The sequence below is a fragment of the Balaenoptera physalus genome (genome assembly GCF_965194825.1).
Source record: "Balaenoptera physalus genome assembly, chromosome: 7".
In the NCBI taxonomy this organism is placed as follows: Eukaryota; Metazoa; Chordata; class Mammalia; order Artiodactyla; family Balaenopteridae; genus Balaenoptera; species Balaenoptera physalus.
Window position 1 is genome coordinate 18,328,879 of NC_138886.1, and position 72,089 is coordinate 18,400,967.

The following is a 72,089-nucleotide window of genomic DNA, read 5'->3' on the forward strand; positions in this document are numbered from 1 at the left end:
TATGTATCCATGTATTTATATCTGGTTAGTTACTAGAGACCCAAGAGATATGAATTCTAGTTCTTGTTCTGTCATGATTCATTGTGCAACTTTGAGCGAGTCTTTCTTTTCTGGACCTCTGTTCTTCCATCTGCATTACAACTGTGTTGGAAAGGTAATCTCTAAGACCCTTTCCAGCAACTGTGTCCTCTTAATTATTACAGACCAATGGCAACATTTATTTTACTGAATTTAAGGAACTGATGTATCCTCTGAGGACCTTTTGCTACCAACTCAGTGGTCTTGTTTTGTCTTTCATTACCATTGCCTCAAACACATCTGAAATTCATCAAATGTAACACGCTTGCCAATCTGTGGTGGGATTTAGAAAGGAAGCTGTGTTGCCTTCTGCTGGTTGACTATGGCCAGGTTTAAGCAGCATGGCACTGGAAACCAGGATCCAATGGGTGTAGTGGAGTTTTGAAGGTGGTGCAGCTCCATAATTGAGTTTCAGATTCTAGGTTGGAGTCAGGTTAGACCTCTAAGATTTTCTTTAAATTATAACTAACATCAATGCAAACATTGTAGTACACACAGATATTCATGTTAACTCTTTTTTTTCCCATTTATAACCATTACAACATCTTCAGCCTCATCTCTGCTACTCTTCCTCAAGTATTACTATTGGTCTAAATGTTGAAGTGATCAGAGAAGAATAGAACAAAGGCAGAGGAACTAACTTTGATTGACTGCTTTCTGTGAACCAGGCCTAATGCACTGTACTTCAAATATTTTATCTCCTCCAACCTCACACCAGCACGGTGGTTTAGTAATTTTACTGATGAAGAAACCTAGAACTCAAATCACATTCAGGAAGGCTATAACCAATAGTCTTATCATTGGAAAAAACTACTCAAAGGCTTTTGATGAAAGTGATATTTTAGTTTCTTGAATTTGTTTTAAAATTTTATTTTTGTGTGTTTAGTTTTAAAATGGAAACCTTAAATATTTCTGCCTAACTTTGACTACCAGAGTTCATGGCATTCAGTACCTAGATCCTAATTAACCTTTCTTAGGAATCTTTCTTAACTTCTAAGGAGTGTTAAATTAATCATGTCTAATGTACAAAATCAGAAAAAATATTACTCATTTTAGCAAATGCCTTAGACATCAACTGGAAAGGAAATTGAACTTAGGAGAAGAAGTGTCATGGGAATTTTTACTTTTTCTCCTTTGCTTATGTTTTTGCCTTTCCCCTGCAACACCTTCCCAGTTGGTTTCCACTCACGAAAACTTGTTTGGGTAAATGATAAGTAGGTTCGTCTTTGAGGCCTAAGAGACCTGGGTGTGGGCTGTGGTCCAGCTCCTATTAGCCACACGGCCTGGACCCTGCATGACCCCAACACTGAGCTTCATAAGGATGGGATGCAAATAACAAGGAAAACTGGGGTTGCTGTTGGGATTCAGTGAGAAAATGCACTGTACAGTAGTCCCCACTCATCCAAGGTTTTGTTTTCCATGGTTTCAGTTATCTAGTCAACCAAAGTATGAAAATATTACAAGGAAAATCCCAGAAATAAACAATTTATAGGTTTTAATTTGCGATAGTTCTGAATAGCACAATGAAATCTCAAGCTGCCCTTCTCAGGACCTGAATCATCCCTTTGTTCAGCCTTTCCCACCCATTAGTCACTTAGTAGCCAACTTGGTTATCAGGTTGACTGTTGCAGTATCACAGTGCTTGCATTCAAAGTCACCCTTATTTTACTTAATAATGGCCCTAAAGTGCAGAGTAATGCTGGAAAAATATAGTGTACATAGGGTTCAGTACTATCTGTGGTTTCTGGCACTCACGGGGGTCTTGGAATGTATGTTCCGCGGATAAGGGGGAACTACACTGTACATGTCTCAATAACAGGTAAGAGTTTTCCCCTCAAAATTGTGCCCCATAAAGTAGAATTGCCTTTCATTTGAGGGCTTACAATGTTCTCTCAGTTACTATATTTTGAATAACCAATTTTGTTTGGGGAAGGCTCGTTATCCTGTAACTACCTTGATCAGTGCTAGGGTTGGAGCCTTATGAAATCATCTAACAAAAGCAGTTACCAAAAGAAGGCAATTGAATGTAACACATATTTAGTAACTGCCCCATCCTGGGAGTGAAGTGTGGGTGGAGAAGACAGGCGGGTGGGAGAATGGGGTGAGAGGGAGGATGGTCTTTTAGGCAAGATTTGCATATAAACAAGTCCTGTAGATAGCACTTTTTTTTTTTTTTTTTTTTAGCATTATTTTTATTTATTTATTTATTTTAATTACTAGCTACTTTATTTATTTATTTTTGGCTGTGTTCGGTCTTTGTTTTGTGCAAGGGCTTTCTTTAGTTGCGGCAAGCAGGGGCCACTCTTCATCGCGGTGCGCGGGCCTTTCACTATCGCGGCCCCTCCCGTTGCGGGGCACAGGCTCCAGACGCGCAGGCTCAGTAATTGTGGCTCACGGGCCCAGTTGCTCCGCGGCATGTGGAATCTTCCCAGACCAGGGCTCGAACCCGTGCCCCCTGCATTAGCAGGCAGGTTCTCAACCACTGCGCCACCAGGGAAGCCCTGTAGATAGCACTTTTAAGAGCAATACACTAAGTGGTTCCATTGTGAAAATCTTGAATAATTTTATCTATAGGAAGAAAAGAGTAACTTTTCGTAATCATACATAAATGAGTGCCTTTGGCTTAGAGAAAAAAATATGAGTGAATAGAATTATATATAGTTTAAAAAACTACTACATCTGAAACAACTTAGATGCAAGGAATTTTAAAAGGTGATGTAATGACCGAGCAATACTGAAACATGCATGTCTAAAGTTTGAATAAAATTGTTTTACGAAACAAAGGAGTGTGGGGGAGAAAGCATATTTCTAAATTAACATATTAATATAATATGTAATTTTAAATGTATCTAAATGAATCAACTACGTAAGTAGATATTTAACTATTTAATCTACATCACTAAAATTAATATTTTCGAGCTGGTCAAATGTGTCTTAATCTTCTCACTGGGAATATGGAGAACTGCTATATATCTGGGGTTTATTTCTGGGCACATATGATGAAAGTATCTGGCAAACAGTGGTCTCCCAACAAAAGGGAGCCATTTTGGAAGTATCAGTAGTACTAGTGGTCTGAAAACTAACTTCTACATGAAAAAGGATTCTCACCCACATAGCTAGTTTTTTTTTTTTTTTCTTTTTTGATGAGATTCGTGTTCTTTCTGTTTCATGCCCCAATTTTGCTCTTCATTTACTCATTCATTCATGTAACGACCAGACATTTAATACCTGCTTAAATGTGCAAGACTCTTGGCTAGGCACTGGAGATTCAGAGCTAAAGACCACAGGAGTCCTACACCTAAGGATCTCATATTTTAGTGAACTGATATCAAATCTACATCAGGGTTTCTCAGTTGTGGCACTACTGACATTCTTGGCTGGATAACTCTGTGCTGTGGGAGACTCTCCTGGCAATTGTAGGATTCTGGGCACCGTCCCTGGCCCCTAAGTGCTAGAGGCCGGTAGTACCCCTTCTCAAGTGCGACAACCAAAATATTTCTCCTGACATTGCCAAATGTTCTGGGGGCGGGGAGAGCAAAGTCACCACTGATCTATATCAATATACATTGCAAGATACTGTTTACCTAACAAGAGTAAACTCTTGAAGATCTAGAACATACTTATATCTCTCCAGTGCCTACACAATGGTACACACATAACTGACATTTTACCACTGTGTTGTGATAAATTTTTTAAAAACGCTGGTTAGTTTTTTAGAACCGAAAATATTGAACTCTAAGATTCGATAGGCAATTTCAATTTTTGCTGCTGTTCTTGCTGTTGATGTATTTTTGCTCTGTATACCTTCTCTGCTAAATTCAAGCATTCAATTACAGTAAGCAGAGTCATGCATTAGAAACTGGGACACAGAAAAAAAGAGACAGAGAAGAAAGAAAAGAAGCTTGAGATTCTGCAGCCCTTGAACAGACTTCCAAATAGAAGGCATTACGTAAACACTCTGAAGCTTTCCTAATTCTGACTAATACATATCTATCGGTATGAATCTGTAATGCTTTGAATCACCCAAAGTTTTAAAGTAAATGCAGATTATCTTTTAAAGAAAATATATTAATTTAAACTAGAGTTGCCAAGTAGGTGTCTCTAGGGACATATCTTAGTAAATAAAAGACAGGTGATTTGTAATAAGCTTCCCAGGGGTTGGTATGTAAAGTGCTTGTGAATAGCTTGTTCTCTTTTGGTGTTTAAACGTTCTTTCCAACAATATCAAAGTTATTTATTTGCTAAGCAAATCCTTTCTCTCACAAGAGTGTGGTAATAAGCTTAATTCATTCACGCATATTTCTTATTCATGCAATTTTACAATTTTTCAAACATTTAAAACATTAAGAAACTAAATTCACGAAGTTCTCTTTAAGACGGTTTGGAAGAATATAAACAAGTGAAAAAAGGAAAACTGTCGCTTGATTTTTTTAAGTACTTGATTTCTTACCAATTTTAGATATTTCCATAGGAAGAACTTTACTGAGAGGGTATGGGGGGGATAGGTAGGGGAAAGCTGCAGATGCGAAGGAAGTTTCGCCAGATGTTCAACTGAAGTTAAACTTTTCTCCACTAGCCATTTGGCAAGATACTCCAAAGACAGATATCTCGCTTTTTCTTACAACTTACACCCTGCGTTCTAATATTTCTACATATTAACACACCATCATAACTCAGTTTTTACTGTCAAGAAAATATCAGTGAGAAATATTTTTACACCTTAACCAGAGAGGGAAAAAAACTTCCCTGCACTCCGTCACACAGGACCCCCTTTCTTCTGTGAAACGCTTCTCCACCATGACTTTCCCTCCTATGTCCACGAATCACACCTCTGTCCTACATCCACCAAGTATGTCCTCTGAATTGTTGCTTTATTTCCAGGCTGCAGGGAAACTACTTCTAAATAGTCAGAAGATGAGGCCCTATGGTGAAGTGTAAAAGAAACAGATTACGGAGTTGGGCAGACCTGGCTTTAAATCCAAACCATGTGACCTCAGGCAAGGCCCTTAACCTCTTCAAACCTTCGTTTTATCAGCATCTTTGTTAAGGGGTATGGTCTGTGTGTCCTTGGGCTCCTCAGAACTGAACTCATGACTTTGACTTCCCAGGGTCATGAAACCAGAGACAAATTGTCTTCTACACATTCGACAAGTGCTTACTGATCATGTGCTCCCCCCTAGTCTCCGGGAAGTGAACAGCCCCTCGTCCACATCTTACAATCAGGCAATTGGTCATATAGAAACGAACACTGTTATAAATGGAAAAGGTTCTATTGAGTGGGAGGAGATGCCAAGGTATTGTAAGAAAGGCTATTGTGTGTGTGTGTGTGCGCGCGTGCGTGCACACACTGATTTTGGTTGAGGGAATGGGTTAAAAGAAGACTTCAGGGCTTCCCTGGTGGCGCAGTGGTTGAGAGTCTGCCTGCCAATGCAGGGGACACGGGTCTGAGCCCTGGTCTGGGAAGATCCCACATGCCACGGAGCAGCTGGGCCCCTGAGCCACAATTACTGACCCTGCGCGTCTGGAGCCTGTGCTCTGCAACAAGAGAGGCTGCGATAGTGAGAGGCCCGCGCACCGCGATGAAGAGTGGGCCCCACTTGCCCCAACTAGAGAAAGCCCTCGCACAGAAACGAAGACCCAACACAGCCAAAAATAAATAAATAATTTTTGTTTAAAAAAAAAAGAAGATTTCAGTGACGCAGTAACTTGAGAGCTAAGCATGAATTAGAATTAACCAGGTGTGAGTGAGGATACACTGGCATTCCAGATGGAAGAAGCAGTAAATGTGAAGTCTTAGAGATGAAAAGGAGCAAGGCATGATGAAGAAAATTAAAAGACAGTGTGGGGGGCTTCCCTGGTGGTGCAGTGGTTGAGAATCTGCCTGCTAATGCAGGGGACACGGGTTCGAGCCCTGGTCTGGGAAGATCCCACATGCCGCGGAGCAACTAAGCCCGTGAGCCACAACTACTGAGCCTGCGCGTCTGGAGCCTGTGCTCCGCAACAAGAGAGGATGCCATAGTGAGAGGCCCGCGCATCGCGATGAAGAGTGGCCCCCACTTGCCGCAACCAGAGAAAGCCCTCGCACAGAAACGAAGACCCAACACAGCCATAAATAAATTAATTAATGAATTAAAAAAAATACAACATTAAGTGTAAAAAAAAAAAAAAAAAGACAGTGTGGCTGAAGAAAGTGCTCAAGGAAGCCATGGGTCTTTAAGGAGAGATGGGAGAGGCGGACAGAAAACAGACCACACAGGGCTTTATGGGCCATTCATGGAAGGATCTTGGTCCTTATCTAGGGAGCAGTGGGTAACCATTGAAGTGTTTAGGCAAGAGAGTAACAAAAAACAATATTTTAAAAAACCAAACTGACTATGGAAAATGTGATGGAGGGGCGCAAATATGACCGTGAGGCCTTCATTATGGCTGCTTTATTTTAATGATCTTTATGATTAGTTTACCTGAAATTCTGATTTTGCTTTTAGTTTAGAAGGTATCAATAATGTCTCTGTTAATTTAACAAAGGCATAGACAAATATAAAATATTCATTTCTGATAAAAGCAAAACCCCTTTTGTGACAAAACGTGTAGAATACCTTTTTGGTATTGTCCAATTAAGCAAATAAAAAGACAACTTTTCTACTACATGTGAATTTATTATGCATAAATTAAAAGACTGTTGGAAACCAAAGAAAAAAAGTATGACTGTGGGGAAACTTTACAAGGTTACTGCAGTAGGCCAGGAGAGAAGCGACAGTGGCTTGGATGAAGATGGGAACAGACAGAAGTGGACTTGCCAGTGCCCAGGTGAGATGGCTGAATCCTGAACGTATGGACCCACTGGCTGCCAGTCTGTCTTTGGGACTAGGAAAGCACTGGAGTTGACAGACAAGAGGTGGTGACGTGCTTCTTACAAACTTACACATTTGTTAATTCATTTTCTTTCTTTTTTTTTTTTAATTTTATTTATTTATTTATGGCTGTGTTGGGTCTTCGTTTCTGTGTGAGGGCTTTCTCTAGTTGCAGCAAGCGGGGGCCACTCTTCATCGCGGTGCGCGGGCCTCTCACTATCGCGGCCTCTCTTGTTGCGGAGCACAGGCTCCAGACGCGCAGGCTCAGTAATTGTGGCTCACGGGCCTAGTCGCTCCGCGGCATGTGGGATCTTCCCAGACCAGGGCTCGAACCCGTGTCCCCTGCATTGGCAGGCAGATTCTCCACCACTGCACCACCAGGGAAGCCCGTTAATTCATTTTCTTATCAAACATTTATAGTTATGAGGATCTGTGAGAATCGCTAGACAGTAGATCATATAAGACCTTGGGACTAGATTTGCCGCCATAACTGAGCTCTATCGCATTCTAACACTAAGAATGAAATGAAAAATACTTTAAAACAAGACACCCTCGAGTAATTTAAAGCATATGTGATATAGCCAAGATCAACATAAACATGGTAAGGGATGCAGACTCCAGACCAATCCAGGGAGAAATCACCAGGAACAGATCCTGAAAGGAACAAGAAAGATGGTATGGCCCTCTACGGTGAGGGAAAACACTCTCTGGGATCACGTCTTATGATACATGTTAAGTGACTGGCTGACTTCTGAAAAAAACAAATCAAGTGTTCTCCCATTTCTCCCCTTTCAAACTAGAAGGGCGTGCTCAGCAGACTCATAGCAGAGAAAGGCCCGCTGGCCACTCGGCCTGTTCTGATGGGCTGGGGACATCCAGGCTCCTAGAGCCAGAGCTCACTGTGGTTTCTGCTCTGCTCTCTGGATAATCTAATTACCCAGGGAATAGAAAACCATAGGCCAGACAGATTTTAAAAATTCCTCCTTTTAGATTCTGCTGCCACCAGCTCCTTTGACTTATGTTGAAATTGTGTCCCATCTCTTTCAGCCACGTTGTTACAAATTTATTATCTAGACTGATGATGACATCATTTGGAGAGGGACCAGGGCTGTGGTCATTCAGCTCCTCTTTCCGTATTACATAGGCAGCTTCTTCTCTCCCCTTTCAGGTCATTAATTTTTTAAAAGAGGGATTGCTTTAAATATCCAAAGTGCTGCTTTCAGCTGTGACACAGAGAAGGTTTCCCCTTTCAGAGCCCACAACACGTGCCTGCTTCTGATGGAAGGCAGCTTGCCCAAGTGGGCATTTGAGATCCCTCAAAGTGTCTCCTGAGCAGTCCTTGGTCAAAGTCATGCTAAAGGCACTTGTTAACTTTGTTTCTCATTTGAAAAGGGCAGGAGAGCTGGCCTGGGGTTGTAGGTAATGGGCTACAAGTTAGGAGATTAGAACAGCTTCTTCACAGATTCACTGCTGGTTGTTAATCATTCCTTTATGGTTTAGCATGCTTCTGTGTGAAATAGGAATGTTTCCATTGCCCATCTCCAACTTCCAGATTGTAGGAAGACTTGGAAGTAGCAGCAAGTTTTGTAACAGCATTTTGAAGCTTATACTTTTCACAAGCATATGTTGCGTGCCAACTATATGCCAAATACTATGCTAAGCACCGGATATACACTTGTGAATAAAATAGGCTTATCTGCCATTAGGGGGCTTATAATATAGTTGGAAAGACAGATGATAAACAAGGAGGCAAACAAATAAGTATATAGTTACAAACTGAAAAATGCACTGAAAGAAGGGGTGGGGGAGTATCATGGCATGGGAAAGTATACTGAGGAAAGGGGAGTCAACAGAGTCATTCCTCAGGATCTACAGGGAATTGGTTCCAGGACCCCCATGAATAGCAAAATTTGAGGATGCTCAAGTCTTCTATATGAAATGGTGTAGTATCTGCATGTAACCTATGCACATCCTCCCTTATAATTTAAATCATCTCTAGGTTACTTATAATACCTAATACAATGTAAATGTTATGCAAATAGTTGTAAATAAAATGTAAATGCAATAAAAATTGTTGCCTATGTGTGGCAAATTCAAGTTTTGCTTTTTTGGAACTTTTTGGAATTTTTTTTCTTTGAATATTTTGATCCGAGGTTGGTTGAATCTGCATGCGAGGAACCTGGGCATTTGAAGGGCTAGCTGTATAGTGGTCCAGGAAAGTCTCACTGAGCAGTTCACAATTAGGTAAAGGCTTGAAAGCTGAGAAAGACCTGGCTATGCAGAAGGTGTATGTGCGGGGCGTTGTGGTGTGTGTGTGTCCACACACATGTACCAGGGGGGAAGACTAGTGTTTCAGGCAGAAGAACCAATTTGTGTGAAAGACATTAAGTGGAAAAGAATTTGGTGTGCTTAAGGAACCAAACTGATGTGGCTGGAGGCCAATAAAGAAGGGGCTGGAAAGTGTTATACACATATAAGAAATAATAGTTCTACGTTTTGCAAGCAGCTGAGTGAAAATGGTTAAGCTAAAATGCATCCAAATAATAGATTAGATTTTCCAATCAAATTGCCAAACACTAAGGACATGTTGGCAGGCGCTGCAAAAATGAATGAGTTTGGTGCCTTGTCCTCAGATAGCTCACGATATTCTAAAGTATGTAAGGACTCAAGAAGGAGCCAGAAATCACTATAAATACAAGATAAAAGAAAATAAATGCTAAAAAATGGTGGCTATAAAGTGTTACGGAAGACAAAAGAGGGAGAGATCGTACCCTTTGTAGTAGGTTTGCATATGAAGGAATGCTTCCTGGAGAAGGTGACATTTAAGCTTGTCCTTAAAGATGGTCCTATTTCTACCCATGATTCTGCCATTTGGAACCATGTCATTGTCTGCTTTTTTACTTTCTATTGAGGCATCTGGTGTGATCAGCTGGAATGTAAGAATAATTAAATGGTATGAGGTAAGGACTACTTTCCAACTCTTGTTTTGTCCTTTTCTCCTGCAGTAAACCAAAGAGTAAGGGAGAAAGAGGGAAAAAAATCTCTGAGTCTGCTTCTATGCTATCTGCTCATGTGATCCTTTATACCTAGAATGTTACACCTCACCCCGCTCTAGTGCCTGCCCATTCTTAAAACTGATAAAGGTGCCTCATTCATTCATTTATGTATCTACTCGTTAAAAACAAACTGACATACCATGCCCAGCACAGAGTCTGAAGTAACATAACCACTCAGTAAATACTTGCTAAATGAATAAAAGACACGGGCTAAGGCAGATTTTCGGCAGAGGCAACAACATATGCAGAGTCACAGAGGCATGAAACATGTTACAAGAAATGAAAATTGTACTTGGACTAGAAGAAAGAACCTAAAGGAGAAGCTCGAGGATGATAACCCTGAAGTAACAGATGGGAATCATATCATGAAGGGTCTTGAGTTCCAAGCTAAGGAGTCTGAATGTTGACCTCAAGACTGTGGAGCATCTGCTGCTGTTGTTAAAATAACAACAACGGTACCCAATGAAACACCAAACAAAAAAAAGAAACTAGAAGGAACCACATGATCTGTATGTCATCCTCCTCCAAAGTGCACTCATGCAATGAGAGGGAAGTCACTCTCCCTTCTGGATGTATTTTTAACAAAGGTGGAATGTGCATACAAGATGGTCTATTTTTCATTTTGAATACAAATATTTTATAGTTCTTGATATTTATCCTAATTTAAATTTTTCTCTTACCTATTCAAGGCCAATCAAATAAGACTATTTTCAACCAGGATTTTAAGTCAAATACCATTTTTTGGGGGAATATGGATCTGCCAGAAAGGAAACACCTTAAAGCAAGGTGACCATAGAACTCAGTTTGCCTGAGACAAATTTTTCTACTGTCTGAGGTTACCATCTACCCAAGGTTTTCCATTTTTAGTAAAGCGTTACTGATAGTTGCATTTAAATTAGTTGGAATGGTGTGGAAGATGCTCACATTGTGTTCTACGTTTCACCATGGCCTCATCTAATAGAGTGTGAGACACACTGTACACTGACGTCTTCCTTTACGTTAGAGTTAAGTCTCAATGACAGTCATCCATAGCTCATTTTTCTTTTCAGACTCTTTCTACACTTAAAAATAACCAACACTTCCTTTGAGACAGGACTGACTAGGAAAAGCTGTATCCTTCCTGTGTCCAGAGGCGCTAGAAAAACAATTTAGCGGTGTTGTCCCTGTTGGCCACTTGGTGAACCATGCAGTAATGCCATGGGCTCTGTCACAGGCTATGAGATAGAGGAAATGGCCAGGCAGGTCAGTGAGAAATAAATAGATGAGGTATGCATGAAATGTGTGTCGAAAATAAAGACTGAGTGGTCCTCCCATAGAGACAGTTCCAAATTGGACTTGCTACAGGGGTTTTTATAATTTATTATATGGTGTAAACCTACAACTATAGTGATTTAATTTTCTGTTAATGCTTTTAAAATTTTCAAAAAATCCTTTCGTTATCAATGAAATTTTTAAAAGTATATATTTAAAAAAAGAAAAATTAAGTACTGAGTTTCTGAATCTATTTGAAAATACTTTTAAAGAGTGTCTTGAGATGGCTGCTAGATGATGATGATTGGCTGTGGACAGTGGCAGAAGGTGTGGTTAAATGTCATTTGGAAGTATCTAGATTTGTAGTGACTTTCCTTTGAAGAGCTGCTCCTTTTGTTAATTGGATAATTTTATATTCTGTACCATACTAGAATGAAATTGAGAAGGTGCACAATTTTGCAGCATCTAAGTTTACTATCATATTTGATGAGTTTTGTCTTGTAAGAATATTTGTTGAAAAAGCCATTTGGCTAAATTGAGGGGAAAAGATAGTACTTGTAAAAACTATTTGGTTCAAGTATTTACACATTTTAATGTGAAAAATAGAGTTGATAATTTCTTCTACTTAGCAGAAATTACTCTGAGCTTCCCAGGTACCTCAGTATCTGCTGAGTATTTTCTCAATTTTATGGTCTACCAAAAAGAGTCAACTGAAGGTGTCAAAAATTTAAAATTTTTTAACCATAAGATTGAGAAGATTTCAAACAATTTAAAGAAAATATCAAAACAAAAAAAGACCATACTAAGAGCAAAAAACATTCTTCTGAAAATATCAGTGATACCAAATTAGATATAGGTATGACAAAGAAAGTCACTATATTATCTAAATATTCACTGATAAAAAGTGTTTCCTTTTTTCAGGTAATCAATACATGGAATTTAAAAAAAGAACATTCCTAAAAAAAAAAAAAAATAGTTCTGAAGAACCTAGGGGCAGGACAGGAATAAAGACGCACACGTAGAGAATGGACTTGAGGACACGGGTAGGAGGAAGGGTAAGCTGGGACGAAGTGAGAGAGTGGCATGGACATATATACACTACCAAATGTAAAATAGCTAGCTAGTGGGAAGCAGCCGCATAGCACAGGGAGATCAGCTCCGTGCTTTGTGATCACCTAGAGGGGTGGGATAGGGAGGGTGGGAGGGAGACGCAAGAGGGAGGAGATATGGGGATATATGTATATGTATAGCTGATTCACTTTGTTATACAGCAGAAACTAACACACCATTGTAAAGCAATTATACTCCAATAAAGGTGTTAAAAAAAAAAGAACATTTCTGAAAGTGTATGTGAACTTGTTGGTTTTTTAAGAAATTTAATTTTTGAAAATAGCTTTTGCATAGCACTATTTTAAGGTCCACCAGTATATTAAAACGAATTTGTCAGGCAAAAACCCCATATATTTCTAAAAAATCTGTAATTATACATTTATTAGCAAACTGACTCCAGCAATTCATTAAAAGGATCATCTACCATGATCAAGTGGGATTTTATAAGGATTTTTCAATATTCACAAATCAATCAATGTGATACATCACACTAACAAATTGAAGAATTAAAACCATACGATTATCTCAATAGACGAGGAAAAAGCTTTTGATAAAATTCAACATCCACTTACGATAAAAACTCTTAAGAAAGTGGGCATAGAGGGAACATAACTCAAACTAACCAAGGCCATATATAACAAACCCACAGCTAACATCATACTCAGTGATGAAAAGTTGAAAGAATTTCCTCTAAGATCAGGAACAAGACAAGGATGCCCACTCTTGCCACTTTTATTCAACACAGTTTTGGCAGTCCTAGCCATAGCAATCAGAGAAGAAAAAGTAATGAAAAGAATCCAAACTGGAAAAGAAGAAGTGAATCTATCACTGTTTGCAAATGACATGATGCTGTATGTATTAATATAAATTAATTGTATAATAAAAATAATAATGTAATTGTTTTAATACTTTTAGCACTCCTTTAGTGTCTTAGCACTGTAAATTATATGGTCATTTCCTTTAAAGCTTCTTTTTTAAAAATATCTCTTTGACCAGGCATAGGTTATGCCTTTTATTATTACTGAATTATAATTAACATACAATATTATTTTAGTTTCAAGTGTACAAAATAGTGATTCAGTATTTTTATACATTATGAAATGATCACTGCAATAAGTCCAGTTATCATCCTTCACTACACAAAGTTGTTACAATATTATTGACTATATCTCTTATACATGTACATTATATCTCTGTGACTTTTTTTACTTTATAGCTAGAAGCTTGTTCCTTTTAATTCCCTTCACCTATTTCAACCTTCCCCCCATCCCACTCCCCTCTGGTAACTACGAGTTTCTTTTCTGTGTCTATTTCTGTTTTGTTTTGTTTGTTCATTAGTTTTGTTTTTTAGATTCCACATATAAGTGAAATCATACAATATCTGTTTTCCTTTGACTTATTCCACTTAGCATAATACCCTCCAGCTCCATCCATGTTGCCACAAATGACAAGATTTCATTCTTTTTAAAGATATATATTTGCCTTTTTAAAAGTGTGTCTGTGTATATATATATGTATTTATGAAATTTATACCACATTTCTTTCTTCTTTATCCTTTTATCTATGGATAGACATTCATATTGTTCCATGTCTTGGCTATTGTAAATAATAGCTGCAATGAACACTGGCGTACATATATCTTTTCAAATTAGTGGTTTTGTTTTCTTTAGATAAATACTCAGAAGCAGAACTGCTGGATTGTATGGTAGTTTTATTTCTAGTTTTTTTTTTTTAATGAAACTCCATCCTGTTTTTCATTGTGGCTGCATCAATTTATATTCTCACCAACAGTGCACAAGGGTTCCCTTTCCTAACCAATACTTGTTATTTCATGTCTTTTGGATAATAGCCATTCTGACAGGTGAGGTGGTATCTCACTGCAGTTTCGATTTGCATTTGCCTCATGATTAGTGATGTTGAGTGTCTTTCCACGCAACTACTGGCCATCTGTATGTCTTCTTTGCAAAAATGTCTATTCAGGTCCTCTGCCCATGTTTTAAATTTTTTTTGTTTTTTGATATTGAGTTAAATGAGTTACTTATATATTTTGCATATCAATCCCTTATTGGATATATCTTTGAAAATATCTTCTCCCATTCAGTAGGTTGCTTTTTTGTTTCATTGATGTTTTCCTTCAAAGTGCAAAAGCTTTTTAGTTTGATGTAGTCCCATTTATTTTTGCTTTTGTTGTCCTTGTCTGAGGAGACATATCCAAAAAAATATTGCTGCGACTGATGTCAAATAGGTTACCACCTATGTTTTCTTCTAGGAGTTTTATGGTTTCAGGTCTTATGTTTAAGTCTTTAATACATTTTGAGTTTATTTTTGTATATGGTGTAAGAAAGTGGTCCAGTTTCATTCTTCTGCATGTAGCTGTCCAATTCTCCCAACACCATTTAATGAAGAGACTGTCTTTTCCCCATCGTATACACTTCCTCCTCTGTCACAGATTAATTGACCACATGAGTGTGGTTTTATTTCTGGATTCTCTATTCTATTTCATTGATCAATGTGTCTGTTTTTGTGCCAGTACAATACTTTTTGATTACTATAGCTTTATAATATAGTTTTAAATTTGGGAGCATGATACCTCCAGCTTTGTTCTTTTTTATAGGATTGCTTTGGCTAGTTGAGTCTTTTGTAGATCCTTACACATTTTAGGGTTATTTGTTCTACTTATGTGAAAAATGCCATGGGTATTTTGATAGGGATTGCATTGACTCTATAGATTGCTTTGGGTGTATGGACATTTTGACTATATTGATTCTTCTAATCCATGAGCCTGGTATACCTTTCCATTGATTTATGTTACCTTCAATTTCTTTCCTCAATGTCTTACAGTTTTCAGAGTACAGGTCTTTCACCTCCTTGGTTAAATTTATTCCTAAATATTTTATTATAGGTATAAGTTATATCTTAAGGCCAGACTTATTTATGCTCCCCTGCTTTAACAAATGTGGGTATAATGAAAGATGTTTTTCCCTAAATCAATTCTAGATACTGCCTCCCACCCTTCCACACAGTTACTTATATTTGGAGTCTCAATGGATAATCAGGATCTCTGGAATGAGAGTCTCAGTGGATGCTGGCTACAGTGTCCTACATACATAAATAATGTGCTATGGGGGCTTCCTAATAGAGATGGAAGTACCTTTCCAAATTAATCTATCTTCTTACTCTGGCCATGAACAGAGAAGGGTAATAGTCCTATACTGTTTAGTTTCATCAGAAAACTGAATGCCTTTCCTCCTATATGTACCACAAGGGAATTACTTAAGTTTTGTTCTCCTTCCATTCACACTCACGGCATAAGGAATCCAAGATGGGTCTATATCTTATTTAATGTTTTACTAATATCCTTTGCATCAGTTTTCTTTCACTATAAAACCACTTAAAATTTAGGGGCTTAGGACACCTTTTCATTTTCTCACTATCCTATGGTTCAGAAATTTGGACTGGTTTCTTGTTGGGTGTTTCTTCTGCTGGCCTCATGTGTGGTCACTTTAATGGCTGCAGCTGACTGGAAATTTTATTAGAGCTGGAGGGTCTTGTATGGCCTCACTCAGGTCTGGCTGTCGGAAGGTTGTTAACTGGGATACATCTCCAGCAGGTGAACTTGAGCTCTAATATAGTGTGGTTTCAGGATTCCAACAGAGACAAAAAAGTATATGCTCTAATGTGTAAGTGTTTTTCAGGTTTCCGCTTTTGTCATACTTGCTAATGTTTTGCTGTCCAAAGTAATAGGCTGTTAACTGGGATGCATCTCCAGCAGGTGAGCTTGAGTTCTAATATAGTGTGGTCTCAGGATTCCAACAGAGACAAAAAAGTATACGCTCTAATGTATAAGCACTTTTCAGGTCTCTGCTTTTGTCACATTTGCTAATGTTTTGCTGTCCAAAGTAACTGACATGGCCAAGCCCAAATGCAAAGGGTGGAGAAATAAACTCCACTTCTTAATAGGAGTAGTGGCAAAGACACACTGACAAATGTGGACATACAACGATGGTAGAATTGTTGTAACCATCTTTGCTAATGATTTACCACATTGTCTAATTTGCTCCCATTGAAAACACCTTAAGAATCCAATAATTGCAAAATGCTGATGTAAAGCACAAATAATGTGCAGGGAAGCACATGTATGGGTGAATCCTTTCAAGAGCCAGTTGCCCCTATTACAGTGGGGGTAATAAATAATCCCTGCCAACTTTACAGCTTGCTGCAAGCTAGATTGATATTGTGGATATAGAAATGCCTTCTAAATCACCAAACAGATGAGAAGGATTATCATTAATCAAAATCTAGCACAAACCCTACTTCACCATTCTTGATATTCCATCCTCACTAATTTCTTGAGATGGCATTTTATTGGCACTTGGAGTCTAAACCACGTATTTTTTTGGCCTTTGATTTTCTGCTGCTTTGTGAAATTCATCAACGTCTGTATCCAACAATTCAGAATGCATGTGCTAAGCATCATCTAAGTGTCAAGTCTAGCTCGTCATTGGAAACATAGGAATGAATTAGGCATAAACCTTGATTTGGGGGAGCTTATACTCTAGTTCTTGACTTTGGCTAGGCAACAATATCAAGCACACTTTGGGGGAGTTTAAAATTGGGTGTCCAGACTGGGTATCTGAGGAGCCAGCCATGACCCTTGGACATCTCTCTTGCCCTGAATCATGGTCCCCTCATTCCTCACAACTCTCAAGTTCTTATAGACATTATAAATGTACAAGTCAAACTTCTTTATTTACTTTAGCTATTAATACCCTAAGAGCCACATTTCCAAACCACATTGGCAGAAAGGCAGAGGCCATGTCTTGTTCAACTCTGAATCCTTAGTACTCAAGACAGGTTACTGGTAGATATGTAATTTAGGTTGAATAAATGAAATAACAAATTGATCACTGTCACTAACTCTTCTCTTGAATTAATTCATTTTTCTGGAAGTTTATTACTTTTGTTCTCACCTCATTAGAGTGCTTTCAACCAAATATTAGTCCTATTAGTCACACCAGTATAAAAACTGGAAGCTTCACCCCAATGTTCATAGCAGCACTATTTACAATAGCCAAGACATGGAAGCAACCTAATTGTCCACTGACAGATGAATGGATAAAGAAGGTGTGGTGTGTGTGTATATATATATATATATATATATATATATATATATATATATATATATATTACTCAGCCATAAAAAAGAAAGAAACGATGTCATTTGCAGCAACAAGGATGGACCTAGAGATTATCATACTAAGTGAAGTAAATCAGACAGAGAAAGATAAATATCATATGATATCACTTACATGTGGAATCTAAAATGTGATACAAATGAACTTATTTGACAAACAGAAACAGACTCACAGACATAGAAAACAAACTTATGGTTACCATAGGGGAAAAGGGGTGGGAGAGGGACAAATTAGGAGTTTGGGATTAGCAAATACAAACTATTATATATAAATAAACACTGAGGTCCTACTGTATAGCACAGGGAACTATATTCAAAATCCTGTAATAAATTATAATGAAAAAGAATATATATGTCATAGATTAGGTGACCACAGGTGTGTGGGTTTATCTCTAGGCTTTCTAAGGATCATTACCACTGATCTATACTTATGTTTTTGTGCCAGTACCATACTGTCTTGATTACTGTAGCTTTGTAGTATAGTCTGAAGTCAGGGAGCTTGATTCCTCCAGCTCCAGTTTTCTTTCTCAAGATTGCTTTGGCTATTCAGGGTCTTTTGTGTTTCCATACAAATTGTAAAATATTTTGTTCTAATTCTGTGAAAAATGCCATTGGTAATTTGATAGGGATTGCACTGAACCTGATAAAGGAGGCAAGAATATACAATGGAGAAAAGGCACCCTCTTCAATAAATGGTGCTGGGAAAACTGGACAACTACATGTAAAGAATGACATTAGAACACTACTTAACACCCAACACAAAAATAAACTCAAAATGGATTAAAAACCTAAATGTAAGACTGGACACTATAAAACTCTTAGAGGAAAGCATAGGAAAAACACCCTTTGACATAAATCACAGCAATATCTTTTATGATGCACTCCTAGAGTAATGAAAATAAAAAACAAAAATAAGCAAATGGGACCTAGCTAAACTTAAAAGCTTTTGCACAGCAAAGGAAACCATAAATAAGACAAAAAGACAACCCTCAGAATGGGAGGAAATATTTGCAAATGAAGCAACGGACAAAGGATTAATCTCCAAAATATACAAGCAGCTCATGCAGCTCAATATCAAAAAAACAAACAACCCAATCCAAAAATGGGCAGAAGACTTAAACAGACATTTCACCAATGAAGACATAGAGATGGCCAAGAGGCACATGAAAAGATGCTCAACATCACTAATTGTTAGAGAAATGCAAATCAAAACTACAATGAGGTATCACCTCACACCAGTCAGAATAGCCATCATCAAAAACTCTACAAGCAATAAATGTGGAGAAAAGGGAACCCTCTTGCACTGTTGGTGGGAATGTAAATTGATACAGCCACTGTGGAGAACAGTATGGAGGTTCCGTAAAAAATTAAAATTAGAATTACCATATGACCCAGCCATCCCACTACTGGGCATATACCCTGAGAAAACCATAATTCAAAAAGACACATGTACCCCAGTGTTCACTGCAGCAGTATTTACAATAGCCAGGGTATGGAAACAACCTAAATGTCCATCAACAGATGAATGGATAAAGAAGATGTGGTATATATATATAATGGAATATTACTCAGCCATAAAAAGAAATGAAATTGGGTCATTTGTAGAGATGTGGATGGACCTAGAGCCTGTCATACAGAGTAAAGTAAGTCAGAAAGAGAAACACTAATATCGTATATTAACACATATACGTGGAATCTAGAAAAATGGTACAGATGAACCTATTTACAGGGCAAGAACAGAAACGCAGACGATAGAGGACGGATGTATGGACACAGGGCGGGAAGGGAAGGGTGGGATGAATTGAGAGATTAGGTTTGACATAAGTACACTACCATGTATAAAATAGACAGCTAGTGGGAACCTGCTGTATAGCACAGGGAGCTCAGCTTGGGGCTCTGTGATGACCTAGATGGGTGGGATGGGGGGGCAAGGGAGGTCCAAGAGGGAGGGGGTGTGTGTATGCATATGGCTGATTCACTTCATTGTACAGCAGAAACTAACACAACATTGTAAAGCAATTATACTCCAATAAAAAAAAAAGAATACGTGTGCGTGTGTGTATGTGTGTTTATGTATATATATATATATATATATATATATATATATATATATATATATATATACTGAATCACTTTGCTGTACACCAGAAACTAACAACACTGCAAATCAACTATAGATTAATAAAAAATTAAAATTAAAAAAACTGAGAGTTTCAAGTGGGTGTTAAGTTCTGTCACTGGAAGTATGCAAGCAATGCTTAGGTAACCAACATGCAGCAGATGGTGGGTTCTAGTACAGGCTCTGCTGAAACGTAGCTGTTTGAGTTTGTACAAATCACCTCCCCCTCTGGGCCCCAGTTTTCTCATCTATTAATCTGAAGACAAGGGAGTCATCGAAGGCAGGCAGTGTCCCCTCAGGTCACAGCAGCCTGCATCAGCCTTCCAGTGGGTGAATGAGGGCAACAAGTCTTCCATGCTTTAGATGATCTCATGCCTTCCAAATCACCATTGATGAAATTGACCAGAAGAAAGCTATGTCAACTCTCCTCCTAATACAGCTTCCAGTAATAAATTTGGAGATATCTCCAGTAATGGGTGTGAGCTCAGTTTACTGGACCTGTTTTTCTCAGAAGAGCTTTATGGAGAACTGCTCTTCACAGACAGATGCCTGCTTTTATCACGCCATATATCAGTGAGTGAATGTCCGTGAAGTCCCCGCCTTACTGTGCCAGCCAAATGGATAAACAGAAAAATACAATCATCTCACAGCCAAATCACCACTGGCATTTATATTGCTTAAGGGTGAGAGGGACTACATGCTTGCATATTGTTTCAGGAGCCATTCATTCACCCATGAAACATCTTCTTGCATGCTCCCTCCCTCTAGTCACTATACCTGGGGGATGGTGGGAGGTGGGGTGGAGTGTTGGTGGGTTGTGAAGAAAAAGGGATGAATTAGCTCTGAACCAACTCCTCAAGGAGGTTATAGACAGTGGGAGGGATAAGATGTGCACAAGAGAGAGTTTATTTTGTCCTTTGGCAAAGTCATTTCCACATTGTTTGGTATTTATTTGTTTATTTATCTATTTATCCCTCTGGAAAACCATAACTCTTTTAGGGCAAGGATAATGACTTGCTTATTTTCCTTGGCTGTCCTAGTCTGAGTTGGCTGTCTCTACTTCCCAGACCAGAACACTTCTCAGTTGGGTGTTGAATCAAGCCTATCCTCCCAGTGGTTCATGAGAAACAAGAGGGTAAAGGCTAAGCATGTCTTGTTCAACTTTATATTCATTCATTTATTCAATAAATAGTAATAGGACTCCTATCATGTGTAAGGTACTTCCCTACGTATGAAGTGTTCAGCGATAAATAGAACACCTAATATTCTAGTGGCAGAATCAGATGATAAATGAATAGAAAAAAATGTATACAGTGAGCCAGAGGACGATAGGCATTAAAGAGGAAAGTAGATCAAGCAAAGGATAAGAAGAGTCAACATGTGAGGTGATTGCAATTTTCTTTATGTAGTGAGACAAGGCCTGACAGAGGAAGGGGCATTTAAGCAAAAACTTGAAGCAGGAAGAGGAAGAGGCAGCTCTGTATTACAGCAAGACCATTCTGGGCAGCAGGAGGAGCAAGTAAAAAACACAGAGGTGGGGACATGTTCAAGGAACAGAAAAGAGGTTAATGAGGCTGGATGCAAGTGAGGGAGGGTTAGAGCAGGGGCGAAGACTCAGATCACGTGGGGCTTTAAAGGCCATTCAAAGCCATGGGCTTTTACTTTGAATGAGATCCCTTAGTCAGAGTACAGTTCTTGGTGCTCAAAATATGTGTCGAATAAATGTTGAGTCATTCCTGATGCAGGAATAGGAGTCAAAATACTTGGGTCCTATATCCAGTTCCCAGTGTGATCTTTTTTTGTACTGGGCAGGTAAGGGTGCTACAGCTAGATGGAGTATTAAGGCACTCACAGACTCAAACTTTGCATTCTAAGAGCCATAACAGAGCAACCAGCCAAGGAGACTGGGGTTCAGAGGACTGAGTGATGAAATCATGATGGAATCAATGCAAGAGGCCATCTAAGAGGTAACACTGAGTTTAGGCTTTGGAGGAAAAATGAGAATTGGGAATGAAGGATGAAGACAGGGACATCCCAGGCAAAAGGAATAGCAGTCACAAAAGCATAAAGGATGGAGAACGTGTTCAATGAACATGGAACAGTCAAGTACCGCTGGAGCAAAGGACAGGTAAGGGAGAAAAATAGGTGGACATGATGTACGGTCCATGGCTTGGGGTCAGATAACAAAGATCTTGAGTACCAAGGTCCAGTACCAGTAGGGAAAGAAGAACCATGGATGATTCTGGAACAAATAAGTGGCAAAGTCAAGGAATCAATAGCAACCGACTTTCGTCTAAGAAGGGAGGGAGAAACCAGTCAAAGGGTTGTGATGAGATCTGATCTAGGTCTCTGGCTGAAGCAGCAGAGAAACTGAGTGAAGGGTACACAGGAAATACAGAGGAAGGCAAATCCCCATGACTTACAAATACATTGTATGGGGGCAAAGGAATTTTCCCAGCCCACATTCTCTGCAGGTTTTCCCAATAAATGTTTATGTTCAAATATTAATCAGCATGACTCATTCATTTCCTCTGGCTTTTTTTCTTAGGGAAGTGATTTAGAATATTTTGAAAACTCCTACACTTTCAGAAATGCACATCAATGTGTGCCATGGCTCAAGCAGATCCTTCTTAAATGCAAACTCCAAGCAAGGATTATTCAAAAGTGGCTGGAGTGTGAACATTTCTCAGGAAGGCCCGGGGAAGTGCAAATGTCAAGGCAACTGAAAGGTGTTTTCAGATGTTAAGTTTCCATTGATTTGTGATACACAGGAAAAAAGAATGAGGGGCTCATAAGACATTTCACTCAGGATGAGCTGTGGAATATGGAGGTTAGGAGCAAAAGATTCGGAAATGAACAACCTGGGTTCAAATCTCAGTTGTTCCACTTACTAACTGTATGACTTTGGACGAGTTCATTAACCTTTCTGTGTCTCCATTAGCTGATAAGTGAGAATGATCCCTGAAGGGGTATGCACACTCCCACACTCCATCAGGCCCACACACCACGTCCGTGACTAGCCACAATTTGGGTGGTCCACATATATAAACACATAGGATTATTAACTGCCACTAAAAAAAGCAGTGTGGTGGGTAGGATATGATCTCATTCATGGTAGTGTGAAGGGCACTGCCATGAGCACCTAAACATGCGGTGAACCACGCTGCACTCTTGGCTCACCTTGCAAGGCAGGAGGACTAACTCTAGGATGCTTGGCTAATAAGTGGCACAGCTGGGAGACGAAACCCAATCAAGCTGTTGCTACCACACTAAGTTATACCTCGGTAATCACCCGGTTCAAACTCCTTGCCTCACAGAGGAAAGAGAAATTCAAAGAGATTAAATGATTTGTCCAAAACCCCAGAGCTAGTTAATGGCAGACCTGGAACAGCGTCTGGTGTGCTTGACCAACAGGTGAGGACTCTTTCTATCCAAAACCCTCTCCCCCTCCGTGTTCTCTCCAAAACAACACTGCACCCAAACTTACTCCCCATAGTCTCTTTGCATTTACTAAAAGTCACGGCATCACTGAAGAATCCACTTCTTTCTCTGCACAGTCATTTGTCCCAAAACAGCCCCTGGAGTCTCATCCATGGCTTCAGTGTGAACTTCATGTACCACTGTTGACAAAATCAAGACAGGGCGGTGCCTCAGCTGCTCCTCAAGCTCCCACCGGATGTGACTCACCAATAACATCCCTCCTGCCAGGCTGAATGCCACCTACTTTCCACCTGAGGCCTGATTTTCCTGGGTAGGGTTTCCTGGTTAGACAAACTGTGTGCAACGTGTGGGATGGATGAGGGAGGGTTAAAATAGCCATTACGCAAAAGGTTACTTCTGAGCATAGTCTCCTGAAGTTCCAATGCCCTCATTCTTTTGTACTGAAAACCATGCTCTGTCCAGAAAAATCTCCAGAGAGTGGGGCTGCTAGGCTGTGAGAGTAATTAACCTTTCCAGAATTAACCTGAGGCCAGAAAACACCTTGCTGGGGTCTGGCATGTGATACATCCCTCTTAAATTAGAAGTCCAGCCTCCCAAACTCAGCAAGTGATGGCCATCTTCAACCTGCTCTGGTGAGACCACATTGAAAGTGTGGTATTTCATTTCAAACTCTGCATTTATTTTTCAAAATGACAGTATACGTATTGATTACTTCTTAATATAAGAAGTAATTTGTGCTTATTTTAAAACCTTTCGGAGTACTAAAATATATAAAGTAGAAACTAAAAGTCCATCACCCATAATTCTGCACCAGAAATAACCACAGTTAATGGATGGAACTTACAGACTTTTTTCTGTGCGTATGTTTGAGTGTATTTTTTTGTCCTTAGGAAAAAAAGATAATACTAGTATATTTAACGTCTTATAAACTATTTCTGGATTTCAAAGAGGTTGTGCTTTTCCTTCTATGTTAAAGTTTATAAAGTTGCTTTTTAATTTTTTAATAGATGCATTGGTTTATCACTTTTTGATTCATTTACTGTTTGTTCATTTTTCAATAATGTTTATTGAGAACCTATCATATGCCACGCAGAACAGTAGGCTACTGATTGATGCTGTTGTTTTTTATTATAGTAAAACATATATAACATCAGATTTCTGTTGTAATCGTTTTTAAATATACAGTTCAGTGACATGAAGCACACTGGCATTGTTGTGTAACCATTACCACCATACATCTCCAGAATTTCTTCATCTTCCTCAACTGAAACTCTGTACCCATTAAACAATAACCTCATTTCCCCTTTCCCTGGCGCCTGGCAACCACCATTCCATTTTCTGTCTCTACGGATTTGACTACTCTAGTGAGTGAAATCATACAATATTTGTCCTTTTGAGTCTGGCTTATTTCACTTAGCGTAAGGCAGCGGTCCCCAACCTTTTTGGCACCAGGGACCAGTTTCGTGGAAGACAATTTTTCCACAGACGGGAGCGGTGCGGGGGTGGGAAATGGTTCAGGTGGTAATGGCAGCGATGGGGAGCAATGGGGAACTACCGCAGAGGAAGCTTCGCTCACTCGCCCACCGCTCACCTCCTGCTGTGTGGCTCGTTTCCTAACAGGCCGCGGACCGACACTGGTCCATGGCCCAGGGGTTGGGGACCCCTGGCGTACGGCTTCAAGGTTCTTTCATGTTGCAGCATGAATCATAATTTATTTCCTTTTTAAGGATGAATAATATTTCATTGTATGTATATACTACATTTTGTTTATCCATTCATATGCTGATGGACACGTGGGTTGCTTCCACCTTTCGGCTATGGTGAATAATGCTATGTACATGAATGTACAGAGATCTACCTGAGTCTGCTTTCAATTCTTTTGGGTATATACCCAGGAGTGGAATTGCTGGATCATAAGATAATTCTATGTTTAATTTTTTGAAGAACTGCCAGTTTTTCATAGCAGCTGTCCTATTTTACATTCCCACCGGCAGTGCACAAGAATTCCAACACATAACAGCTATTGTAATGGGTATGATGTAGTATCTCATTGTGGTTTTGAGCTGCATTTCCCTAATGATTAGGGATTGAGCATCTTTTCTTGTGGTTATTGGCCATTTGTATACCATTTTTGGACAAATGTCTATTCAAGTTCTTTGCCCATTTTTTAATTACGCTGCTTATTTTTTGGTTCAGTTGTGGAAATTCTTTATACATTTGGGATACTAATCCCTTATCAGATACATGATTTGCAAATATTTTATCCCAAGCTGTGGATGGCCTTTCACTCTGTCGATACTCTCTTTTGATGCACAAAAATTTTCAATTTTGATAAAGTACAATTTATCTATTCTTTCTGATTGAGTTTTAAATGGGACATAGGTCTGAGCTTTTGTAAAAGTTACATTCTAGTGGCGGAGGCATAAATTTAAAAATTAATTACACAAATCCATACGTATTGTGTGGTAATTAAAGGTAGTTCTATGTGTGCCTAGACCAAGCTTATCCAACCTATTTGGTGAGAGAAGACTTCTTGAAGACCTGAATAAACAGGAGTTAGGTGGGCAGGAATATTAGGAGGGTTGGGGGAGAGGCTTCTGGAATAAACACACAGATGTGCGAAGGTCCTCAGGGAGGCAAAGGAAATTGGAAAGGCTGCCAAATTTGGATGAGGCAGAGTAGAATAGACTGGGAACAGATCAGACAGGGTGTTGAAGGCCATGCATTTATAATCAGGACCAATCTGTTACTAGTGTTTGAAAAAAATACTGTAATTCTCATTTGAATAAGAAAGCGTGTGTGGGACAGGAGTGAGGGGTAGAGCTTGGGGGGTATAACAAGGGGTGTTTCTGTTCATATTATTATAAAAAAGAAAAACAGAAGTAACACTAGCTTTGGTGGTAATTAAATCCAGGGTATAAAATCACGATGCACAAACTCTCCTTAACTTTTAGGTCTGTTTTCCTCTTTATTTTGGCCACGTTATCTCACCCTGAAGACAGACTCTTTCCAGGTGTCAGGGATTGATAGGTTTTGGCCATTTATGGCTCCAAATATCTCTGTAGCAATAGATTCCAAAGGAAAGGGAGAACTTGTCTCTCCTCTATTGAGTACATACGAACTTCTGTGGCTTTTCTCTGGCCTATACTTGACCTTCAGCCTCGATGTTAGCAACAGTATCACCTTGGAACCTGTTATGAACCCAGATTCTCAGGCCCCACCCTAGGCCAACTGAATCAGAAACTCCGAGGTGAGGCCTGGCAATCTGTGTTTTTACAAGCCCTCCAGGCACACTCAGTTTTGAAAACCACTGCTTCAGACAAATCACTGTGACTAAGGAGATGGGGTACAGTAACTGATCACTCCTTAGTCATATGCTCACCCCTGTGGCCTGGAGGGCAAGGTCCTATAACTGATAGAGCCGCCATAATCTCCTGAAGTATTTGGTATAGAGGTGCTTTCCAAAGGCAAAGGAGGAGAGCATGGACTGCTACTGTCAGAGCTGAGAAAGGACACCGGACAGATGGAAACCTCAGGGACAGACTGAAATCTCAGGTGTCCATAGCACTAGGGCAAATATTTGGGAAATCATTTGAAAGCGAGGGGACCCTACTGAAGACGTTTCAGCAGGAGAGATACCCAATCAAATATGCATTCAAATGGTAACTATGGCTGCCTTGTGTCCTTCTGACTGGGGACTCAGCTGGGGACATACAGAGAGAAGTTAGGAGGTCACTACTGTTGTGTAGAAGTGACTGTGGAAAAGTAGAGAGATTGAGAAATATTTAAGAAATGGATTCAAAAGTAGAGAGGTAGGGAAATGTTTAGGAAATGGATCCATCAGCACTCAGTGATCAACGGGACTTGGGACATGAAGGAAGGGGAAGTGTCTGGTTTGATTCCATCACAAGACCTTATGTATGTTGTTCCTTGTGCCATGAAATTCTCTTCTCTGCTCTCTTTACCTGGCAAAATATTACTCCCGGGTCAGATCGTGGTCTAAGTGTCTCTTCTCTGGGGAAACTGGATCCTCCAGCCTCACTCCTAATGCTGTTTAACTTTCCTTCGTATCACTTATCACATTTTATAACATTATATTCATTCACATAATTATCTCTTTAATATTTTAGCTCCTCTAAAATTCTCTATCATCCCTGAAAGCAGGAGCTGTTTCCTCCCAAGAGACAGGAAAGCCTAGTCATTAAGTACACGGACTCTGGAGCCAGACTGCTTGGGTTCAAATCCTGGTCCTGCTAGTGGTCAGCTATGTGATTCCATGCAATTTATTCAACTTCTCTGTGCCTTAGTTTCCTCACCTGTTAAATGGGTGGACGACTAGTCCTATTTCATGGAATGGCTGCGAAGTATAAATTAGGTTACGTGTGCAAAGCCTTGAGAAGAGCTGTATATAAGCATCAGCTACCTTAATTGTTCTCTTTCTTGTCCCCACCACATCTCCCAGTGTCTGGCACCCAATAAATATCTTAAAAGGGATGAAAAGTAAACGACGGCCTTTCAGGGAGTGACTCTGTGAAGGTGGGCGCTGAGAATTGAGCAGAGAGAGCACTGGAAAGTGAGCACGGTGAAGAGGGCAGGCAAGGTGGTGAAGTTCTGTTCAACATGTCCAGTGCCACCTGCCTCAGAGCCCATCAAAGAGAGGTACTGAGGAACAGTAGGAAATGAGTCTGAGGCAGAGCAGAGAGGCCTGACAAAGGGGTTGTATTTAGTTTCCTAGCACTGCCATCACAAAGGACGAAAAACCGGGTGGCTTAAAACAACCAACATTTCTTGTATCCCAGTCCTGGAGGCTGGAATTCTGAAATCAAGATGTTGGCAGGGTTGAGCTCCCTTAGAAGGCTCTGGGAGAGAACCCATCCTTGCCACTTCCAGTTTCTGGTAGCCCTAGGCATTCCATGGCTTGTGGCAGCTTAACTCCAATCTCAGCCTCCTTCTTCTCATGGCCATCTTCTCTCTATTTATGTCCAAATTTCCCTCTTCTCTTAAGGACACCAGTCATATTTGATTAAGGGTCCACTCAGTTACAGGATGACCTCATCTTAACTAATTACATCTGCAACAATCCTATTTCCAAATAAATTTACATGCTGAGAATGGGAAGCTTGAGTTAAGACTTCATCATATCTTTCTTGGGGATGCAATTCAATCCAAACAGGGCAGATATCCACCTGGGGGTAACTGGCACTGGATGCTCTTTAGAGCCTTGGTAATGGAGAGATTAGCCCAGCGGTTAAGGGCACAAGTTATAGAGTCAGACAGACATGGAATTGACTCTTCTCACCCCTATTTACTAGTTAAGACCTTGGGCAAGTTACCTAAGTTTCCAAAGACGTAGTTTCCTCACCTGTAAAACAGGGATAATGACAGTATTTACCTCTAGGTTTCTTTATATTAAATGAGGGAATGATTGAAATGTGCTTAGTGTAGTGCCTATCACAGGTAAGTGTTTGGTAAATGGTATCTGTTGAGAAGCTTTTCTATGGAGAGAATCTATCATGAGAAAGAAAGAGGAGCAAGGAGTAAATCCTGAACCAAGAGGAACCACCCCATTTTAGGTTAGAAATGACACAGGAGAGCAAGTGGGACGACAAAAATACTAGAATTTATTTCCTGGTGTTTAGGGTACATACTTGTCCCTGTGCCTCACCTAGGCCAGTGAGTCAATATGGGTTTGCTGATTAAATTGAATGAATATGAAGGACACTTTTAGCTGGCAGAAGAGGAGTATTAAGAGTAGGTAGGTCGGGAAAGAGGACTAAAAGGTACCTGTAAATCTCTGAAAGGCTCTCCTTCAAAAGAGAAATTATACCTATCCTGTTAGTACAGAGCCAGAACTGGAGGATGGAAATTACAGGGAGAACCATTTTTACTCAATACTAGAAACATATGCTGAAGTCCTTACTCCTTGATGCCTGCAAACAGAGATGGACAGCACAAGGCAAATCATCTATAGAAGGTGTCTTTGTCCTGGGCAGACAGTTGGATTAGAGGCTCAATGAGTTTCTTTCCACCCATGATTCCAATTTGGTAAAGAGGCCATAAATTGTGAAGGACAATCTGGGAGAGGCATTGACAAGATTTAAAAAAGATAGCAGGGAGTCCCATACTTTAAAGCCCCTTCCAAAGTGAATTCTAGAATGTGCCATTCAGAGCCCTTTTTGGGAATGAAAGACTTATTCTTCTAGCCACTGGGAATACTGCTGATCAACAGCTCTCAGTTTTCATGCCTCTTAAGGAACTGCCTTTGTGGAGCAAGGCCACCTTGATCAAGAGAGTCCCTCCTTCCTGGGGCAGCCCTCATCCAATGACTGATCAATGAGGGTGTAAATAGGCCTGACCCTCCTCCCTTCATCGAAGGATGTCTCTGAAGGGTCATCTCAGCTTCTAAGTTCTCCCTGGATTTGGGTGAAGCTTTTGTTGGACTTCTTCTCAGCCAACTTCACCTTCTGTTCAATTTTGCCTTCCCTTCCAAAGATGTTGATTCTGAAAACATGACCTAGTAAACTCTCTTCATCTCAATCTCCATCTCAAAGTCTACTTCCTGACAAACCAACCTGCTCCACTTTCTTTGACCCCTTGCCTCCTTTCAGTTCCCACCTCATTTTTCTGCTAATTTTCATAGCAAAGCTCAAAATATTATTTATATTCTTTATCCATCAATCTACCAATGGACATTTAGATTGTTTCCATGTCCAGAGGGTAGGTCTCATCTTAAGTGTTCTTACCACACACATTCACTATTTTCACTTCTTCACCTTCCCTTCTCCCTTGGATGCATTCCCATTAGACTTGGTTGCTAGTACTCCACATGAAGGATTCTTGTCAAGGACACTACAGTTCATCTTGCCAAACCCAGTGGCCAAATCTCAGTCCTCACCTTAGTTCACCCCTGAGCAACATCTCTCATAGTTAAACACTCCCTTCTTTTTTTTTTTTTTTTTTTTTTTTAACTTTTCAAATTTTTATTGAAATATAGTTGATTTACAATGTTGTGTTAATTTCTGCTGTACAACAAAGTGATTCAGTTATACATATGTACACATTCTTTTTCCTATTCTTTTCCATTGTGGTTTATCACAGGATATTGAATACAGTTCCCTGTGCGATACAGTAGGACTTTGTTGTTTATCCATTCTGTATCACACTGGAAAAATATTTTGAAGGGACTAAAAACATGCAGGAACAAATTGTCATCCAGTAACTCTGGAGTGTGTCTCACATTACATTTTCATCCCCTGTCCTTTCCCTCTGACGACCCTTTGGAAGATGGTTGGGTGAATGACTCAACCTCCGTTGGCTGGACCCTCAGCTGCAAAATGAGGGGGAAGGTAAGGAGCTAAATGAGCTTTCATCTCCTTTCTGCCATTGCATTCTGGGGGCCTGGGGGGCAAGACAGCAGCCAGTCCTGTGTCCTGAATGATAAGGCAAGTTGGCAGAGCTGGCCAGGACTCCCAAGCCAAATCAACCAAAGAACTCCGGAGTTTTCTTTTGTCCCGTCTTAAACACTCCCTTCTTAAGACACTGTCTTCCTTTGGTTTCTAGGACCTAAGGTTTACCTGGTTTTCCTCTCCTCACTTTCTTTCCAGTGTCTTTTGCTGGATCACCCTCGTCTTCCCAATTTTTAAATGATGGGAAATCACAGAGCTCATCCTTGACTTTCTTTTCCTTTTTACCTATACTTATTCCCTAGGTCAGGACTCAACAAGGTTTTTCTGTAAAGTGGCAGCTTGTAAATATTTTAGGTTTTGAGGCCATGTGGTCTCTGTTCCAACTACTTAACTCTGCCACTGTAGCATGAAAGTAGCCACAGACATTACATGAAAAAAATGAGAATGGTTGTGTTCCAATAAAACCTTATTTATAAAAATAGGCAGTGGCTAGGTTTGTTCTACAGGCTGTAGTTTGCAAACTCTCATTCTAGATATTCTCATCCAGTCCCATAGCTTTAAATATCATGTCTAAATTCCCTAAATTCCAAATTCAGATATCTAAGTTGTTACTTGGCATCTCCTCTCAAAAGTAATGTGTTGTAAAAGAAATCTCTTGATGTTATCCATTTATCACCCCCCCGAACCTATTTCTCTTCCAGTCTTCTTTATATTGGCAAATGGCATCACTCTTCACATCATACTCATACCATCCCACTACCCCCTTCTTCCATTGCCGACCAGGTTTAAGACACAAATTTCTTCTACATGGATTATATCGTCATGTTCAACAGACCTTTATGCTTTACTTTTGACCCCTCTATAGTCTAATCTTTATATGATGGCAAAAGAACACTTTAAAAAATCAAAATTATATCTTGACATTTTGCTACTCAATACTGTCCAATGGCTTTCCATTTCATTCAGAATAAATTTCAAACTTCTTTTACCAGGGCTGAGGAGGTCCTAAATGATCTGGTCTTTCCTCACCTTTCTGGCCCTGTGGTCTATTATGCTTCTTCTTGCAACCTAAATTTCTATTTGAACATTATCCATAAATGCTTTTTTTTTTTTTTTATCTTCATCCAGAAAACATAAATGCTTTTTGACATGAAAACATTTTTAGACATACATGGTCTTGAACAGTTTACCCCCTATTCATCTTTTTTTTTTTCAAGAATCTATTAGAGGATATGCTCCCAAAAAGCTGAGGGAGTAAAGCAAGAAAGAGGAAGACTTCCTCTTAAGAAAACTTGGACCAAATGCAGGAGAAGAGAAGAAAAGGAAAATATCAGAATGATGAAGATGAAAAGTCTCAGGATGACAGATAAAAGACCTAGGGAACAACCATTCCACATAGGAGCCAGAAGACAGAGAACACTAGAAGGGCCGTATTCAAGTGAAGAAACAAAAACAAAAACAAACTAGAACTGATTGAACTAAGTACTGTTTTTGTTCACACTGAAAGGAGCTTTGCGGTTCTATTGAAAATACAGATTACTATAATGGCAGGCACTTTAAAAACTAAGCAAATTATGAAAGGAGGCAATTATCAACTCCAATAAAAACAAATAAAAAACTATACAAAAACAGAAATGTAATCACGATGTAAAAACTGGTGGCTCAGCTGGGTACAGTAATTCTGTAACTATACAACTGTATGGGAATGAATGTAATTTTAGCCAAAAGAATAAAGGAAGTTTGATGCAGTGGCAAGATCTTCAATGTAAGTATACCAGGGACCCATTAGAGTGTTTTAGGTATTATTTTGATATAATTATACTTGGAAGGTTATGATTAGAGGATGTATGTGAGTGTGTGTGTGTGTGTGTGTGTGTGTGTGTGAAAAAAATATAACTCTTATCTTTTGCAAGAAAAAAGTTTAAAAAAAAGTAAAAAAAATGCTTACAACCATAAAATAATCCGAATTAAAAAATAAAAAGATAAGAATGTTAAAATGTGGCTGCCCTTTTAATAATAATAATCTAGGGTATAAAAGGGAACCACTGCCTATGGTATCTCTTTTCTAAATGTTTTGGTCTTTGTAAAATACATAATATATAGTTTTAATAATTTGTAAATTAATTAAGGAAGAACAGAATAAATCTATCAATCAAATAAGATATTTCTGACTTTTTCTGGACCAGGCTAAATTTTCCTCTCCCCCCACTCACCACCTTTTCTTTTTAAGTAAGAGTTACATGGTAGAACATCCAAAGTACCTGGTACATAGCTAGCCTCCAGAAAAACGTAGCTAACTCCCTCATCATAACAAACAAGGGGTAAAATTCCAAGTTGGAATTTTCGCTTGGTTCATAGCATTTAGTTTGGCTATAAAAATAAATTAGTTTACAAAAATGCTTGTTTTCATAAAAGCATTGCTAGACTTCAGGAAGGGCAATAGTTCTTCTGCCAGCTTCAATAAAATGGTGACTAAACTAACAGTAGACACTCCCCTCCCCATCCTCAGTCATCAACTTTCTAGCCATCCATCATTTAATGCACTGCTGAGAACCTTGCAGGAGTTCAGAAAACAACTGCCAACTGACTGTCTTGCTAGGATGAGCTATGGCACCACTAGAGAGACAAGGAAGTGAAACTGATTTGTAGGAGGCCAACTTTTACAAAGCACAATTCCATTGGGCTAGTTACAACTATTCAATTTCCCAAATAAAAATAAAGGGCTTACTAAGTAACAAATAACACTTTCAAAGGAGAAAAAAAAAATCTAAAAAAAATCTAGCTGTTGGATGATAATGCAATTTTGCTTTATTTTATACATTTAGAGAGAGAGACTGTGTTTTCCTAAGATGCTGTATTCTGCTTCCGAAATATGTGTCTTCTCTGATGGAATGTATTCTTTCATGAATTAAAGCCATTTTCTCCTTTTCTTCTGGAACTGGTTTGACACTAAAGCCATTCATGACTCACCAAAACATGACAGCTTGTGACTCTTGCTCACAGAAGCCCGTATGTCTGAGAAACATACTCTTCCAAATACAGCATATTTGGGTTGTTTCTGTTACTGCTGAGCCTCTCTATTAAACCCAAGGATCAAAGGCTGTGGGTGGCCTTGCTTTAATCCTTGTGTTTCTAAGAAAGGGGGTAGTGAGGGCTATTTGCATCCTCAGTCATGATAGGAATGACCTGCCATTAGGAACCAATTATTTTATTCATTAAGAATGTCTTGAAGACCTTTTACATAGAGGTACTGGTAGATACAAGGATAAAGTGTCATGATCACTGGCCTAGTAGGGGTACAAGCACATAAACAGATAACTGTAAAACTCTGTGGAAACGACTGTCGTAAAGAGAGGCAATACCGGCAAGACTAAGGTAAGAATCGAACCAAGCCTGAGATGCTCTGTATGGAAAGGAGAGAGAAAGAGTAAATGGGGGCTCCCTGAGGGAGCACCTAGAAGAAATCAGGCCTGTGAGAGGCACACTGAACATTTGCTCACTCATCCCAAGAAAAACCCATCAAGTTGTTATTAGTAGTAGCATATTATTATTATTCCCATTTTTAAAATGTGGAAACATGTTTAGAGAGAAGCCACTTATCACATCAGTTACTTCCAAAGCATTAAAGGGCTTTTTAAAAAAACAGCTATAAAATCTCACACATGCACACACATTCCCCAGAAGAAGGTATAACGCAAATTTCCCCGCTGTGATCTCAGCAGTTTCTAAGGAGAAATGGAAAATATTTAATTCAGGACAATGTTTTAATTCATTGGAATTAAAATATGCATTCTTGTCTGGTTGTAAGAAATACTCAGTGCCTGGTTTAGGTCCTTGGGAGTATATAGATGGATAAGCATATCTTCAGCCTTTGAAAAGATCACAGGCTATCGAGGGCACAGCCTGGAACAATCATCAGGTCTTATCGATTTTACCTCCACTCTCTTCACTCTATCTCCAATGCCATCAGCCATCCTATTTTATATACACTTTTATAATAGTCTCCTTACAGCTCCTCACCTCATTCCTTGCCTCCCTTCAATCTGTCCAGTGTAGCTAGAATGATCTTTGAAAACACATAGCTTCATTTTACTTTTTAAGAAGGAAAACTGAATGTATCTCTAATCCCACTCTTTTCTCTAAAACCAACAAAATTCAATAAAAACAAAAAAAAAAGTTTATACTTCTTTCTCATTTTTACACCCCTCCACACACACACACACACACACACACACACACACACACACACAGTATTATATATTACAAAGGGTTAGACTGTGAGCAGGTGAGTTCTACTAGTGGCACTTCTCTCCCATCACCACTAATTTTCCACAAGAAGCAATAAAGGAAAAACTAACCTTATTCAACAATGATGTTAATACAAGAAAAGTCAACGTAGTATCTAAAATACCAGCAAGAAGAAAGGGGAAAAGGAAATTTAAGGACTGACAACTGACGAATACCCTCAAAAATCTTACCACAGATAAAATAATATTTGTTACCAAATATTTTGCTGCATTTATAAGATGTAAACACAAATTTTTTGTGAATTCAAAGCTCAAAAAAGATTTAGGGACTCAAGACACAGCAGCAACAACGATAAGATAAATGAACTACACAAAAAGGTCAGGAATGAAATAAAAGTGAAAAACATAACCATCACTGAAACCTGCATTAAAAGCACCATCTCTATGGGTAGATGTAATGTTAGAGCTATAGAAGCCTACAGACTTGAGGAAAGTGACCTAAAGAAATCAAAAGCAATTTTAAAAAAGAATTGGAGAGACTAGTGGTCCAGTGGTCAAAAACCTGCCTTTCAATGAAGGGGACACAGGTTCAATCCCTGGTCGGGGAACTAGGATCCCACATGCCACTGGTCAACTAAGACTGTGCACCACAACTAGAGAGTCCACGCACCTCAGCTCCTGAGCCCACGAGCTCTGGAGCTCCCGCACCACAACTGGAGAGTCTGCGTGCTACAACTACAGAGCCCACATGCTCTGGGAAGCCCGTGCACCACAACTAGAGAAACCTGCACACTGCAATGAAGAGCCCGTGCACCACAATGAAGATCCCACATGCCGCAACTAAGACCTGACACAGCCAAATAAATATTAAAAGAAAAAAAAGGATTGGAAAAAAATATTTACAGAAGACATACAAAGGAGATAAAACATACATATAATCGGTGTCACTGAGAATGTGATCAGGACAAATGAAAGAAAAAGTAAATCAAATATTTAATTATGTCACTCCTCTGTTTAAAACTTCAAAATAGTTCCCATTCCTGACAGAAGGATCCAAAGCCTTACTTTGCTGACACATTTCTTCATGGTATATCTCTGCAGATATGGTTGGAGAGGTGAAGTAAAGGCCCAACGATGTAAGCCCTCAAACTTAAATAGGGATTTATTACACTGAGTGTGATGGTAAGCCATTGAGTGTTCTGAGAAGGGTATGGCATGATCATCTTTGTGTTTTAGAATAGAAAGTCTGGCTGCTGAGGTAGAGAGGGAGAAGACAGTTTAGATTATAGGAGTCTTACTAATTCTGTCCACCTTAGAATGAAACACACAGTAGACATTCAAGACAGGGTTGTTGGTTCGAAAGCAGCTCACCGGCCCTGAAATATCTTCACCAAGGACTTCCATTAGTCAAAAGAGGGAAGTTTCCTTATAACCCATGTGGAGTTTTGCACCCAAGAAAATCTCTTTCATTTGTTTAAGAATTCTGAGTTGGCCAAGGGTTCATTTCGTTTTGACTTTGAATGACAAACATCTTCTCAGATGCATTTTAGGATGTTAATTACAACTGTGCAGAACTCTTGGTCTATTACTGTACCCCAAGGCCCAACCTCAAATTTTAGAAATCTAAATTCACTCGGTTAGAGCTTACATATTCTCAGACATTCAAACAATTCTTCTCTTGGAGAATAGTAACAGATAATGTTCATCTATAGAGCCAGGGCTCCAGTCTGGGTTGCATTTGTTACATCCCACTTTTACAAGCTATTTTCTAAATGAAGGCTGGGAGGCCCCTTAATGCTTTGTTCAGCTTGGGCAGAGAACTCACTCTGATCTTAGATGGAATAAAAGGCACCGTTTTCCCAGAAGCAACAAAAATAAGACCTGGTGTGCATAAACCCTTCATTTCTATGATCTAGAACACTAGTTTGTTGAAGGTCAAGAGCACCAATTACATAATCAGTCTATACCACTTACTAGCTGTGTAACTTTGGGAAATTTTCTTAAACTTTCTGGTTCTCAGTTTCTCCACCTCTAAAATGGAGATAATAATAACATAGTCTTTATAGGGCTATTGGGAGTATAAAATGAGAAAATAGTTGTAAAAGTACCCAATATAGTTTCTGATCCATATTTAAGGGTTCAATAAAAGAAAGCCATTACTATTTACAAGGTTATTATTATTACTATCTCCTGTGTTAATGTGTAACACAGCATCTTACACTTATAGGACATTATACAAAGGTTTGTGAACATTTTTTTAGTTCTCAATATAAAATAGAAACTATGTTTTATCCAAAACAACAGAGGCGATACAAAATAGGTCACAAACATTTATAATAACAGATGACTGCTTAGTTAACATGCAATTTTGATAAGTCCATAGACAAATTATTTATTTATTAATCTTATAAACAAAATATTGGGTAAAGATATTTGAGTACCTACAATCACAATCCTTAGATGATGTACTAGACTTTCCCTAAATGTTTTTTCAGTAGAATATTAATTTTGTATTTCTTTAAAAAAAGTTTTATCATTTAATAAACGGGGAGTATCTGATTGTTTTCTCTGAAAGAACTCACCAAAGTCCTAAATGTCCTGATGTACAATATGCTTACCTATGAAAGGACTACAACATGTATAATTTCCCAAACTTTTTGGCCTGGAACCATTTTTTATTCAGCATCTATGAACATTTCTCAGAACAGATGTTCTGCGGAAGTCACTCTGGGAATTACTATACTAGAAAATAGAAAGGATTATGTCCATTATTTTTATGAGGAACTATTGTTCACCTCTGCTAAGTTAAGGAGCCATGAGGAGTGCCTAAGAATAGAAGTGTTGGGGGATTTCTGTCAATTCTACTCCTCTTCCTGATGTAAAACTCATGTAACAGGAAAGAAGCAAGTGGGAGAGATAACCTAGGTCATGGCAATCATTTGAGCCTGGAAGTCAACTGTCAGCACTCTGTCCTATGGTTATAAATTCCTTCATGAGGTCTTTAGTTCTATAACCATCTCCATCTTCCTTCAGGATGTCTTTAGTTCTATAACCATCTCCATGGCATGTTCTGCCATCCCTCTGGCTAAAAGTGATGATCTGGGTGGAAACCAACTTTGAGGTTCCCTGGGACCTTCAGAGTCTATCCACGTTCCATAAAGCATAGAATGCTGCCCAGAGTGGAAAGGTATTTGTAAAATATTGGTCTGAAACTTTCCTTTATTCCAGTTATTCTTCTTATTGCCTTGTTCCAACTACAAATAAGCTTTCCTCTAGCCAGATTCTCCTTTTGACTGTCCCCTGGTTCTTACCCTTGCTGAATCATTTTCGAGGTTTAGCTTAGCACTCTCCCTATTGGAAAAACACAGAAGGACAGCTGTCTCTCTCTTAGCAGAGTCTCATGACCTCCTGAATATGCCTACATTCTTCTCTACGAACATTCCTATGTCCAATCTCTTAGTTATGTATCATGAATGCAAAAAATCCAATCACGTTAATTAACGTGCTCACATGTATCCCTTTGAGCAACTATACAGGACAGACCTAACACAGCATGCCCACACTTGTTCTTGCCATACTTCATATCAATATTTTAAAGTATTACCAAAACTAAGTGTGTATGAAAAATTTAAAAGCTCCGTTTACTACCAGCAGTCCTTATGGGCTGCTTGTAAATTATTGGTGAAAAGCTGCACCAATCCCCCCAGTTCTGTAGATTTTCAAAAGAAGTATTTAATCCCCAGGAAATGATGAAGATCATTAAAGGTTTAACAGGATGCCTTCTGGGGTCTCATTTATTAGTTTAACAGATATTTATTGAATGCCTAAAATATGTCTGACACTCAACAAGGAATATAATGATCAACAAAACACAAACCTGGTCTTTAGTTTCACAGTTTATAGTGAATGAGGAGGGCGAATTAAGCAGGCAATTATAATGGAGCATGTTAAGTGTTAAAATAGATGTCAAAACAGGTGTTCCCATTTTGCCAATGAGTCTGGGAGGAATATTCAGGGAAGGCTTTCCAGAGAAGCCTTCCTCTAATCTTCTAATCAGAGACATGAATAACGAGCAAAACTTAGCCAAGCAACTACAGGAGGGGTTCGGGATGGAAGGCATGGGAGCCCACTGACAGGAGAGAAGCCTTAAAGATTATTGCAATTGCAGGGAAGGGTATGGACGAGTATGTGAAGGGCATAATTTAGTCTGGGAACTGTAGGGGGTGGGTGTGGAAGAAGAGCAGAGGAAGCTGGAGAGAGATGTGTGAACCACAACATTAAGAAAGCTTGATACAGTGGCAAGGACTTTAAGGTGCAGGGACCCACTAGGGTGTTTTAAAGCAGAAACTTGAGGTGATTGGATTTGCATTTTAGAAAAATCCCCTCTGATTCTCTGGAAATCGGAAGTGGATGTCCAGTTCTCAAAGGAGGATTAAAGAACCAGGGAAGACTTGCAGGAGATGTCTCCTGGGTCCTCCTTCAAGTCTCAGTTTTTCTGAGAGTTGTTCGGTTTCCATCCTCTAGGCGGCTTTTGGCCAGCCTCTCCTGAATGACCAAGCCCACCCACAGCTGCACTGCCCTGGCTTTCTGCAGCCTGGAAGAGACGTTGTCGGTAGCCAACAATTTATCTCTGTACCGTTCTCCAGTGCAGAAGTCAAAAGCCTTAAATCACTGGACACACCCCGAGAGGGAAGGTTGGGACCACATTATTTCATGACCAGGAGGAACATGAACTTTTCACTTGGGGAATGGCACAAGCAGTCTCTCTAGGACCCAAAGGGATTCCCTGGGGCAAGGAAGGTGGACACCTGTCCGGACTGAGTGACTGATCCACACAGGGGCCCTGTGGCTGAAAAACAAATGCCCTGGATATTAGCTGGCTCTGATCCAAGAGCTCCAAAGCCCTTTCCTATTTGAAGGAAGCCACATCTCTTCCCGGGTGCAGCAATTTCCAATTACTTTAGGAGGAAGAAGGAATAGGGAAAATTTCACAAAATGACAGCCAGTCCCGTCGGGAGCCTTGTCCTGAAGGCTCCTCACCTCTGAGCTCCTTACACCCTGCCCACCCACATGCTTCTTTATGAAGTTCAGCCAACAGAGCCCCCAGTCCCCAGAGGGAAATGGCCTAATTAAAATCACACTTCTCGCCGCCAAGTTGGATATGCTAGTCTCAGCTCCAAGAATGTCTTGGAAAAGTATCTGGAGTTGAGTGAGTCTTTCCCAGAAGGGACTTTTTCTTGTAAAAAAAAAAAAAAAAAAAAAAAAGTGGCAAATACAGCAGATGGAGAAGGGGGAATCTCAGTTTTAAATTTTCTGCTGGTCCAAGGCTCACTCCTCTTGCTTTCCCTCTGTGCCCCTGTTTCTTGTTATGTGTCATGGGACTTCCATCTCTCCTCTGCACATGAATCTTGTAAGAATCACAAGAGGGAAAATTCCTCATCTAGCATGACAGTTTGTGTAATGCAGTGAAAGAAGGTAAGAACATCAGGAACAGCAAGATTGTGTTTGTTTTCTGACTTTTACCTTTTAATAATAGGGCAGGGTATTTTACCGTTTGAAACCATGGTTCTCCTACGTACGAAACAGGGATAGCAAATACCTCAGGGGGATGAAAAGTGCTTGACACATTCTGAGTACTTGAAAACGAAGATAGCTGCCTTCATTATGCTTCCCAGATTCCACTGCATTGCAGTTACTGGAGCACGGCATAAAGCGATTATAGAGAATTCTGGAATGCCTGCTCAGAAGCCATTAGACCTTCGAAAAGTAATCTGCCTCCATGAGCCCCAGTATTGTCCTCTATAAAAGAGGAATTTGGAACAGCCAATCTCTAAGATCCTCTCTAGGTCTAAGAGCTGAGAATTTTTTAAAAAATTGATTTTATTTTTCACTTACACACTCATTCAATGAATATTTCAAACAAAATTCAGTCTTTACTCAGCCCTTACTGTGCGCCATATACCGTATGTGAGAATACAGCATGTCAGCTACCATAGCTCTTTGCAAGGGGAGTTTCGCAGCTTGCCTTTATGGCCAACTACCTCTGGTTGGGTGTGGATGCTTCCTGCCTCTTGGATCTGGCCAGCAGCTTCCCCAGGAAGGTCAGCCTCCCACCCCTTGTTTGCCCCTGCAAAGCCAGACTGACCTGCTGCATGTCCTGACTTGCAAGTTTCCTTTACTACTTCCAGACTTGGGTGAAATGCATAGCACGGGGTAGGAGATCCGATTTTCTGAGCAGTTGTCGAAAGAGCCAAATGCAGCAGTCCAGAAGCATGGGACATTAACTGTGAGAAACCACATGCAGAAGGGGAGGTTGAGACCCATTTCCTTCCTCTGTCATATCGACCATTCTGAGGAATGGATTCTCTATACTAACTGCCTAGAGATGGCCCAAAAGACCAAGTGGATCCACCTCCCATGACACAGCCATGTCTCCTCATGGTTGATCATCAAACAGTGGAGAGCAGTGTGGTGTGTCACCCTGCATTTATGTCCATCCCTCCATGGCTCACTCTACTTTTCTCACATTCTTGCTACCCTGAGATGGCACCTGCCGAAACCGAGCATTTGTGCTTAGTCCTCGCATCAAGCTCTGTTTTCTGGGGAACCTGGGCTAAGACCATACAATATCCTATTTACTTCTCACAACAACTCTATGGCATAGGAAATCTTTTTATTCCCAATTTACAGAGCAGAAGAAATGTTTAAAGATGTAAAATGAATTGGCCAATATCACAAAGCAAAAATGAAAAGACAAGTTAACATTTAAACCAAAGACCATCTTATTTCCAAGCCAACAGTCTTAACCAATATCTCGTATCTATGATAAAATAATTTTTAATGAAACATGCAATCAGTAAATATCTACTGAGTACCTCCTATGAGTCAGGTGTTCTTCTAGGCATTAGAAAATTAAGGGTAAATAAAACACACACAAGCCTAATCCATAAGATGCTCAATATTTTTTGAACACATATATTAGAGTAAGCAACTTTAGTTACTATGAGAAACACCATAATCTCAGTGGATTAATACAATAAAATGCATTTATCATTCACATAACAGTGTAATTAGAATATTCCTAGTCATCAACCTTATAAGGATGATAATAGAGTTAAGAATAAGTTCAGGGTGGTATGAAACCATCTAGAAGGGATCTAAACTATTAGAGGAACAGAGAAAAATGCTCTGTTTAAACTGATATTCTGAAAAATGAGTAAGAATTGACCAGATGAAAGGGCTGGGTAAAAGTGGTGGGGATGTCTTTTTGTTTTGTTTTGTTTTTTTAGATTTTCTTAAAATTGCATATTTTTAAAGAGCAATTTTATGTTTACATAAAACTTGAGCATAAAGTACAGAAAATTTCCATATACCTCCTCAAAGTAGAGAAAATTTCCATATATCTCCTCAAAGTACAGAAAATTTTCATATAACTCCTCAAAGTACAGAAAATTTCCATATATCTCCTCTTCCTCTCCCCCATCCCTTCCTTTCCCCTATTATTAGTATCTTGCATTCCTGTGGTACATTTGTTGCAACTGATAAACCAATATTTGTAAATTATTGTTAATTAAGGTCCCTAGTTTACATTAAGGTTCACTATTCGTGTTGAAGTGTTCTATTCTAACAACCCCATGACAAGTAACCATATGTCAGGCAGAATTGTGATGTAGTTTACTTTAGTCTCTTCTAGCTTTTCCTGCTTCAGTCTTTGCCTTCTGCATTGCCAAATTTACCCTCCCACCGGACTGCTCTAATTATGAATTTTTACTCTTCAGAATTCATTCATAGCTACCCAGTGTTTTGAAGATCAAGTTCTCATATCCTCATCTGCCTAGATTTGAAGGTCTGCCTACTTCTCCATGCTCATCTCCTACTGCTTCCCTATTTTTAACCTGCTATTCCGGCAAAACTTCACTATTTGGCAATCACATAGCACAATTTATGTGAAACTATATTTTCTCTCTATCTTTACTTAAGCCATTCCTTCTGTTTGGAATACCTTTTCCCCCACTGATGTATGCTCATATTCTGCCTGCCCATCCTTTAAGAGTCAGCTCCAATGTCAATTCTTAGATTTCCATGATTTCTGCAGTTGATGATCTCTCTTTCCTCTGGGTCCTTCCGTACTTAAACTTCCTGCTTCTTATGAGACACTGAGTACATCATGCCTTGTATTTTATGAAGCCCTTTTCACTCATTGCCTTCCCAAAAGTGAAAGCCACACTTACACATCCTTGTTGCCTCCATGATACAAAGCGTAGGACTGCTCACTTAGCAGGTGCACAAGTATGTTTAAGTGTTGTCTTGTCATCAGGACTTTCTGTGTCCTTTTTCTCCCCTTGATTAGATTCTAGGGCAGAATTCTTACCCCGATTACACTAGGATGCAGAATACACAGTGGCTGCCTCTGGTCTTTGTATTCCTGGTGCATAGCAGTTTTACCAGTGGAATGGATGGATGTTTAATCAATGTATCAATAGAATAAAAGAACCAGTTCCTCTGTCTCTGAATTTACAGCACTCTATGATTCTAACTTGTCCCTCTATGGATTTCAACCCCGATATAGTAGTTGCTGTTGGTGCCCATACAGATTCCCTTCCATCCCTCAGCAGTTTTGAGTCACAAACAGATCATTGCACTCACAGCTAGAGAATTTCCCTTGGCCAAGGGTGAGTTACTCAGACAGCCTAGGAGGTAGCCCTTACCTTCAAACCCCTTGGAAACCCTGCAGACACAAGAATTAACTGATACAGGATGATAAAACTGGATCCTCTTGCCTCAAGATGGGGCAACTCTGTGGCATCAATGGTGCTTCAGAGTAACCCATTAGACAAGACTGAAGCTTTGCCTAGCTTCTTCCTTTGCTCTATTAGCAGAGGTCTTTTTTCCTTTTCTAAATGAGTGCCTCTACTACTGATGAATTTTAGAAAGCAAGGGAAATTGCTAATACATACATACATACAGATATACATACACATACACAACATTTCCGTGCATCTCAAACACAAACAAAAACGTCTATAACCCAATCTCTGTGTGTTATCAACCTGTAAATCCAGCGATATCCTCCCACTGATGTACCCTTTTTGCTCTCTACATCTCCAAAGAACAAGTACAATCTTTGATTTGTTCCAATCATAATTTCTCATTCCCCTTAGAATCAGAAGTTTGGTCTAAGCCCTTGTCCATTCATTTGCAACCCAAGGCCATAACACTACGCATTGTGCATTTTTCCAAGAGTTAACTTCTTCATATCATAGCTTCCATATTTTTTTCCTTTATATTTCTTTTTCCCCCTGAGATCACAGCTGAATCTCTACTGGCTCTCAGGGACCATGTAGCAATAATTCGAAGTGGCTTGGTAGAGAGTTCCATGGCAGAGGGCCAGTTCTCCCTTCCAACAACTCAACCCAAAGAGAAAGGAGGAGAAAAATAGAGCATCCTGGAGGCAAGAATCCTTGAAAAGTCCCTTCTCACTTAGTGAGAATGAAAAAGTTCTATTCATGACTTTTACCACCAGGTTTAGGCCTCTGCTGAAAAACAACAAGGAATTTGGAATATCTGTTTAAAATGAGTGTAAATATTTACCCACATATGCTGAAATATTCTAGTGACATTTAGTCTGATGCACACTGCCAGGAGAGAAGCAAGCTTCTGAGCCAAACACAAGAATATTTTTTTTAATCTTCCCTGGGAGTAGAGCAAACATTTGCAATGATATAAAATGTATTAAATTCACTGACCCTGGAATTCATAACTGGTTATGCATCAAGTATTATCATCTTGTTCAGAACCCCAGTGTTTACAAACTCTGCATTCCTTACTCTTCTCGTTAGTCTTCAAGAGCATGAACAGGGTTATTCATATTATTATCATTATTATAATTAAACAAGCAGCAATGTATGCACGTATTTGTCTTAATGTTGTAATAATCTCATTATGATTATTAAATATATGCCTCTTTTTGTAGAGTGCTTAATCATCGGCAAAGAATTTTTATGCTTCTGATCTAGGACATAGTAGGCACTCAAATGTTTGTTAATCAATCACTCCTACGTACTTTATGGTAGACTCTTTGCTAAGCACCGTACATGCATGTTCTCATTTAACAGGAGGATGGGTGAACTAAGTAGGGTATTATTTTTCATTTCCACAGGTGAAAAATCTGAGGCTCAGAGAGGACAAATGATTAGAAAAGGCATGTGATTAACAAACATGCATTAAATGCCCATTATGTGCAATCAGACATTGCACTAGGTGTTGGGGAAACACACACACACACACAATCGACCCCTGCCAGGGAATTTACATGGATTAGTGAGAGAGGAAGGCACATAAATAATTAGAAAATATCTCAACAACTGCTACCAGTGGCTTTAGCACAGCAATAGGAACACAGGGAATAAGGCAAATATAAGATTAAGAAAAGTTAAATGATAGAGATTGAGATCCATGTTAATACTGAGCAGGATACCGAGCTGCTCAGTAATACTGTGCGTGGAAGAGGGTGGAGACAGAGGCTGTGCTTATGGAGAGCATCTCAGGTGGTACATGCTCATATCATGTATACAACAGTGGATGCACAATATCCATCAGGGACCTGAGATGCTTGCTCTGGTTATAACGGAGGGCACATGCAGGGAAGAATGGTGGAAGGTGCTGAGCTCTCAGATTTTGGTACCACGAGGGGCTCTGAATGCCGTGTTAACGGGTTTGGATCACACAACAAGCAAATGGCAGAGCCAGGACATAAAATCCTTCGGTCTACTTAGTAGAACTCTCCTTCACCCCCAGTAATACTCCCCTACTCTGTTTATGCAGGTTGTGTGTGTGTGTGTGTGCTCAGGAGTCCACATGTGCACACTATTTCTGCATTTTTATTTCACTTTTTAAAGTTATTATTTTTGACATACGAAAAGCTGCACATAATTAATGTATACAACTTGATAAGTTTGGAGATAAGTATACACCCATGAAACCATTAACACAATCTAAGCCATAAACCTATCTATCACCTTCAAAAGTTTCCTCCTGACTTCTTATTTATTATTATTCTTCTGTGATAAGAACATCTAATATAAGATATTTCTGCATTTTGAGGGGTGTTGGAAGAACTGGTGAGGAGTGGATATACAGCCAAGAGCAGGAAAAATCACAAAAATATTTCTATTTTGAACACATTCAGTGACTGGAATCAAGCTGAGAAAAGCTATGTACAGAAAGACTTGTTGAAGATTTCAAAGAAGAGAAAAGGAAGTTTGTAATTGCATAAAAACATTTGTAAGTTCCTTAGAGCTGCTAAAGTGTTTGGATGTTGTGTATTCTTTGTAAATTGCTAATGTTCTTTGTGGACATATTTACCAGGATGCTTTTATTTATTTGTATTTTTAAACTGATGATTCTTTGGAACATTCCATGAGGTCTGCTATCCAAGCTGAATGATCCCCAGGACTGAGTTAGTGAGATCCGAAAGAAGAGGCTCATGTCTGTTCCCCCTGCTTAAAATCTTTCCTCCATTTATTCATTTGGCCAATTTCCATTCATTCTGTAGGTCTCAGAGAAGCCTTGCTTAACCTACAGCCTAGGCTGGTCCTCTAGGTATGCACTTTTTTAGTACTCTGTACTTCTCTGTCATGTAACTTATCACAATTACAATTTAAATAACCATTTATGTAACTGTTTGCATAGTGTTCATGTCCTTTCCACCATTCCATGTAATGCTTGGGCAAAGGGAGAGTGTGGCTCACTGCTGGTACTCAGTAGTCATTCAATTAAGTGTGAGTTGAATGAATTAATGAAAATCAGACTAAAATCAGGATAGATCATCAAGATAGCCAATCTGGTATTTAAATAAGTCATTAGCATCCAAAGGATTCCACTAGTGTTTACAAAGAATGAAATTAACCTTGTGGCGTTAAGAATGATGGCTTCAGTTAACATTTATTGATTAGATGCTATGTACCAGGCTCTGCACTAAGCATTCGATGTGTATTTTCTCATTTAATCTTCACAGCAACTTTATGACTTAGTAATGGTGGCTGAGACAGAGATTTACACTCTCCTTTCATAATGTAAAGTTGGTGGTAGGAAGTGAGTGCTTGCCAGGGACTTTATTCAAGCCCCTGTTGCATCTACATGGGGCAGAGTGAGCAGCTCTGGTCAGTGAAGCATGAGCAGAAGAGATGTGTCACTTTTGCGTTGAGGCACTTGAGTGTCTGGCATTCTGTCCCCTTGGTCTCCCTTCTCTTTCTGCAGTGACCTTGGCAACAACGTGTTAAAGATGGGAGCCACAAAGTGGAAGGAGACTGAGTCCCTGAAAATCTGCATGGATAAAAATCTCCGAAACCTGGCTAATTCTTACTTGACTAAGACGTGAGTAGACAATAATCTTTCACTTTAATAAGGATGCACTAGGATTTCAAGGTTTATCTGTTACAACATTTAGCATCACTTATCCTAATAAAGGTACAGTTAGTATGGCCATTGTGCAGAGGAGGAAAGTGACCTCCTCAGAGTTACATAAATGTTAAACAGGTAAATAGTTATGGAGTGAGGACTCCATAGTTTCTTTGGGGTGGGGGCACTTAAGTGACTATCTGTTTAGAAAGGGGTAACTTAGGAACCTGAAGCTTGCATGATGTATTACACGTGATAGAGAAAATGTCAGTTGTCCAACATTAAATAATGGGGGAGTGGCTAAGGAAGGTTATGAGAGGCTTTAGCAGTTCCACTTCAAGCCAGCTTGTGTCATCATCACTGATTTCATGTATTAGTATTCATACGTGCCAAATATATTACATAAATATCTCTAATACAGTAACTACAAGAGGCAGATGGTTTATGCCCATTTTACAGATGACAAATCTGAGGCTGAGGGAGGCTAAGTGACTTGCCTAAGCCTCTGTAGCTAAAAAGCAATGTGGCTGAGAGTCAAGTCCAGTTCTGCCCAATGCTTTGTATCTCAGTCAACCTGCCGTTGAGCTCAAAAAGATTTGACTTTGTGAGTCTCAAATTGAGGCACAGATAATACCAAATCCTTCTTTTACATTCTCCAAAGTTATGCATGTTTCAAGTCCATGACCAATAATATTGGTTCTTTACCAGGTCCTCATGTTTTCATATTCTGCCTAATTGTTCAGGATCTTATAAGAACATAGCCTGGTAGACTCTGTTTTGTTCATTTTGCAAATCAGGAGAAAGGGGTTTGGAGAAAGAAGTCAGAGCTTGCTGAAAGCCCCTCGAACATGGGTTTGTTAAACCCAAGATCAGAGGTATTTCCACTATCACACAGAGGCAGGGAACTGAGGAAGATCTCACAGAGCACTAGATGGAGACTGAAATTTGCAGCAGTGGTCTTCAAACATCACTGCGCATAAGAGTCAGTTAGGAACTTGTTAAAAATACTAACCTCTAGGCTCAAATTCAGAGATTCTGATTCACTATGTCTAAAATCACAGCTAGGAATCCAGATTTTTACCAGCTTCCCAGCTTAATGTGCTGCAGATAGACTTCTATTTTAGACCCTACTAACCATCAGGCAGGGCCTCCAGTTTGGCCTTTAGTGAAGGTCAGCTTTTTAAATCCTTTACTGCTGTTCCCAGCACTGAGGGAGAGAATGACACATCTCCTTCTGGAAGGAGGCGGAGGCCCGGTGCTTCCAGTTTTGAGCATTCTGCTCTTGGCTTCCGTTCTCTGTGTCGATTAGGCCTTTCAAACCAATTATCATTATATATTGCTGAGATTTATAGTCCTTGGTATTTGAGGTTACAGGACTTCCGTTCTCAGGAAGAAGCGCCATGCCATCACTTCTAATCAGCTCAGCACAACGTCTGACTTCCCCTCTGTAAGAGGGCACGCAGTTCCATTAGAGTATTAATAGCCAGGCAGAGCAGCCTCAATTGCAGTGCTTGGGGAAACATAAAAATTGGCTTTGGGGGGATCCAAAGTTTTAAAGAATTGTCCTCCTTATTAAAATCAACTCAATGATTCAACAAAAATGACTAAGAAAAAAAAAAAAATCCCTGGCTTCCAATATGCAGGGTGTCCTACGTTAAAAGTTACTCTCTCCACAGGGTAGGCAAGATGGTCTTCCCTGGGCTTATGTCGAGAGGAGAACTGCTGTCAGGTTCAAGGCACAAACAGCAGGCAGCACAGTTTCTGAAATATCTGTTTATTTAATATTGACTAAATACTGAAGGAATGAATGAATGAACGAATGAATAAACAAGCAGATGAGTACAAGGCAGCTGGGTGCACATCTTCCATAACTGTTATTTAATTCATCTGTTCATCTAGCCACCCATCCACCCACTATTCACTTAAACAATAATTGAGCGCTATTTGCCAGTCATTACATTAAGATCATGAGAAATTCAGACACAAAACTAAATATTCTATCTGTACAGAATTTACAGTCCATTCAAAAAAGGCATGTGATGCTTCCCCATTGCCTGTAAAATTAAGAGTTTCTGAAGACCTTGTGCCTGTGCTCCTAGCCTACATTTTCAGCCTCATTTCTCAGTCCTCTTGTCACATATAACAAGTCTGTATGTTTCTCTCTACTTCCTTCTTCCTCTCACTAAAATATCCGTCCTCCTTCATTCATATGTGTGTGTGTCCAAACCCCATGCATTCTTCCAAGGCTGTTGAAAACCTCCCTTTTATGAAGTCTGTTCTGACCCTCCCCTTAGGTAAAATAATCCCCTCCTTTGAAAGGTCACAACAGTTTTTAACAATTAATGGGTGTAATTACTCTTTTCTCTGTCTCACTGATAGTTTTGTTAACTGGCATCTCATGAATTTTGATCTGTGACTGAAAAAAACAGGAAAGTCTCAGTAATCTTTATAACCCTTATAATGCCTTGCCAATATTAAGAGCTCAGAAATTTTAGTGAATTGAATGGAGACATCCTCCAGTAGGATGGGATTACCCCTGAGGTCCTGCTGTCAAATTTCTATCCTAACTTTGTAGGCAGTAGCCAGCCTAATAACAATAGTATTGATGTTAACAATTTATTGACTGCTTACTCTTGCTAAGTACTGGTCTAATTATTTTTCATTTTTTATCAGTGTTGGCTCCCTACCATGAACCACTGGTATCTACCATAAAAAACTGTGATAAATCATTGTCTCTAGCCTCTGCACTGCGGAGTTTGCACAAAGTTGTCTACGTGGACATCTTCTTTGGCACAGACTACACTTAGTCATCTGGTATACCATGCCCCCAGTCTTATGTGGCAACTCATCATTTTCCTGCTAAGGGAGGAGATTTTTTCTTCCTTTACTTGGTGAAGTCCCACAGTAGGGCTGCTTGGGTTCCTAAGTGATAAAGAGCTTAGAGCTTATTTAGACAGCTCTTCCCATTCTACCCACCTTTTACTTCCCAAGCTCCTTCTTCTTTTATGATGCATTCTTTCTCAGCAAACCCACTGTCCAACTGGATTGTATACTCCAGTTTTCAGCTCTCTCCTCTGCTCGTCCTTCCACACACACAGTATTATTAAATGTGTCTGCATATGTCTGTACCTACTTCTACTAAGTACTCTCCTCAGTTCCCAGTTTATTAGATTATGCAAATAGGGGCTTGGGACAAGCTTAACATCTTAGACCAGACCCGAGGTCCGTCATCAGCACCTTCGCTATATTTACGAAGTATTTTCACACTCAACGTTTCATCCGATGCTTACAGAAGCCTTATATAGTGTGTGACATGTATCATCATCCTCATTTTAAAGATTAATAAAATCTGGCCAGCACACATTACTTGAGTAGTTATGATATGCTAATGTCAATACTCGGAATTGAGGGTAAAGATATGAGTATGCCACAGGTGCCCCTTAGGAACTAACAGGCTGACGAAGAGGGCATGACTAACACTATTTCCTTTCCTCCTCCATCACTTCTTCTTCCCTTCTACCTATCCACCTTTATTTCTTCCTTCCTGTTTTTCTTTTTTCCTCTCTTCCTCTTTTCTTTCTCTCTCCCTCCTTCTTTCCCTTCCTTCCTTCCTTTTATCTTTCCCTCCCTCTCCCTTCTCCCCTCTTTTTTTTTTCTTGCTCTGTTTCACTCTCTTTTTTTCTTTCCAAAATGAATTTTTGGAATACCCACTATATGCCAGGCTTATGCTACATATTAAGGAAACTTAAGGAAACTAAGATTTACTGTATCTTAAGACTATACACGTAAGTAGGCATTTTTATATGTGCTCTGATTTTTTAAAATTGAAGTATAGTTGATTTACAATACTGTGTTAGTTTCAGGTATACAGCAAAGTGATTCAGTTATATATATGTATATTTTTTCAAATTATTTTCCATTATAGGCTATTGCAAGACATTACAAGAATGTGCTCTAACTTTCAGCCTTCAAAAGAACCTTAGTAAGTAGACATTATCATCACCATGTTTTGTTTTCCTCCCTTTATAAAATTAATCATGGAGAAATGGCTTGCTCAAGGTCATACATCTGAGGGGGTGGAGCCAGCATTTTAACCCAAATCTGCCTCTAAAACTCAGATTCTCTCACCTCACATTAGCAGACCAAGCATATATCACAGTCCAATGCAGCAGGAACAATCAGGCAATTGAATTGAATACAAAGTTCTGTAGGAACAAGTGCTATTATGGGACAAAGAGGCTGGATGGCAGAGAACATTTATAGAGAAGGAACTCAGGCCCAGAAAAGACAATAATTTTCCCAAGAACATGCAGTTTGTGTGTGTGTGTGTGTGTGTGAGAGAGAGAGAGAGAGAGAGAGAGAGAGATAGACAGACAGACAGACAGAGACAGAGACAGACAGACAGGGCTAGTGTTCAGATCTTCTAAAATTAAGTCCAACCCATCTGGCACATCCCTGGGCTTCTTACTCTCTACTGTTTGAATTTTATTTTCTAAACCTTTAGGATGTGTTTCTATTCAGGTCCAGGTGACACTAGCCTCCCCTTCTTGGAAAACACAGTGGATCCTAGAAATTGGCGTTGAAACCCAGCTGTTTATATTTTTTGTATTAGATGTTTATTTCTGTCCACACATGTTTGTGGGGATGTATGTTTCCCTAGAAGTCTAGGGAATTAGTGGAGGAAAGCTCAAAGCCATTTGGTTCAAATCCTACTAAGGAAAAAAAGGGGATAAGAGACTGAGAGACAGAAAGTATGGGCAGCTTTCTGTCCATCTGTGGCTCTGAAATACTAAGAAGGGTTTGTTTGGGTGGGATCAGCTGGAAGAACTAAAAAATGGAGGAGCGGATTCTGTTCCTTAAGCATCCCTCCTCAGCACATCTGTCCAACACTGCTCACGTTGCTGGAGTCTCTTCCCATATGCTACAAGCATGTTTAGCCTGGCTGGTTCTTCCCTGCATTTAGGCAGGGCTCTTCTTTCTAAAATTCTCCTTTATGTAATATGGAACCAGGCAGGCTCAAGGGAAAAAAAAAACAGCTACCTACAACCCCACAGATGAATAAAAATCTGGGCCTTGTTTACTCTCTTTGCAGACAAGCATCAATTAGAGAAAGGCAGGAAAGGCTGGGCTTTTCCTTCTAACTTGAGAACATCTATGAGGAATCCAAACGTTCTTCCAGTGGAGTGGCTAGAGTTGAGATGCCATGACAAGGCCACATGGAGGTCTAGGGGCCCCATCTGAGACCTTTTTTTTTTTTTTTTGGATGGGAAGAGACCTTATTTCACAAATAGTTTTGTTTTTGCTTCAAGTTAAAAAACACATGGAGAAACTGATGGGCAGTAGTGAGCCTCTTCTCTATCAACTGGAAGAGAACAGGTCTGAAGTCATCCCAGCATGATAAAAAGTCATGTAAGAGAAGCCCATAAGAAATGTAGGTTGTGCACCTGGATGACACCTACCTAGTCATCATTACCTTCTGACTTTAGAGAGTGACTGCATTAGATCAGATCATCGATGGCTTATGTCTGACCTGTGTGCTGCCACCAACACCTTCCAAGCTCATGGCAGACATCACCAATCTACGTGATCTTCTCCCATGATATGCAAGAGTTTAGCTTCAGGATCCTCAACACATTCCACTAGAGAGCAGCTGACTACTCAACCTACTTACTGCTCATCTCCAGAATAGATCGTCTTTATATTCTTTCTAGATTAAAAAAAAAGAATTCTATTTCCAGGAATTATTTCTCTTCATTCTACTTAAACGTTTTTCTTACACATTTGGGAAGGCAAATCCCAGCCCCACCCAACAAGTGAAACCTACTTCAGCTGCATCTTTTTCAGGCATGTATGAACTTATCCACAATAAACTTTCAGCTACTTTAGAAAATTTGGAATTAGCATAGATAAGAAACCAAATGTTTGGATACTGAGCTGAAGACCATTTGAAGTGTTGCATGTGATCCATCTGAGTTCAAACACTCAGTTGGCAACCGCACAACACTCTCAAGACACCCTTTCTTCTGGTATTTCAGATCCAGACGTACACATGAGCAAGAAGCCTGCTCTGCACATGATGCAGACCTCTTCGGCCTCATTGATCACCATAAAATTTGTCACTAATATGGATCAAGATTCAAGAGGTAGAAGATAAAAATATATTTTTCTTACACAAACTTCCCTTTCACATACTCAGATGGGAAAGGATAGATTTGCGGTGACCTGGCGATGGAGAGGACCTGGCGTACAGACAAAGCAGGAGTCCCAGCGTAGACTGGGAGTCAGGAACTTGAAGTTTGGTCCCCATTCTACCCCTGTCTTGTTTGGAGATTTTGGACCGCTCTCTTCTCTTCTTCAGATGTGCAGCCCTAGGTGATGCTGAGAACCCAATCTAGCTCCTCTGCTCTCTAGTTCCGTGAATCTGTTCCTTGGCTTCTGAAGAGTGAATGGATAATCCTGGGGTTCCTAGAGCTACTTCTGTTTATAGCTTCTGTATCTTCAATTGTTTAAACTTTGAGGAGGGAGAGGAATGCTTCAAATATCACCCTTGTTTTTCCCTTTAATATTCTAAGAAATTAACTCTTCATTCTATGCTCAGTGAGTCTCAATTGTATAAACAGAAACTTTCTGAATTTTTAACTTTTCATTGTAGTACTTACTCTGGTGCTTTTGTTCATAAACGTACAATCAGGTCTGCCTGCTTTAGTTTTTTTCAGTTCACTCTTTCCTACCAAAGCCTCACCCATCCAGAACATCCTCTTTGTAGTCCTCATGTATGTAAATCCTCTGCATCCTTTAAAGCCCAGTATTTTACTTTCTCTATGAAGTCATCCAAGATCGAGTTCTTATCATCCGTTACACAATGATCGTGGGCAATCTTGTTGCCTTCACTGTTATTCTCCCTTTTATCATTTGTCCGTACATTTATTCCCCACTTTCCAATAGGATTTGAGGAGGCAACAAACATAATTGAAAAAAGACTCATATCTCAAGGACTGCAGTAAGTATTCTTATATTATATGTTTTCACATATAATATTTATAACCACACCTAGATGGCATTACGTTTTGGTTTTCAAGTTGAGATAACTGAGAATAGAAGAAATTAAGGTTATACATCTAATAACGAACAGAGCCAACCTTGAAACTCAGTACTGTGTGACTTTAAAATGCATGCTTTTTCTACTACCACACACCTCTCTTGGCCATAAATCCTGCTAGTAGGTGGAAAAAGTCACATTTTAAAATCTGGAAAAGAGGCAGGGGAGTTAGTAATGGAAAGAGAAAATAAAAGTATATTTTAAAAAAATCTTGGTTAAGTTATAGCAATTGAGTGTCAAAATGAGCATTGAGTTTCCTGGAAGCCTAAGCAAAGAGAGAAACAGGATGGGTATCAATCCGTTGGCATTTAACAGAAGAAAACATAGGTTACATACAGTGTCCTGGGTTTTACTTCTGAGATGAACTTGTCACAAAAGACACTGAGCAATACATTGGAAGATGTTCTCAGTAGCACTTTGATCAAGAGTCCAAAAGATGTGCTGCAAACATCTGTTTTTTATAATAGCAGCAGCATGGATGAACGCTGACAACAGTGTTAAATCATAATTCCAAAAAAGACAATTCTTTAGGGGGCCCAAAGAATACAGTCTAGGGATGTGATTTTCTCCTGATCTGGCTTAATGTAGAAATAAAACATGGAGCATTTAAAGGTTTGAATAGTTTGCATGTTTTTAGTCCAGCATTTCCTTGAGATGGTAAAGATTTTGTTTTGTTTTTGCATGCAAAATGAAATACATGATCATTTTTCTTAATTTGTAGTATGAGAAAAACTGTTGTTTTATAGTTTTACAACTATGTGGTTGTTTTGCAAAAGTTTGTTCATAAGATTCAGTGAACTATATTTGTAAATAGCAAGAAGTCATAGGAGAAATAATTTGGTGTAGAAATTCATGGCTGTGGGGTTCTTTGGGGGTAAGGAGTGGTCAAGAAAGCCTTCTCTGAGGAGGTGACATCTGACCTGAAAACTAATGAATAATTAAGAGAAACAAAGAGTAGTAGATTCAAGCTATAGAGATAGGTCGGAAGATGAAGTGATCAACGCTCTGAGAATGGGTCACAGTAGAGGTGACATTTGAAATAAATATTGAAGAGTGAGTTTTCCCAGTAGGCAGAGAGGAAGGGCCTTCTGAAACGAGGAAACTGTATGTGGGAAGGCTTGGAAGCATAAAACATGAAATAGCAAATGCATATTCGGGTCATTTTAAGTGGCTTCTTGGGTCAGAGCCTGCTCACGTAGGAAAGCAGCCAAAAATCAGGCTAGAGGCCAATGGAGTCAAATGATGAAAGACCTCATATGAAATGTCAAGGAGTCTGAGTTTTGTTCTGAGCAGGATAAGGTTTGTGTTTGTATTTGAGCAACTCATTTGTGCCTGACTGGAGAGTAGCTGGCGGGAGTGTGAGGCTGGAACCGAAAAAAATAGTGAAGATGCTGCTGTGGTGATACAGGCAAGAGATGATGCGACTAGAAGTGAGGGTTAGTGGGAGTGAGATGGAGTGAGAGGAGCTGATGGGATGGAGAGGTACTTAGGCAGCAGAATCAATTGAATTTAGTCACTTGTTGGCTGGGGGAAGGGTCTCAGAGAGGAAGAAGTCCAAGATGACTTTGCAAATGGTAAGAACCCTGGGAGGAAGAAACGCATCTGAAACACAATGTGCACAGCGCCCGACTCATGATAGGACTCTGATGACCCCTTGTTTATGAATAAAACATTTCTGGCTTGGGTGACTGGGAAAACAGCCATGTTGTCACTAAGATTCAACTAATGATGTAGAATTGAGGACACTAGCTTATTTATATAAAGCTTCTCTAGGACTAGGACATACTTATATAATTATTATAATAATGGAACATTTATTGAGCTCTTATAATGTGCTAGGCACTTGGTTAAGCACTGTGTATTATGGTATTGCAATTAATGGTCATGCTGCCTCTATGAGGAATGAACAGTTATTGCAATAGTCATTTTAGGGATGAAGACACTCAGGCTCTAAAACGTTAAGAAAATCATCCAAGGTCAAAAAACTAGTGAGTGGCAAAGCTAGGATCTGGACCCAGGTCAGTGTGATTCAAAGCCTGCACTGTTAATCATGATTCTTAGAGACTGAGCGAGAGCAACTTTCTCAAGGTCATTCAGTAAGCAAGAGTTTTATAGGGACTGGAGTTACATAGCACACGTTTTGGCTGAGAAGGCTAGGTAAACCCCGGTGATGTTCTACTATAGGACTTATGTATAGATATATGCAAGCCATTTTGGAGAAAATACGAAACTACAATTCACTGGGCAGATACCAGTAAATCCTCTATTTCTGTTAAGTCTTCACCCAATGAACTGTCTAGTTCTCTGACCTCAGTACTAAAGATGGGAAGGTGCTAAAAGAAGAAGAAAGAGGGGACGACGGGTTGGGTTTCCTTAGTAAGTTTCAGAATAAAAGAAGTTATTTTATTCTTATTGTAATTTGCTGACAACCAAAGACCTGGGAGCTGCAAATTATTTTAGTAAACAAGAGTTTTCACAGAACACTGGCATTTTCACACTCCCAGTCAACTACTAAGATAGTAAGAATGTTGGGGTTAATTTTCTCTCATAATTGCCCATGAATGCCCAAGGCCAAGTTTCTGTATCAATGGAGAAGGAGATGGAGAGGCATGGTCTTAGAAGCTATTGGAAAATTCTTCCTTTAAATGCCTCTGTTATTGACAAGCAAAACACAGGTGCACTGATAGAGAAATTTAAGCATCAAGAACAGTTCAGAGCTGATATTATCCAGAGTCAAATTTTACCTATGCCTGTCCTTCTAGCCTCTTCAGGTGTGTACTGCTTCATGATGAACCTCATTATTTGCTGGACAGATCTAGCTTGGAGAGCCAAGTTCCTTTATTCCCCAGGGTTTGTTAAACTGTAACTTTAGTTCTTTCCTAAATGCATCCCCTTCATTCACAAAATGATTCCTCACATACTGGAGGACAATTCTTGTATCTCATGATATCCTTTCTCCTCAAGGTTTCATAATGAGCAGCTGAAGTCACCAACATGACAAGAATGTAGATAAAAATAGCTTTCATTTATGGTGCACATTAGACCCTGCTCTACATGTGCTCAATAAAATAACCCTGCCTGGTATTTTACTTAATCCTAACTGCAACTCAGAAAGGGGAGCAGTGATTATCTCCATTCTATACATGAGGGCATTGAGTCTCACTGAGGTATTAAGAGATGTCCCTGGTTGCTCAGTCAGTAAACAGTGGTTCTAGAATTTGAATTCAGATAGGTCTGATTCGAGGGACCAAGAACTTTCTCATATACCAAACTGTCTTTTAAGTTTTACCTTCTTTGACTTTTTTCATCTTTTACTTGCCCTCTTCACACATATAGTTATAAGCAGAGAGAAGGAAGCTCAGTTATAGGGAAAAATCTGCTACTCTTCAGAGAGTTGTTTTTTTTTTATATATAACTTTTCTTTTTAATTAATTTATTCATTTATTTTTGGCTGAGTTGGGTTTTCATTGCTGCATGCGGGCTTTCTCTAGTCATGGTGTGCGGGTTTCTCATTGCGGTGGCTTCTCTTGTTGCGGAGCACAGGCTCTAGGCGTGTGGGCTTCAGTAGTTGTGGAACATGGGCTCAGTAGTTGTGGTTTGCAGGCTCTAGAGCGCAGGCTCAGTAGTTGTGGTGCACGGGCTTAGTTGCTCTGCGGCATGTGGGATCTTCCCAGACCAGGGCTCGAACCCGTGTCCCCTGCGTTGGCAGGCGGATTCTTAACCACTATGCCAGCAGGGAAGTCCCTTCAGAGAATTTTATATTACACTTATTTTGAGTCATTTTCTAGGGAAAGTTATAATGAGATGAACTATCTAATGTACTTCTTTCCTAACCAATAGCACTTTTAAGAACATTTTGTGGAGATGTTAAGAAAATAAACATGAAGGAAATCTGGGTACATCAAATTAAAACTATCTCCTTTAATTTTCTGCTAGTGAGAGCAGAAGTAAGATATACTTTTTTTTGAAGGTCAATTCGGCAATAGACATCTAAAACTTTAATATTCTGCATACACTTTAATAGAATAATAATTCATTCTTTCATCTATACATTCAATTTATATTTATTTATTGAACATCTAGTAAGGCAGGTTATTTTTTTCTAGTTTTTTGGGGGCACAATGATGAAGGATTCATGAAGCTAAAATTCTAGTGTGGGGAGACAGTAAAGTACACTTAAAATAAGAGGACTTATGCTATGGTGAAAATAAAGCAGGGTGTTGACAGGGTAATTCTGCAGGTGGGGGAGGAGGGAGAGTGATGGGTGGTAAACTATTTTAGAATGAATTAATGGAGGGGCTCATATAAAGATCAGGATAAAGAGCTTTCTGGAGGAGAAAAAGCTAGTCTTGAGGCAGTAATGGAGCATGTTTCATTCAAGGAACAGTAGGAGGGCCAGTTTAGCTGGAGAGGAATGTGCCTGTGGGGAGGGCGTAGCAGGGAGAGGAGACCTAAGGCATAGGAAGGGGCTACATCTTAGAGAACTTTGATGCATTGAAGGCCATGATGGGGGATTGAATCTGTGTTCTAGGAGTAGGAGATTGACATGGTCTGCCTTTACATTTAAAAGATTTCTCATTCTGATAGGTGGGAATAAACCCTAAAGAAGTCAATGTAGAGATAGGGAAACCACTTGTCAAACTATGGCAGTAAAGAGGAGGAGAGATAGACTACAGTGATGGACTAGTGGAAGACAGACCAGGATGATGGACTGGGGGAGACTGATGGACTGGGGGAGATGTTCTAGGGGGAGATAGAACAGGATGATGGATTAGGGGGAGGTGAACTAGAGTGGTACACTAGGGAGAGAAGTTCTAGGGTGATGGATTAGGGGGAAGTGGACCAGGAGTTAAGAGGACATGGAGTAGAACAGTAGAAGTGGAACTGGTGAATGGTTCTGGGATTTGGGATAAATGTGAAGTTGGAGTTGGCATAACTTGCCAAATGGAATATACTGTGGAGGTCTGTGGCACTAATTTCACTTCTGGAAATTTATTCTAAGGTAATAATCATGGATCTTCTCAAAGATACGATTATCAGAACGTTCATGGTTGACAACGGCAAAATGTTAGAAATAACTTGTACTTCTCCAACTTCTGACCTAGTTAAATAAATTATGCAAAGTCCTGGAATGATAAAAATCAAAAATTAGCACGTATCTTGTCTGGATAGTGAGATTTTTCAGCCCTTATTTTTCTTTCATTTTTGTTTGAATTTTTAAATGCTTAAAATGAGACTGTTTTATTTTGTAAAACAAAAAAAAAAAGTCAAAGTTATGTTTTAAAAGTAAACTTGTCCTTATTTGACTGCATTTCTGCACAGCAGGGTCCACTGATTTTCCATCTAAAATGTATCCCAAGAACTCAGTTCAGTTGGGCATCCTGTGAGGACTTCACAAATACTCGTGATAGATTTACTATGTAGCAATATGAGCCCAAACTGAGGCTGACACTGGGATTCATACATGTCTGGAGAGCTGGCCAGGTGTGTGTTTATTTATATGTGTAGTTTGCACTGGTTAGAGGGGGTGGAGTGGGGAAGGCTGCAGAGAAAGAGGAAAGAGGAATGGTGAGAACAACTGGGTGCCTATGATGTGTCTGGCATGGTCCAGGGACTGAAGTTGAAGGAGCTATTTATTCAAAGGTTCTGTGGGGCACAAAAGTACAAAGAGGGCATCTGCAGTGCCCAGGAGAGGAAACCCGGCACAGAATGGGTGCAAATATCCTCCTCCTCACTCTGAGGGAGACCACAGTCAAACCGGGGCATTTTGAAGATGCCTGAAAATGCAGAGCATCTGCAAGTACCAGTCCTGGGAGCACGCTAATACAACAGTACCCTTGGAAGTGCTGAGAGCCCCTCTCCAAGCGGACTCATCGTCGTCCACCATAAAAGAGGGGGCACTGAGAAAGTAAAGGACGTGCATGGTGACACCATAAAGTACCACAAAGAGTAAATGGGTTTGTTTGTCACCCACGTATGACATCTCCTGCTGTCTTCAGAGAGTCAACATGTAGAGATTTGCAGTTGGAATTCCTTGTTATGCAGAAGAAAGTAGGTGTTATCATCTTTAATGTGACCCTGTTTGTATACAAAGGGCAGTGTAATCGGGGGGGAATTGAGGTTACCATAGAATAGTGTCTCAGCCCCCAAACCCTCAAGATGGAGAGAGCACTGGAGGTTTTCTAACGCCTTCGTTCAATTTCACAGCCACCCAGAGAGATGGTTTCACTCCCTGCATGCCCTTGATGACACCTACTGACTCCTTTTTTGGTGTATCAAGGTAAACTCATTTCTCTCCTCTCCCAGTCATGTTGTTTGGAAATATGGGCAGGGCTGTCATGTCATACTCGCCTGAGAGTATGAGTGGGGGCTGAAATCCTATCTGTGCTCTACTCCCCAAGCTGTGTGTCTGGGCTTGGTGAAATGAGGGGTTTTTTTGTTTTTGTTTTTAACCTGCCGAGAGAGATCAATCTAAAAAATTAATTTGCCCTAAAAGATGTTTTTTCTTATTCAGTCAAAGCCATCATGCGTGCTCAAGGGCAGTGCTGATCACGCACCAGGTTCAACAACAGTCCTCACCTTTGTCTCTGGGGTACCTAGCATGTTGCCAAACAAGTTCAGCCTCAACAATCCTAGAAAAGGTCTCGATGCTGCAACATAGCCATCTTTATAATTTTATAGAATCTATCCTTGTGGCAATCTCTTCCAGCTCTAAATCCTTGATGTTATCATTCAACTCCTCCACATATTCTAAGACATTTTAACAACTGCCTAACATAATTCTTTCCTCCTTTCAAAAAAGCCTTCTTTCGTCCCTCCACTAGTACATGGCCCTGGGTCTATCCAATATTTATTTACAGCCTCATTTCTCTCCAGAAATCCCAATCAAATCCTTATTCTACATCTCTTTGGCAGACAGACACACAAACAGACCTTTTGCTTGCTTCTCCCTCTACAGCTGGTCTCCAGTTATTTCTTGAGCTTTTGTTTTCTTCCTTCATCTTGGCTATAAACTCCTTGATGGTGACGCTCTGTACACAGAAGTCATGCAATAACTGTGTGCTGATTGATTTAATTATTTTGTTCCTCAGTACCCACTGCCCACTCTCTGCCTCTCCCTCTCCTGGTCACCTGGTTAAATAGACTTTTGATAAATACTTACTGAATGAAATAATGAACCAGCACTAACTAAATATAAGGTGTTATTGTAATAATTGGCTGGGTCAGACAGATACTTGGATACCATGTGGAATTCTGTGGCAGCATTGGAATGCCACTGGATATATGGCGGTCTGGCAGAGAGCAAACTGTGGTTGGATTTGGGCACAAGAGGGTGAGGGTGGGAGTGGGAAAAACTGAGCAGGAGTCATTATGTCTGGGATGAAATGGAAGGTCTGAGCTGGGAAGAAAGCAGCTCAATAGCAGACTGGCCCTTAGTGTTAAAAAAACAGGTGTGAAAATCAACAATAGCAGTAACAACAACAACAATAATAAAATGATATTATTAAAAGTAAAATACCCCATGGTTTGAGGTTAGTTTAATTATTTTCTGAGGTTGTCAAATCTTCATCCCAGATATGGAACCTAAAACACATTTTGGAAAAGAAAAAAAATCATAAAGTATATTAAATTCTAATGAATGGTATGCATACTGGAGAATTTGAGTGAAGTATGGTGATGAGTACAACTCATTTTGAAATGTATCACAAACCAGACGGACGGACAGAGGGAGAGCGGTCTAGAGACGGTTAGGTATGTGATAGTCAAGTATAGCAAAATGTTAATTGTAGAATCTAGATGGTAGGTATATATGTTGACTGTAAAATATTTCAATGTGTCTGTATGTTTGAACATTTTCACAATAAACTGTTGGGAATAAATGCATTGTAGAGCAATTGTTTCAGTTGCCTTAAAAAGAATCATGTTGGGTGCTACAATCATAGAAGCAAAATGTAGTTCATTAGGTAGAATTTTCCAGAGTTTAATAATAAATCTCCATATTTATGTTGGGTTTTATAGTTCACCTAATACAAAATGTGATGACTGAGAGAAAAGACTCTGGAGCCAGACTGGCTGCTTTCTGATTGGTAGCTATGGACAAGTCATTTAACTTCTATGTCCCTTGGTCCTTTCATTTGTAAAATTTGTATAATAATTCTTCCTAGAGATGTTGCAAAGTTTCAATAAAGCAGTAAATCTGAAATGCTTAGAAAGTGCTAGGAAACTAATAAGCTCTATATTAACACTAGCTGTAATAATAATAATAATAACTACTATTATTATTATTGTCCCATTTGCTCTGTGGAATAGCAATAATTAATCTGCTTTACAGTGGAGGAAACTGAGGTTTAGAGAGAAGTCTCTTGTCTAAAACTATGTAGATTAGTCAGAGGTGATACTGGCATGAAACTCAAGCCTTCTTTGCCTCTTTTGAAATATGCTTCTCCCTGTCTCCCAACTCCCATTCAAATGTTCCACCAACTCTAAGGTGGAAAATGATGTTAAGGGAAGGGCCCAGCAGAGTGCTTGGTACACGGTAGGTGCTTATAAAGCAAGTGAATGATAAAAGTTCATTTATAGCACTTACTGTGTCTGTTCCTCTGCTAAAGCACTACACATTATCTCAAAGCATCCTCATAAAAACTCTGAGTTTAGTTTTACTACCCTTACTTTCCAGATGAGAGAAGAGAATTTAGAAAGGCTATATTGCCCAAGATCCCACAGCTAGTAAGTTTGAGCCACAGATCCATCTGGTTCCAAAGCCCATGCATTTTAAACAACACTGCAACACTTTCATGAATGAAGGGAAGGCTGCTTCAAAGCTGAGCCAAATGGTAGAAATTAGGAGTCATGAGCCATTTTACCCTCAATCCACAGAGCTCCCCTTGGGTCCTTCTCATCATAGATGCATTGTATTACTAGCAAATGTGAATGTTTTGATGAATTAGGCAAACACTCCAATTGCCTGTACATTGCAACATCTTCCCTTCAAAGGCCAGGGAATGTAGACTGTACGTTCTTTGTCCAGCTTGTCTGAATGCGTCAACGCTGTCTGGGAGGCACAGAGGTGGACGCTTTCCTAGCAGGGGTGAGGCCCCTCCTGCATGTCCAGCTCCTGTATTTGTAACACTGCCATGTGCTGTACCACTGGGCCAAGGAATGAAGGGGCCCATGGTCCCAGCCACCTCAGATCACGCAAGCCAAGAAAAATTTGCAAATCGCATGAGAAAAGCAGGCAGTCCCCAAACATCTTTATTTGTTCATTTCTGTGCCCTGACACTTTGATTGCAGTCTTGCACTTAGAAATTTCAAGATAAGTGTCAGCAGCTGGACACTGGGTAAATCAGAGGCACAGACTCTGTGTAAATACTGAAGTTTCGAAAGCACGAACTTATGTCCAACAGCTTGGAGCACAGGACCCACTGGGAAGGGAGGGGAAGTGGCGTTCTGGCTTTGGCAAAGTCAACCTTCTGAGAAACTCGTGGACATGTCTGTACTTGCCTGAACTTGTCTGACAAAGCCAAGCAGAGATTTCAGAATCTGCCAGATCCAGATACAAGTGGCCTGTTTGCTCGGAACCAAAAAGGAACAGTCAGAGGAAGTGAAGGATTAGGATGAAGAAACAAAAGATTAGTGGGCTGAAATCTGTTAACAGAACAGAGGTTGCAGGCTGGGTAATCACAATAATGCTAGTAAACTAAGCTGCCATCTATTGGGTGGCTACCATTGATAAGATCCAGGGCTAGGCTTTTCACATCCATTCACATAGCTCTACCAATCATCTTGAATTTGGACTGAATTTGCCCCATTTTATAAATACATTTTAAAAAACGAAACTGGGATTAAGTGGTGAAAAAACTGTATCAAAATCAGGAGCTAGCAAGTAAGAGAAAAAAGGGTTACAACACATGCTAGTCAGACCCAGACCACAGTGTATTACCTTGAGATGCCCCCATGATCATTGCACGTGGATTTAAACTAATAAGGAAACCAGGACCTAAATTCCCCCAGAGTTAGAATAAAGAATAACCATCATACTTGATTTTACAATTTTCAAAGGGGTTATATAATCTACACATACTGGATGCAGAAGAGTTAAAAGTGCCTAAAAGGGTTTTGCCTCAAGGACAATAGAATTTCATATACTAGATGTACATTTTCGCTAGTGAATATTCATATTTTTCCTCTCCTGGGAGAAGTGATCAGAAGGGGAATTCTATTTTAGAAGAGAGATAAAAAGAGTGAGTGAGACAGAGAGAAACTTTCTCTTCAGGGGTTGAAATAATGGGTGGTACCAATCTCTTAGCATAGTATAAGCAGAGATGAAAGAGTTTTGCTGGTAAGAGGACACACCGAGAAGATGGAACAGAAAAGCATGGACAGCAGTGGGTGTCTCAGCAGCCTGGTCAGTTCAGCTAAGAGTATGGAAACACTGATGAGTGAAGTTAGAATAATGAGTAAAACAAGGTTTCAGATGCTGCAGCTACACTGAGAAGCTTAGCATGTTATTTAGGATCTTTTGATTCCAAGCAACAGGATCCAAGATCCAACTCAAGGTAGCATAAGCAAAAAAAAAAAAACAGTGAGAACTAACAAAAGCACAAAGGATTTCTCTTGAAATAGCTTATGCAAAATATAATGGGAAAGAAAGTTTAAGATGCCTGGGAGAATAGGGAGAGATGACACTGGAGAAGATGACAGAGTCCAAATCCTGAAGTTCTTTGTAGACCCCATTAAGCATTAAGGAACTCGGATTCAATTTTAAATGTGACAAGGAGCCAGAAAAGAAGTAACATGATCAAGAAGCACAAAAATGGGATGATCAAATAAAATGATCATTCGATTTGCTGGAGGGGTTAAAGAAAGGAAGGTGTCAAGGGTAACTGTTGGTTTTCTTGGCTGTGTATATACCGTAGTGCCAGATATGAGGTAGGAGAAAAAGGTTAATGATGCATTTAGTTTGGGACAGATTGGGTTTGAGATGCCTGTAGGTCCTCCAAGGTATACTGAGAGACAGAGGTATGAGTGTGCTGTTCAGAGCGAGTATTTGGGCTGGAGTTACAAATGTGGAGTTGCTAGCACGGAGATGCTAAGTGAAGCCATAGCAATGGATCAGGACATCTGAGAAGATGATAAAAGTTGTGAGAGCAGGAAAGAGAGTCCAATACAGAAACCTGAAAAATAAACAAAAACAATAGTAATGGGTCAGTCACATTAAGAGGGATGCCTTCAAATTTCATAAGAGTAGCCAGAAAGATAAGAGGAAATTAGGAGGAGGATCACTTCCAGAATGGCAGAGCAGAGACCTCTGAAAATCCACTCCTCCATCAAAGCAAGGAGAATACTGGAAAAACTGTCAAAATCAACCTTTTCAGAATTCTAGAAATTAACCAAGAGCTTGCAATAATCTGAAGTGTTTGTTGAAGAAAAACAGATGAATCTCAAAAACAAAAGCAAGCAGCTTTGTGGCATTTTAACATGTCCTTTGTCTATTTCCTTCTTCCCACATAGTAGCCATGAAAACCAACAGCCTCATAATCATGGTAGCTGTGAAAAGCACAGCTTAGTAGGGACAGAGTTTAGAGATCTCCCAAAAGTCCCATTCTCAGAGAATTATTACTATTTGCTCTGCCTGGAAGCTCCCTGGAATATCCCATTCACAGAGCTTGCCTTTATTTGACCTGACTCAAAGACTCCAGAAATATGAGGTTATTTTAATATCTAAAAAAATCAATCAAGGTAATATATCATATTAATAAAGGAAAAAAACCACACTGTCATCTCAATACACACCTAAAAATGACTTGACAAAATTCAATACTCTTTCATCATAAAACAACTCAACAAACTATGAATAGAAGGGAAAATTTTCAACCTGTTAAAAGGCATTTAAGAAAAACCAACAGCTTATATCATGCTTAACAGTGAAAGACTGAAATCTTAGGATCAAAAACAAGACAGGGGCGTCCATTCTGTCCATTTCTATTTGACTTTTGCTATAGGTTCTAACTAGGACAATTAGTCAAGGAAAAGAAATAAAAGTCATCCAGATTAGAAAGAATAATATGGAACTATCTCTATTTGTAGATGACATGATTATTTATATAGAAAATTCTAAGGAATCCACAAAAAAGTTTTAAAACTAATAAGTGAGTTCAGCAAGGCTACAGGATACAGCATCAATATGCAAAAATCAATTGTATTTTATACACTAGCAATAAACATTTCAAAAAGAAAATTAAGAAAACAATTCCATTTATTATAGCATCAAAATAATAAAAATCAAGGAACAAATGTCTTAAAGAAGAATAAGATGTATACTGAAACAAGACATTGTTGAAAAAATCAAAGAAGACCTAAGTAAGTAGAAATACATTCCACATTCATGTATTGGAAGACTTAACATTGTTAAGATGGCAATACTCCTAAAATGTAACTACAGATTCAATGTAATCTCTATCAAAATCTCAGATGCCTTTATTCACAGAAAAATAGGTGATCCTAAAACTCCTAAGGACGTACAAGTAACACAGGAGAGCAAAAAAAATCCTGAAAAAGACAACAAAGCTGAAGAACTCATATTTCTTGATTTCATACCTTACAACAAAGATACAATATTCAAGACAATGTGGTACTGATATAAGGATAGGCCTATAGCTCAATGAAACAGAATTGAGTGTCCAGAAATAAATCCTTACATTTACAGTTAACTGATTTTTAATAAGGTTGCTCAGACAAACCAAAATGAGAAGAATAGTCTTTTCAACAAATAGTGCTGGACAACTGGATATCCACGTGGAAAAGAATGAAGTTGGACCCTTCACAATACAGAAAAATTAACTCAACTGGGTCATGGACCTGAATATCAGAAATAAAACTACAAAATTCTTAGAAGTAAACATAGTATTAAATCTTCATGCCTTTGAGTTAGGCAAACCTTTCTTAGATATGATACCAAAAGTATAAATGAAAAGCAAATAACTACATAAACTGGACTTCATCAAGTTTAAAATCTTTTTGCTTCAAAAGCACCATCAAGAAAATAAAAAGACAATCCACAGACTAGGAGAAAATATTTGGAAAGTATATCTCTGATAAAGGACTTATATCCAAAATATATAAAAGTTATTATAACTCATTGGTAAAAAAACAAATAACATAATTTTAAAAAGGGCAAAAGATCTGAATGCACATTTATCTCTAAGGAATATACCCAAGAAAAATGAAAATATATTCCCACACAAAAACTTGTACACAAATATTTGTAACAGAATTATTCATAGTAGCCAAAAAGTAGGAAAAAAAAAAACAATTGCCAACAAACACATGAAAGGATGCTCAATATCACTAATCATTAGAGAAATGCAAATCAAAACTACAATGAGGTATCACTTCACACCAGTCAGAATGGCCATCATCAAAAAATCTACAAACAATAAATGCTGGAGAAGGTGTGGAGAAAAGGGAACCCTCTTGCACTGTTGGTGGGAATGTAAATTGATACAGCCACTGTGGAGAACAGTATGGAGGTTCCTTAAAAAAACTAAAAATAGAACTACCATACGACCCAGCAATCCCACTACTGGGCATATATCCTGAGAAAACCATAATTCAAAAAGAGTCATGTACCAAAATGTTCACTGCAGCTCTATTTACAATAGCCAGGACATGGAAGCAACCTAAGTGTCCATCGACAGATGAATGGATAAAGAAGATGTGGCACATATATACAATGGAATATTACTCAGCCATAAAAAGAAACGAAATTGAGTTATTTGTAGTGAGGTGGATGGAGTTAGAGTCTGTCATACAGAGTGAAGTAAGTCAGAAAGAGAAAAACAAAAACTGTATGCTAACACATATATATGGAATCTAAAAAATGGTTCTGAAGAACCTAGGGGCAGGACAGGAGTAAAGACGCAGATGTAGAGAATGGCCTTGAAGACATGGGTGGGGGGAAGGGTAAGCTGAGACGAAGTGAGAGGGGTATGGACAAATATACACTACCAAATGTAAAATAGCTAGCTAGTGGGAAGCAGCCGCATAGCACAGGGAAAGCAGCTCGGTGCTGTGTGTTTACCTAGAGGGGTGGGATAGGGAGGGTGAGAGGGAGACACAAGAGGGAGGAGATATGGGGATATATGTATATGTATAACTGATTCACTTTGTTATAAAGCAGAAACTAACACACCACTGTAAAGCAATTATACTCCAATAAAGATGTTAAAAAAAAAACAAACCAAATATCCATCAACAGATAAATGAATAAACAAATGTGGTATATCCATACAATGGAATATTATTTAGCCATGAAAGAATGATATGCTGAAACATGCTATGGTATGAATTAACCTTGAAAATATTATTCTATGTGAAAGGTGCCAGTAACAAATACCACATTGATTTGCTTCACTTACTTAAAATGTCCAGAAGAGACAAAAAAAAAAAAAGTAAAAAGTAGATTAGTGGTTGCCATGGACTGAGTAGAAGGTAGTTAAAAGTGACTGCTACAGGATATGAAATTTCTTTCAAGTGATGTAAATGTTCTGGAATTAGATAGTGGTTAGTGTTGCAGAGCTCTGTAAATATACTAAAAAAACACTGAATTGTACTTTTAAAAGGTAAATTTTATGGTGTGTGAATTGTATCTCAATAGAGCTGTTAGAGAAAGAAAAGAGAACATCAGGAGACATGGGGACCGCAGTGTCATATGCTGTGAATTACCATTTATATAAGGAATGAGAAACATTTATGGGATTTAGCAACAGTGAAGTCTTCGATGAATTGGCTAATTACATAGTGGAGATGTGGGGCAAAGCAAGTTTGATTCATCAACTAATATTTAAAAATTGCACATTACATGTTGGCGTATGCCATTCAGATGAGGAATGAATGAATTGTTAATGAATTGTTAATTGTTAATGAATTGTTAATCTGAGAGACACTTCAATATCTTAACATGGGTGAACTAAACTCTACTGTTGATGGGAACAGTTCATGGGAGAAAGAGGAGTGAGGTTGATGATATATAATGAGGAGACTGCTAAAAGGACAAAGTACTGGAGAAGTTCACCAGAACTCTGATGAAGGAATTATCTTTAGAGAATAAGGAAGAGACATACACAAATGTTTTCTGTGACAGGAGGAACAGAGGACAGAGGATGGATAGGCAGCTTATCTTGAAGACTTGTGTGAGGATGTTGAAGGAATTCTCCTGTGCTGGCTTCTATTATAAAGGAGGGTTTATCTGTGGAGAGCCAAGAAAGAATTGATGGAGCTTCCAGACCAAGAGGAGGTGGTGAAATAGTTGCAAAGCAGGAAGCCTGAGAGCAGCAGTGTGATTGGAAACATGAAAGACTGCTTTCCGTGTTGAGGGCTAAAGTGAGGTTTGGGACTATGAACTTATTGTAGCTTCAATCCACAGGACTGGGCAATTATTTATTCTCCCAGTGTTCAGCAGCAGAGTGCAGATGGCAACACCAATAAGGAAGATCTTTGGATTTATTCAGGATAGTTTTCCCAGAGAGGTCAGTGAATGTTCCATGGTGAAGGAAATGAAAATAGTTTATGGATAAAGGAATCCTTTAAAGTGGGCATCCAGAATCTAAGCTGGGGAAGGAAGAAGGAAGTGAAGTCTGGGCATGACTGATAGGGAGAAACTAGAGGGGTCAAAGAACTGGAGGTGTTGCCTGCCCCTTTCCTGATATGTTTTTATCTCCCCTCACCCCTCTTCCCACCAGCCTTCTCCTTCTATTTCTCCTTCTTAAAGAGATGCTTGTTTAAAATTGCTTTTCTGCTCAGCTGGTTATATTCTTGATGGATGAGTTCATCAGTTCTTGGGAACCTTTAATGTACTGGCACTTGGATGAGAGTTAGGTCAATTTAGGATACTACATGGTCAACTCAATGGCTAAACATGAACAGAGGTGTCTTATTAGATCTTCACAACAACCCTGTCCCAGAAGTGAGGCAAAGAAAAGAATCTACTTCAGTGTCCCAGGGGAAATTTGAAGGAAGTTCCAAGTACAGGGTTGGAATACAAGCCTGTCTTCTTTGGCTCTTCTCCATTCCTTGCTGACAGAAAATTTAATATATAAGTGGGAATACATACATTCAATGCAGTAAAGAGTCCTACTTCTTTGGAAGGGTGATATTAATCATAGAAAACATTTAGAACCATAATCCACCACACATTTTAAATATAATTATTACTTTATCAATGTAGTTCTTCCTTGGTTTTCTAGGCCATCTTTTCAATATATTCAGTCATCGTCCCTCCTCCTTGCAAGCATTTTCTTTAAATTATGGCCCAAATATGAGCTAGGCAACATCCTACATGTGATATGAGAAGCATCACTACTTTCAAGGGCCTTAAAATCCAACTGGGAATACAAAATATATCTGCATAAATGCATGTTTTAGTATATAACATATGTCATGTTGGAAAGAGTTAATTATTTATGCTAACTTCTTAATTAACTTTCATGTGATGACACAGTTTTCCTAGCAAATTCATTTGAACATCTGTTCCTTCTAGTAATTTAGAGATCAACACAATTTTACTTAACATTATTATATCCAGCCAATATTTAGATAAAAATTTCAACTAGTCTCTGAAAATTTGATGGCAGTAATTGTGCCACTTGGGTCTCTCCAAACTTACTGTCCATGCTTAACAAACATTTGCTGATTTTAACTGAAATGTTAAACCAAAACAAATAATCTTAGCACAAATGGATATATATATTGGCTTCATAAATAGACCTGCTAACTTTCTAGTGTTGAGACAGAAAAATCTTCACTACCTAATATCTTTGTGATTCTAAGCAAGTCATGGAATTCCTGGGTGTCAGTTTGCTTCCTTGTTAAATGGGGATAATATGGATATTTTCTGCTCTTCTTACCTTACAGGGCTGCTCTGAGGATGAACTGAGGTAAGTGAACATTTTATGAATCCTGGTAAATATGCAACAGTTGTAAGAGGCTATGGACAGTGTCATTTCCAGCATAAAATATCATTCTACAGTTTCACAGGCCTGTTATGATCTTTCACGAGCTATTATTTTATAGGTAAAACCAAAAAGCATTCAAAGAGGATGCTGAACACACACGAACATGCATATACACATATGCACATGAACAAATGCTTTCTTCGGAAAAGCCAATAGATCAAGGAATCAAATATCTGCACCCCTGATATGGATGCATCGAAAGAGAATACGAGGTGGATCTAATCACTGGTGACTATTACTGGTTGATCATGTGGGGAAAAAAAATCCCCTTGAATGTTTTTATTCAGATACTACCTTTAAACTGTGGAGCAGAAGACAATTAGTATAGATCAACTTTAAATGAGGACTTCTCAACCCATGCAATTTGGGTCTGGACATTTATCTTTTGGGAGGTGATAAGAGGCTGCCTTGTGTATTGTAGGATGCTGAGTACCATCACTGCCCTCTACCCCCTGGACGCCAATAGCACACTGCCCTCCCCCCAGGTATGACAACCCAAGATGCCTCCAGATGCTGCCAAATGTCCACCGGGAGGAGAGTGAAATTACCCCCAGTTGACAACTACTGCTTTAAATGATACAAACCAAAACATTCATGCAGTACTTTGCAAAGCTCTTTTAAACAGATTATATGTTAAATTCCCCATTAAGGCTTTGAGAAAGTAAATGACTTGCCCAAGATCACACAGCTGGGGCTCATGGGAAGCCAGGACTCAAGCTTAGCCTCCTGGTGTCTCAAATTCATGCCGATGTCACAACTCATCTTAGGTAGAGACTTGGAAGAGACATAGTGTCCTAACCAAGAAATCTACTTCCTAGTTCCTCAC